General features: G+C 48.2%; 2 protein-coding genes and 1 long non-coding RNA gene across 9 annotated transcripts; 2 read left to right on the plus strand and 1 right to left on the minus strand.

The window, feature by feature from the left end:
* Nucleotides 1-7,847: 7,847 nt before the first annotated feature.
* On the plus strand, nucleotides 7,848-8,696 carry MTLN (mitoregulin). The gene is made up of 2 exons (XM_079110695.1): nucleotides 7,848-8,112; nucleotides 8,584-8,696. Exon 1 carries the CDS (start codon nucleotides 7,886-7,888, stop codon nucleotides 8,054-8,056), a length of 171 nt encoding a protein of 56 aa, XP_078966821.1. The 5' UTR covers nucleotides 7,848-7,885; the 3' UTR covers nucleotides 8,057-8,112; nucleotides 8,584-8,696.
* A 1,901-nt stretch (nucleotides 8,697-10,597) lies between these two features.
* NPHP1 (nephrocystin 1) lies at nucleotides 10,598-58,340 on the plus strand. 7 transcript variants are annotated; one of them, XM_079110659.1, is made up of 20 exons: nucleotides 10,598-12,189; nucleotides 15,387-15,460; nucleotides 19,291-19,351; nucleotides 20,364-20,488; nucleotides 23,855-24,071; nucleotides 25,514-25,615; nucleotides 28,430-28,521; nucleotides 28,834-28,876; nucleotides 29,729-29,813; nucleotides 31,035-31,129; nucleotides 32,811-32,939; nucleotides 39,093-39,167; nucleotides 40,600-40,710; nucleotides 41,805-41,887; nucleotides 44,291-44,367; nucleotides 45,572-45,671; nucleotides 51,047-51,159; nucleotides 53,402-53,475; nucleotides 56,619-56,663; nucleotides 58,032-58,340. In XM_079110659.1, exons 1-20 carry the CDS (start codon nucleotides 12,121-12,123, stop codon nucleotides 58,302-58,304), a joined length of 2,043 nt encoding a protein of 680 aa, XP_078966785.1. In that variant the 5' UTR covers nucleotides 10,598-12,120; the 3' UTR covers nucleotides 58,305-58,340. The 7 variants fall into 7 exon arrangements, with proteins under 7 accessions (XP_078966785.1, XP_078966784.1, XP_078966786.1 ...); XM_079110658.1 differs by having other exon boundaries at nucleotides 10,599-12,189; nucleotides 29,726-29,813; XM_079110660.1 differs by lacking the exon at nucleotides 10,598-12,189 and adding an exon at nucleotides 16,344-16,434 and having other exon boundaries at nucleotides 15,418-15,460; nucleotides 29,726-29,813.
* LOC306644120 lies at nucleotides 17,472-18,735 on the minus strand. The gene is made up of 2 exons (XR_013759174.1): nucleotides 18,042-18,735; nucleotides 17,472-17,993 (listed from the first exon to the last, which is right to left on the minus strand). It is a non-coding gene; the product is annotated as an uncharacterized lncRNA (long non-coding RNA).
* Nucleotides 58,341-62,002: the final 3,662 nt, after the last annotated feature.

Genomic DNA, 62,002 nt, shown 5'->3' on the forward strand with positions numbered 1-62,002 from the left:
CCAAAAGGCACAGTGGCCCGGGAGGGGTTGAAGTGTACGGCTTCTCCCTTTCCTCTTCCTCAGGGGCTCCCCCGCTCTCCCCTCTTCCTTTCTTTTGCTTTCTGTCCCTCCTCTCTCCTTGTCGCGTTGCTTTGCATTGACTATTTCATGCCACATCTCCTCCAGCGTGGGAACAGACCCATGCAGGCATCCGTGGCCCTCACTCTGGATCTTAGCAAACCCTTCCTGCCCACTGCTGGGTTCTGCTGCCACCAGTCACAGGACCGGATGGACATGTCCTGCCCCAACCAGAGGCGAGCAAGTGGAGCCAGGCATCCTACAGACCCAAGCCATCCCAGCCAACATGGAGGGAAAGCAACCCCCAGGCTTTAAGACCTTCACCCCAGGATCACTGGGCACTGCGTGAACTGGGAAAAGGCTCACCCCCTTCAAGAGTGCCCAGGAACTGGCCATGGTGCTGCTAGCTTGCGGGACGGTGGAGGATGGCCACAGCTATGCCCTGGTGTGGGCTCCCTGCCCTGACCCCGCAGGCACCCACACCCTACCTGGGGTACATGATGGCGGCAGTGGCTGCAGCAGGGCAGAGGGGAAGGCTAGGTGTGGCCAGGCCTCCGGGAAGCAGGCGGCTGAGACGGACCTCTCGTGAGGCAGGGCCCCAGGTCCTGGCACACGCTCTATCACTCCGTTGGACTTCCCTTTTAAAACGCGAATTCAAAGTGAATTATTAGGAATTTCAGGATGGCAACGGCAGAGTGTGGGTGGTTCTGAATGTGGGGCTCTGTGTGGCTGTGCTGGTCCTACACCCCTGAAGTCATCCCTGGGAGGAGAGGGACAAGAGCAGCTGGAGATGACACCACAGAAAGGCAGGCAGAGAGCAAGACCCAGCCTCACTTTCCTCCCCATTTCTGGTTGGGCCTCTTCACTGGGAGAACCCAAAGGCAAGCCAGAGGAAGACTGCCCCTGGCATGGCGTCCACTGGGATCAGCCTCCTGGGCAGGGGGACGGCTGAAGATGTGGAGGGTCTCATCCCACACAATCTGCACCTTTGCCCAGTATTCCCTCTCTAATTTGGGTAGGAAGAGCTACCATATCACTGTAAGCTAATGTCAGCTTGGTCATTGGTATGGTCTAAATGCTTGTGTCCCCCAAATTCATGTGTTGAAACAACCCCCACATGATGGTCTCAGGAGGTGAAGCCTTTGGGAGGCAATTGGGTCCTGAGGGTAGGACCCTCAGGAATGGGATTGGTGCCCTTGCAAAAGAGGCCCCGAAGACCCTCCCTCATCCCTTTCGCCATGTGAGGATATAGCACCATGTCTGCTGTGCTGCCCTCTTGGATTTCCCAGCCTTGAGAACTGCGAGAAATAAATCTCCATTGTTATAAGCTTCCCTGTCTCTGGTGGTTTGTTACAGTCACGCTCCCACCTGAAACAGAAAGGTAGCCACTGGCCGTCCTCTACATAAAGTAGCAGGGCAGCAGGCAGTAATGAGGTCACATTAGCATGACTGCAAAAACCCTGCTTCTGCAGCTGGTCCCAAGACCTGTGTGGGGATGACACTCCTCCACCTGATCCGCGATCCCCTTGCCTTTGCTAAACAGGGGTCTTTAGCTGGTAGGGTGATCCGCCTTTCTCTCCTGCAGGAACCCCACTGGTGGTCCTGTCTCACTTGGGTTGCTGTAGTTTCCCATCAACTTGTAGAGTGGGACACGGAAATAAGAGGCGTCCAGTGCACCTCCAGATTCCAGGCCTGGCCCTCCCTGCCCCACTCTGTAGCAGCTCCCCAACTTCCCCTGGCCATTGCGACTGTCAGCACAGGCTACATGCCCCCTGTGTGCACGTTGGTTAAGCAGCACAAGGAGCCCAGAGGAGCCAGGGACATCCCCTTGCAGTGCTTTGGACTTCTGAACCTGGTCTCCCTTCAGTACCAACACTGCTTTGGTTTGGAAAAGTGAATCCCAAAGGTCCATGAATTGAAAGCGTGGTCTGCAGGGCGGTGCTGTTGGCAGGTCTCTGGGCCTTTAGGAAGTGGGGCCTCGGTCACTGGGGGAGGACCCTAAAGGGCTTCCTGGGACCTCCAGCCATCCTCTCTTTCTCTTTGCTTCCTAGCTCATGACGTCAGCAGTGTGTTCCACGGGGCACCCTGACGTGTTGTGCTGCCTTTGCCAAGGCCCTGAAGCAATGGTGGGGGAGGGGGGTGTCACCTGGTCTGGGGCTGGATCCTCCAGAACCATGAGCCCAAATAAACCTTTTCTCTTTGCAAGTTCATTGCCTTGGTTATTTCATTACAGCAACATGAAGTTGACTCATACAGACACCTCCAAACCTCAAGTTTGCAGAGGCAGAAAGCAAAACTTATTTGAGTGGGTTATTGGGCACAATAGTCATAGGGGCTACTTTCTCCACCACCCAAGACCTAAAACACATCTGGGAATGGGGGCATTGGCACCACAAATCCAGTGCTTGCTGGCTGAAGGTGCACCTCATGCTGTGGGCCCACCGACCCTCCCAGCTGGCACTGCTCCTCAGCCACTGTTCTATGAAGTCATCACTTCTCTGATAAGAACCAGGGAATTCCATGAATTTAAGTCCACTGCCAAGCGTCCATGGCTAAAGTGTGTATCACCTCCTGCTTGCGCATCTCTGGAGAAGGCACGTTGTCAGGTGGTGCCAGCGCGTGTTCTGTGGCAGCAGAGTTAAATCCATGCCCAGAACACATGTCATCCCAGTGAGGACAAGTCATGGACCCCTTAAAGACAGGAATCACACAGCGTCCTCACTCTGCCACCAGAGTCAGCTAGCCACTCCTCCCCCCTAAATAGGATGGTCCACTCCCAGGGCTCGGTGCCTTTCAGCAGTGGTGGGGCTGAGCAAGGCTGGCGAAGGGCGACAGTGTTACCTGGCCTATGCACCTTCTACCCCTGGCTGCCGGACCACCTTGCACATGAACCTGTTTTGAGCAAGCACCAGGCGGGCAGGGAAGTGGGCATCTGGCACCCACAGGAGTCCCTTGCAATCGCTTAGTGGGGCTCAGCAGAAGCTCCACACCTTGTCCTTCTCATGCGCCCGATGCCAGAGCTGGCTCGCTAATAAAGACCAGAGGCAGAGCCACCCTGTCAGTCACGCACGGTCTGGCCAAGCAGCACACCCGACGCCCCAGGACGCGTTGCAAAGTGCAGCTACTTCCCGCCCACTTCAGAAGGGAACTCCTGACAAGCCCAGACCACTGGACACACACTCCCCATGCAGCTGGACCCCGGGCTTTCTCACTCCTTCCTGTCTACCAGCCCATTGCCGTGAATGGACCAGTATGTTTTTTAGGATTTCAAGATTGTCAAGGTTCTTCTGAACAAACTGACGAAACTCTGAGCAAGACAGTGAAGATCCAAGGCTGTCCCTGCATCGAAATGCTAATTGCTTTTGTTTTCTCTTCTGATGGGAACGAGAAAGAAAGCATTTACCAGACCAGTAAAACACTATGGTGAATGCCAAAAATCCAGGTGCAAACATCAGACTTCCAACTACAGTCTGACCACCTGAACATTAATGTGGTGTTGTCTAATTTGAAGACATATATTTTGTCATTTTGTCTATACTTAGTAACAAATTTGCATTTTTGATTTGATGTACCTTGTTAGATTTTACATTTTTCATTGTTTTTATACTTAACCTTAAAACTGATTCTTATATCGTTGTATTAATATCACAAATAATCACAAGAAATGTTTTGAGACAGAGTACTATATCTGTGAATATATTTATATGGTTTTTTTTTTTTCATTTAGTAGGAACCTTTCCATCAGTACGAAAACTAAGAAAATTAATTCCTGCAGTATAATCTGGAATTTGTTGTAGATTAAAGCTTATTTTTTATATGATTATATCAAAAGGGATTCTGCTGTCATATATAACTGAAAAGAACCAACAAATTTAAAGTATACTTAAAAATACAATTAAAAAGTTTAAAAAAAAAAACATGGAGTTTAGAAAGGAAGCATTTGAGAGGTGATTAGGATTAAATAAATCCACCCAAGTGAAGTCCCCATGATTGGATACCAGACACTTTATAAAAGGAGGGGAGGGGAGACCAGAGGACACGCATCTGTACACTCCCTGCCTCTTGCCATGTGATGCTCCACACTGGCTCAGACTCTGTCAGCGCCAGCAAGAAGGCCTTCCTCATACTCTACCCTTGCCCTTGATCCCGACCTGCTCCTCTACTCTGGTCTGTGTATTAGTGACAGCGAAAGGATTAATAGGTGAAAGCTGTGTTCTAATCATATCATAGCTTCATCCTTTATGAGCACATTCAAGCATGAAGTGACTGCTTTATTGCTCAGGGTCTGGGAGTTGCAGAGGAAGCCAATGCCATTTATTTACTTTAAATGAATTTACTTACAAGCAATAAAGGTTCAATAAGGTACATGATAACGGCTTTTCCCTTGGTAAGGCTTCGAACCCGCAAACTCAACAGCAGCAGTTAATGTATCTTTCAAAAGATACTCTGTAATCAATTAACTCATGACATTTGACTATGCAGCCTATTAATGTGAATTTAATCTAAATTCCTTTCACAATTCAGCTCTGGGCTGGGGTATACAGCTCAGGGGCAGAATGCTTGCCTAGTCAGTGGGCGGTCCTGGGTTCCATCCCCAGCATGGCAGGCAGGAAGAAGAGGAGGAAGAGGAAGAGGAAGGGGAGGAGAGGGGAGAGAAGAGGGCAGGGGAGGAGAGCAGAAAGCGATTCAATTTAGCCACTCACCCAGAAGATACACCGAGCAAAATCCCTACTGTCATCAGCATCGAATATTTACTGTGTCTGTTATTTGCCTGTCCCTCCCCGTTCTAAGCACTTAGGATTCAGGGTGCATAATGGAGACAAAAATCCTTGCCCTCAAGTGGCTTATATTCCGGGTGGGGGCGGGGGACAGGCCTTGCACAGAAAATGTAATAAATAAATAAATCATGCCATCCGTGGAAGGCAGCTAGTTCTAGAAGGAGACAGAAAAGGACCCTGGGGACCAGGAGAGCTGGGGGGTGGGGATGGCCGAGTTTGTGATTGATTGATTGATTGATTGATTAACTGATTTTTGAGTCTGTGATTTTTAAATAGTCTGATAGCCTCATGGCGAAGGTGAAAGTTGATAAAAACTTACAGGAGAGGGAAGCAGGCTGGGCAGGGATCTGGAGAAAGAAGATGCACAGCAGGGTCCCACTATAAACGTTCTCCAGGAGTTCAGGACACAGAGCAGACCCCAGGGAGAAGGTGGGGAGCCCGTCTGGCTCTTGCCAGCATGCTTACACGTGATGGTGAAATGCGCGCTGAGTCTTCTCCCAGTTCCCTGGCATACAGCTCTGCAAATCCTTGGACTCCGCCGTGGTGATAATGAGGTGCCTGATGTTCCCTGGATAACTTGTAGATGGGGACTGGCCACTGGAAAGACCAAGGCAAAGTTAAAAGGTTGGGACTTTAACTCCATGCCCCCAATCTCTGGGGACAGGAGTGGTGCCCATGGATTAACTCGATCATGAATGGCCAGTGGTTCAACCCATCATGCCAACTCAGTGAAGCATCCATAAAAACCCAAAAGGATGGGGTCCCTGAGCTTCTGAGGAGTGGACACAGGGAGGTTCCTGGAGGTAGTGAACCCAGAGAGGGCATGGAAGCTCCCTGTGCCTTCCCATGCCTTCTTCTCTTTGATCTGGTTGCTCATCTCTATACTTCGTTAACATCCTTTATAACGAATGGGGAAACATGAGTAAAGTGTCTCCTTGAGTTTGGTGAGCCTTCCTAGAAAAGGAATCAAACCCGAGGAGAGGGTCGAGGGAACTCCTGATTTACATGTGTCACAAGATAAGGGACAACCCACCACTCAAAACGCATCTGAAGGTGGGGGGCACAGTCTTGCGGCTCTGAGTCCTCAACTCGTGGTGTCTGACACTACCTCCAGGCAGAATGGAGCACGTTCAAGGGGTGCTCACTTCAGAACTGGGTGGTGTGTGGGGCTTCTTCCGCATCTGGCAGCTGCAGGGTTGGGTGTTAGCCTGGGCGGCAGCCTGTGGAAACCCAGAGTGGGAAAGTCCAGTGAGACACACTGCTGCACACTCGGCCACCTGGCACAACATGCCTTCATTCTCTCACACCTCCCGTGGGCCAGGAGTTCTTAGCTAGGGCCTCTGTTAGGTTTCACAAGGCTGCTACCAAAGTGCCAGGCGGCGTTCTCATCTGGAGGCCTGATGAGGAAGAATCTGCTTCCGAGCTCGTTCAGTTTGCAGAGTGTTGGTTTCGCTGTGGTTGCAGGATGAGGGGTCCAGCTTTCAGCTGGAAGCACCCACCATTCCCAGGGGTCACTCTGCGCTCTCTGATGTAGACTTCTTCCATACGTCCACCCACTTCACCAAACTGCAAGGAAAGCCTTCAACGTAAGAAGTCTGTGTAACCTAAAGCGGTCGCAGGCCTGACACCGTCTCACATTTGCTTCATCTACGGGTCAGAAGCAAGTCACAGGTCCTGGACATTGAAGGGCGGCACACCAGGAAGTGGGGCTCACTGAGGAGCACGGTGACCTCCATCACTGGAAACGCGGGTGCCCCCATCTCAACAAGTCTGCCTCATGTCAGTTACAGCACAGTGTGGTTAGTGTGACTGAAGAGCTTGCTTTTAACTTACGGAAATTTAAGGAAAATCAATTTAATTTAAAAACCAATAGTAAACTCAGTTTCAGGAAAAAAAATTTTGTGTAAGTAAATGATTTCTTTTTCAACTGTAAATTTTATGAAACTAGATATGGAGCAAATATCTCCACTGAAAATTCAGTGTTCAAACAGAGCACACTGTTAATTGTAAAGATACACACAAGCTTTCAAAGACAATACGAAAAATCAGAAATCTCTGAAGTGACTTTCAAACTGATATGCTGAAATGACACCCTGTATTATAAGACATATTGTTTAAAATAATTTTATTTTTCTATTTATTTTTGAAAGAAACGAGTACCAGATTTTAAACATTTTTTTCAATTTGTTTTGGTTATACATGACAGTAGACTGAACTTTGATACATCATATATAATGGAGTATAATTTCTTATTCTTCTGGTTATACATGATGTAGAATACCATTGGTTATGTAATCATATATGTACATTGGGTAATAATGTCCAGTTTATTCTACTGTACTTCCTACCCTCAAACCCCCTCCCCTGCCTTCACTCCCCTCTACCTAATCTGAAGTAACTCTATTCTTCCCTAGCTCCCCAATGGTGAATTAGCATCCGCATTTCAGCGAAAACATTCAGATTCTAGTTTTGGGGGATAGGCTTATTTCGCTTAGCATGATATTCTTCATTTCCATCCACTTACCCGCAAATGCCATAATTTCACTCTTTAAGGCTGAGTAATATTCCATCATATATATAATATATATGTATATGTGTGTATATATCATATTTTTTAATCCATTCATCTGTTGAAGGGCATCTAGGTTGGTTCCATAGTTTAACTATTGTGAATTGGGGTTTTGAGTTACACACGTGGTTCAAATTCCATTGCTGAGAGAAAATGAAGAGGTGCTGAGCCTACACTTGGCAAGGCACCAATGTCAGCTAATAGTACAAGGAAATATCTGATTAATGATAGATAACAAGATATGGTGGAGGGTTCTGAGAGGTAAAGACGGCCCTCCAAGCGCTGGGAAGGACTCGGGAGAAGGCGAGACGGGCCTCTGGCGAGCCTGGCGCGGACCCACGCGCCACCTGCAGCGGCTGGGCCTGCAGCGGCTGGGCCTGCAGCGGCTGGGCCTCCGCTTCACCGCGCGCCTGGCTGTGAACGCGCGGCGCCGCTTGGCCCTCGCGCCGCGCCGTAGGCCAGCTGCACTCCGGCGGCCGCGATGGCGGACGTGTCGGAGAGGACGCTGCAGGTGTCGGTGCTGGTGGCCTTCGCCTCCGGGGTGCTCGTGGGCTGGCAGGCGAACCGGCTGCGGAGGCGCTACCTGGACTGGAGGAAGCGGAGGCTGCAGGACAAGCTGGCGACGACGCAGAAGAAGCTGGACCTGGCCTGAGCGGCCGCCCGCCCGGCCGCGCGCTCCCCCGCGGAGCCGGCCCCTCCCGGGCGCCGGTGAGCAGGGCGGGCGGCGGCCTCTCCGGGGACTCGGGGGCGGGCCTCGGGCCCGGGGACAGCTCGCGGGCGGGCGGCCGGGAGCGGAGGCGCGCTCCCGCGCGTGCTCGCGGCGGGTCCGATGGACGCTGGCCGCGTGCAGTGCCGTCGCGCCCGCTCCGTCGCACTCGGAAACGAACGCGGTGGCAGGAACGGAGGGGCAGCGGGAAGGCCGAGCCACCCGCCGCGTGGCGGCCCGCCGAGCACCGTGCTGCGCTAACGCCCTGCGACTCCGGCGGAAACCTGGGTGCGGGCACGTGGGGGAAAGGGCCGCGGCCGGGAGGCGGGAGTCGAGCCCCAGCGTTCTCATCAGAGCTGTTTGTCACGGAATTTCGGGGCCTCCGCTTTCTTGTTGTTAATCATTCAGATTTAACGCTGCAGTGTGAAGTCAGAGTGTGGCACTAACCTTTTCTTTCTTTCTGTTTCCAACAGCTTGCTGAAGATGGATGTAGACTACTGGAAAGAAAGAATTTCTTCTTGCACTTTATGAAATCTATTTTTTAAATTAAAGAAATCTTTAAACATATTTGAACTTTTTTTTTTTTTTTTTTCTTTAAGGGAAAGGGATCTTTTGCCTGCCACTAAGTTTACTGCATCTAGAGATTCTGAATTCTAAAAGGTGATGTTTTAGTAGTTTCGAGCAGGTTGCTTCTTTCCTGTGGAATTTATGGTAGTTCCTTGGTGCTGCCACTAGACAGAGTTCACCCAGGGACCATTATGGGTTCTTTTGTTGAACCAGGAAAGCAAGGGTCTGTATACACATAACTCAGGTGGGGATGATGCTGTAGGACCTTTGCACTTCAGAGAGTGACAGTGTACCAAGGACAAAGGAGACATTTCTATTGGGAAACGTCTCCTATGTCTCATTATGGAATATACATGTGAACAAGAAATAGTCTTGAGAGCTTAGTGATAAATCCCAACCATGTCTATAAATCAAGAGTCAGTGACTGGGTCCCTGGTTATTTTTTATTTGCAGGAGATGTTTTCTAGCACACTGCCCTTGATCATTCCTGTAAAGATGACTTGTGTCTCAGCTCCACAGCAGCAGAAGGAAATGCAGAAAAGTGTTCCTACAGAAAGCCTTCCCATTTTACTGCGGCTTTTAAAGTCCCCAGACTTCCAACTTTGTTCTTTGTCCTTCTGTGAATGCAATACACAGGACCCAAAGGATGGTCTTAAGAGTTCTTTCCTGTTTGGGCTCCAGTTGGCTGAACTTCCCTTGTCACCATCTTTCATGGAGTCTCAGAGTTAAAGCTCTTCAAGACAGTAGGTTTCTTGAGGTGCACGTTGCCGCCCTACTGTTGGACTGTTTCTCGTTGAGTATCTGGGTTTTGCTAGTTCTGCCTCTGGGCCTGCTCCTGTACCGTGTTCTGGTGGGCCTGGTCTTTCCAGGATTCTTTGTCATTGCTTGTGTGCAGCACCCTGAGATACTCAGCCCCCTCTCCTCTCCCTTATCTGGGCATCCCTCATGGACTTATGCTGCTCACGCCCAAGCTCCTGTTTCCCATGGGTCTTCAGCCACTCCATGCCACCCCTCATCTCATTGTCTGTGCCTGTTATCTCTTTTTGCTATGCACATGTGTCCCCATCTCCATAGTCAGCAATCCCCCTTGATATTCTGTCACTTTTCTCCTACCTTTACCCTACTTAAATGTATTTTTTCTCCCCTGAAATGCTTTCTCACATAGAGATATCACTCTTCTCCTATATTAACCAAAACTGGAAATAGGAGGTTGGGAACCAGGAGTCACAATAGTAGATATCCTTGGATGTGACAAACTGTTGGCTTGAAATAAATGCCCATCCCCATGTGTCATGCCATTTAATCACAACATCTGCTTGTCTTGGTTGACCCACTCTTCTGTCTTGCCTCCTTTTCTGCCCCATATGGGCTTCTCAGACCACCTGCTGCATTCCACGTTGCTTTGGCCAAACCCTGGATCTTCTCTTTTTAACAGACTTGAACCTCATGTTGTACTTGACTTCCTTAGTCTCAGCAGGTAAACCCTCCTCTTTAGGACAGCTGATGTCAGTAGAACTGCCCACTTGAAACCACTGGTTGTCCTACCCTCACGGTTCACCTCATCAATCTTCCAGGGCTCCCTGATCACATTAGACTCCATCCCCACTTACATTTATCCCTCAACACTGCTGTTGCCACTGAACTTACCAGAGAAAGACATGAGACCTTTCTCATGTGGCCTACTGTAAGTGGGTTTTGTTGTGTATCCTGGTATCCCAGTAATCTTTCTCTATATTCCTTAACTTCCCAGTTTATATCTCATTCCTAGTAGATTGCTCTCCATCATATGAGAAGATAAAGGCACTAGGTGGGAATTCCCTTAGCTCTTAATAGCTCGAACTAGAGCAGTGGTTTCAACAGGACCTTCACAACACTAATCCCTGAAATCTTGCGGCATGTAGTTGGAGCATGATCTGGGTGTTAGGGTTTTTGTTTTTTTTTTTTTTAAGCTGTAATGCTCAGCAGAGGCTGAGACCCAGTGGTTCTGAGGCTCTATTGCGTTAGCTTTCCTTTATCAGGAAAGCAGACACGGGGCCCCTTCCTGGGCTATCTCCTCTCTGGTCTCAGTTGTATTCTGCATCTACCTCTGGGACCTTCAGTCTTTCCTTGTTTTTCCTTAGTTACGAGAACACAGATCTTGACTTAAAATTCCTTTTTGTTGACCCAAAAGAGCATGAACGACCTATAACTAAAACAATGCAGCATCTTACAAACACGATGTTGACACAAGAGGCCCGTACAGGGCATGATCCATTAGATGGTTCAAAAGGAGGCAAAGCAAGTTTGTAGTGTTTACTTTTGGTGGTGGTGGGGATAAGGGTGGGTAAGGACTAGGAGGAGGGAGAGACTATTAGGGTACAGGTTATGTTTCTTAATCTGGTACCATTACATGGGGCATGCAGTGTGAAAATTCAGGAAGCTGCATGCTTACAGTTTGCACTCTCTTTTGGGGGGGATACTGGGGACTGAACTCAGGGGTGCTTTACTGCCAAGTACATCTCTAGTCCTTTTCATTTTTTATTTGAGACAGCGTCTTGCTAGGTTGCTGAGGGTTTTAAGTTGCTGAAGCTGGCATTGAACCTATGATCCTCCTGGTTCTGCCTCCTGAGTCGCAAGCAATACAAGCAGTTCTTGACTCTGTGCACTTTTCTCTGTGTATATTATTCTTGAAGAAAAAGTCTATAAACAGGTGACGATTCAACCTGACCTGTGGAATCAACTTATGTACCATTCCAAAGAACACCCGCATATATTAACGTGTTCACCATTTGGGAGGTAGCTGGGCCTGTCATTCTTGCTCAGGTACAATGTTGCTACAGTGAAGTTTGGGGATTGGATTTATAGGACTCAGTCCCACTTGGAGAATTATTATCGCCTTCCTAAGAGTGCACGTAAACTAGGGATCATGGTGAGGATGCATTATTCGCTCACAAAGTTGGTGTGGAACAGAATCACCATCCTCCCAGAATTCAGATGGACAACGTGCAAAATCCGAATGAAGAGGAAGTACAGCCGTACTCCAAAAGACAAAGAATTAAAACGTGCCTTTGAAAGCGACGGTATGCAGCAAACCCTGCGCCCCGTGGAAGCGCTCCAGGAGAGTTCTTGTAGTTACTGAAGGCGCTAAAGTGCTCACTTGGCATCCTAAGATGTGTTCCGCAGGGCTGGCATCGGAACGCAGATCGAGTACCCAACGCCGCGGTAACACTGGCACACTGCGGGGCACGTAGTTCCGGGCACCGTGGGACGTGCGGGGGAAACTCCCGGGCCGGCGCTTCGCCAGCTCGGCGACAGCCGCGTGCAACGCTCTCGTCCAGTTCCCGCCGAGAGCCCGCGGGGGGCGGGGCCGCTGGGGGCGGGCGCGCGGCGCTGGCGTCATCTTCCGGCGCCGCCGCTTTGGTCTCCCTGGCAACCGGCGCGCGCCGGGCGCCGCAGCCGAGGAGATGCTGCCACGACGGCCGCGCGATCCGCTGCAAGCCGTGCGGCGCCGCAGTCAGGAGCTGAAGCTGCAGGTACGGTGGGGCTGGGCGGCCGGGGGCCTGCGCGCCGTCGTTGGCCGCGCCCCGGGCGGGCGCAGGCGCCGCGGCGCCTTCCTCCCGGCGACCCCGCGCCCTGGGAGCCGGCGTCCGAACCGCTCTCCTTCCCGAACTCCCCGCACCCCCGACGTCCCGGCGCCAAACCCCACCCCGCCCGCGCTGCACCCCGCCCGGCCCCCGCCACCGGCGAAGCCTCCCGGCGGTTCACCGGCCGAGCGCGTCCCCCGCCGCCTGGTGTCCAGCCCAGGCTCCGAGGCGGAGCCGCGGCCGCCCTCACCGCGTCCCGCCCCTGCGCTGCCCGGCCCGCTTTCCCTCCGGCCTCCTGCCCGCGCGGCTGTCTCCGCCCCTGGGGCGCGGGCGCGGCGGCCGGGAGGGTCCCGAGGTGTCCGGCCTGCGAGGCTGGCCGGTGGGCCGAGCTCCGTAACTGCAGAGCACGCCCAGGCCGTTTGTCGGCAGAGTTCCCGTCAAAGACGGAGCAGCTGCGGCGGAGAGACCGCCCGGTTCACGGGCGCAGCTGGGCGAGGGCGTGCGGTTCAGCTTCCTGGAGAACCAGCGCTTTGACCGGGCGCAGCCCGTCTGCGTGCCGGGGCGGGGGTGGCCTCTCCAGAGCCTCCAGTGTGTAGCGATGGAACCCGGGGACGGAGGTGGATGGTAAAGGACTCATCTCGCTGTGCTCACGACATAAAAACGATGCGCCTGAACGAGAATAGGGGAAGAGCACTGTTGGTGGGATATAGTAATACTGTGCCTGAAACTTCGTTAAGTCTTACTATGTTAGGGAAAGTATCAGTCATCGAATGACAAGTTAGAAAAAGAACATAAAGCCGAACATAACGTATTTTAATAAAATTTTCCTGTATGTGAAATATGAAAAAGATGTAGAAGGAAACCTACTGAAATGGTATCTGTAGTGAAATGCTAATAGTAGTTAGTGTTTTTTCTCCTTTTTCAGTACACTCAATGCCTGTTCCTCTCCCCATCCCCCCAGTAATGGGATTGAACCCAGGGGCGCTCTTATCACTGAGCTACAGCCCCAGCCCTTTCTGTTATTTATTTATTTTTATTTATTTTTGTGGGTACTGGGGATCAAACCTGGGGCATTGCTCACACTAGGCAAGTGCTCTACCATTGAGTCACATCCCTAGTCCTTTTTATTTTTTATTTTGAGAGTCTGGCTAAGTTGCTGAGTCTGGCCTGAAACTTGGGATCCTCCTGCCTCAGCCTCCAGAGTAACTGGGATTACAGGTGCACACCACTGCACCCAGGGACTGTTACTTTTTAAAGCAAAAAAAAAAAAAAAAAAAAAGTAAATAGCAATTAATGGGTTGTTCATTTTTTTAAAATTCTTTATCACTTTGCTCAATTGGGGGGTATCAAGGATTGAACTCAGGGGCACTTGACCACTGAGCCACATCCCCAGCCCTATTTTGTATTTTATTTAGAGACAGGGTCTCACTGAGTTGCTTAGCATCTCACTTTTGCTGAGGCTGACTTTGAACTCGAGATCCTCCTGCCTCAGCCTCCTAAGCCACTGAGATTATAGGTGTGCACCACTGTACCTGGCACTAATTTTGTTTTTAAAAAATGGATCTATTACCAAGTTTTTAAAATACTAAATAAAATTATATAATCTTTGACAGATAAGAGATTTACTGACGTTTATCTTTTATCCAGTTATGGACTCTTGTTTAAAAAGTACAAAATATAAATGTTCTACCATAAGGAAATAAATGTTTGAGGAGATAGATGTTCTACCTGATTTAAATATTATATAATGTATACTTGTATTTAACTGTCTCATGGCACCCCATAAATAGGTCCAAGTTTTATGTTTTTATCAGTTAAAAATAAATTTAAAATTTAAAATGTACCAAAGAATTTGGCACATGAATATTTAAGTGACTTTGTATTGGAATCACAGTGTTGCAGCAAAACCAAAATATTCTCCTGGTAGAAATAAAAATAAAACTTCATGGAGTACTGACTTATGCTTTGGTAACTTACTATGGTTCTGCATTGAATTTTAAATTTAGTGGGACATTAAGAGAACCAGAAAATTTTTCAAAAGTAAACTATAAAAGCAATTATTAAAACAAAAATAAAAGATGATTACAAAATTATTCAACTTGGAGACAAATTGACTCAGGAACCTTTTGATACCTTGAATATCTAGAAAAGACATTTTGATAGTATTAGCTAATTCTTTCTTGTATCCACAGAAGAGGCCTGACAAAAAGTGGAATAAATTTCCAGCGTAGTGTCCATGGGCCAAGAAATCAACTTCCTATTTGGGTCACACCTGTGATGACTTGGCCCTGTCACTGAGTATATGAATTTTGTAAATAACTCAGGTGGATGCCAGATAGCAAGGGTAGAGAAGAGGCTAGTGAAATTTATTTCTTTTTTTTAAAAATCTCTATCTTTTCATGTGTCTGTAGAAAAGAATCCAAAGAAATGTGTGCCTCTTTGGGGGTACATTGACAAAGAGACACGTAGTCTTTAGTAACAAACTAAGTCAGGACAGAGTCATGGTACATTTGATGCAATGAATACTACTCAGTATTAAGAAGGAATAAACTTAAACATGTATAACACGTGGTTCAGGGAAAGGCCTACCCAAGAGTTCACACTGTATGAGTCCATATAGGTAAAAGTTCAAGAGCAGGCAAAATTAATGTACGGTGGAAAAAAAAATCAAAACAGGTTTGTCTCTGGAGGAATGGATGGAATTTACTAGAAAGGGCATTGGAGACCCTTCTAGAAATTTTCTATGCAGTTTCAGTTATAAACACAGGCATATTTGTCAAAATGCAGCACGTTAGGTTTGTGCCTGCCATTGCATGTTTTACATCAAATATTCAACTCTCTGGTCAGTAGCACCCATAGCACATTATTTATATTAATGGCTGCAGTTTACTTGAAAATGCATGAAAATAAGGTAGGTTGATGGATAGATAGACCAAATAAGTAGAGTCAAATGTAACAGTAGAATCTGGGTAGTGGCATGTGGGTATGGACTTCAAAATTCTTTCAACTTTATTATATGCCTAAAAGTTCTCATTACATATTGTGGGTGGAAGGAGTAAAATTTTATTTCCTAAGATAATAGACATCATTGAAATGTAAGTATCATAACTTAATGTGATGTTTTAAACTGTCTCTCTTTACCCTAGGTCGACAGCTTGCTTTCTGAGAGCCAACTGAAAGGAGCTCTAGAACCCAATAAAAGTCGAGATATTTACCAAAGGTACAGTATGCTCAATTATATAGGTTTTTTTCTAGAAACTACATCCACATCTCAATGAGTGGAATTTAAGGCACAGAAGTTTTTTGAGGTTTTCTTGCCCTCTTTCCCTTCCTTTCTTGCTTTTTATTTATTTACTTATGTTCCCAAAGAAAATGATATTGGGAAATAATACTAAGGTAACAGTGAATAAAATTTTCAAAAATGTATTTTTAAATATTTCCTATTATAACCTATATTTACCAGGTCTCAATATTGGAATGGTAAGATCAAATAAGGAATCGTAAATATTAAAAAGAAAGCACCCTTCATTTATTTTACACTCTGTATGTGCCAGGCATGTGTTCTGTACTCCATAGGCTTTTTCTCAATTTTGTCAATAATGCTGCAAGATACTAACATAAATAAGAAAATCAAGGTTCACAGCAGTTAGTTAATAAGTCTAGCATTACTTTGCTTTAAGACACTAAAGTTGGGAGCCTATGTAAGTGTTTTAAGGTGGTTAAGAAATGCAGAATTCCTTGAGGCAAGGGAGGGCACTTGACTGGAATCTCAGGAGAGACGCTGGACTCGGTCCACTACAACCAAACGGGAGGATTGGGAGTGATGTCAGGAGATCTAGAAGAAACCAAGCTCCACCCAGTGGTTGTGGGCTTGTTGCTGTTGAGACAGCAACTATGACGTCTGCCCTGGGTGCACTGAGGTGGCTCAGGCAGAATGACCCTAGACCCTTGGCTCATGTAGCCCCAATTCTGTAAGTGACCAGAAATCTGGCTAGAAGCAATTTGTCCTTGCTTGGGATAGTGACCTTTAGTTTTCTTGAAAAGAAGCTGTTCTCTAGGTGGGTGAGTAGTTTTGTTTTGTTTTGTTTTGTTTTTCTTTTTAGTCCCTTGGGAAGTTTAGCACTAAGTAGACACAATGAACTAAACTGAACTAGACTGCTAATACTTTTGCATGAAGTTTAGAACATCATTAAGGTGATCTACATCTTTGGGGGTATTTGAAGAGTTTATAGCATTCAGAAGAACATGAGAAGGGGCATCAAGAGATAAACAGGAAATACGTAAATGATAAAGACCAGGGGGAAGAAAGAAAAGAGCATGAGATTCATTATATTCATTCAAATGATTTATAGAATTATTTGGAAAAGTTTTACTTAAGGCAGGAATTCAAAGTACCTAAAGCAAAACAAAATAAAAGCAGTTTTTAAAATGTCAAATGGAATTTAATTTATCATTATTGGCAGGATTGATTGTTTAAGGAATTAGTTCAGATTACATTAATGAATAATAGTGAAGGAAAAAATGAGGGTAATTGTGCTTACTTTACTAGATTTAAAAACAATAATATTTACAGGCTGTATTTGAAGTGTCAAAGAAAAACTAGGGTTTGAATTTTCTCTAAAAACTAGTAAGTGTCTTCTGGGGAAGAGATTGAACCCAGGGCCCTTTGCCACAGAGTTGCATCCCTGGTCCTTTTTGTTTTTTTTCTTTTGAAACGGGGTCTTGCTAAGTTGCCCAGGCTGGCCTCAGACTTTCACTCCTCCTGCCTCAGCCTCTGAAGTGACTGGGGTTATAGATGTGTGTCGCCCACCTGGCGGTAATGTGTGTTTAAGTCCATAGTTAACCTCTGAGTATAAAGTGATCCCTTCAGAGTCACTTAAAAATTCACACTGATGTTTCCAAGTCTGAAAATGTCATTTGGCCCTTGTGTTTGATTAATAGTTAGCTGGATATAGAATTAACAATAATTTCTACTGAAACTTTTGAAGGCATTATTCAGTTTTCTTTGCATGCAGTAATGCTGGTAGGTCTGATTATTGTTCCTTAATAATTGGCCTTTTGAGAACTTTTCAGCCTTAGTGTTTTGAAATTTTAGCACAATATTTTGGCATCATTTTTATCTTTTTAACACAGTGGATATTTTCGGTTTGAAAATTCATCTTTCTCTTGAGCTCTAGGAAATTTTATTTTACTAAAGATAATTTCTTCCATTTGCTATTTTTCTTGAAACACCTTTGAGTCAGGTGTTGAATATACATTCTCTAGATTTCTAAACCTCTCATCAATACTTTTTCTTGCTTATCTTTTTGTTTATGTGTGGAAGATTCTCTTGGCTTCTTTTTCTAAATGGAATTGTAATTGAGGATTGGGTAACAAATATTGACAGTATATTGTGTAGCAGCCACAGACATTCCAAGTAAGACGCTAATGAAATTCTTGTAACTTTTCTGTGGAATAAGTTTAGTGATCTTGTTGGTCATTTACTAGTGTTTTTTCTTGTTCTCAATTTGTTCTTTCTTTATAGAATCAGGTTCCTACTTTCAGATTTTCTCCTTCCGTGCTTAGGTTGTTTTTAAGTTCTCTTCTGTTCTTTGAATTGTCTTTGCTTCCTTGGTGCTCAGATCCTTTTTTTATTTATTTATGAGCCTTAAATGTTATCCTTATGTTGCTAGTTTTCTCTATCTTGGCCGGAGGCCCTTGGCTATTCATTTTTATTTAAGCGTGCGGGACTCGGTTGATTATTCTAGAGCTCTCTCGGGTTCCTCTGCTGATGTGTGCGTTGGTGTACTTCCTGTTGGTACTATATGCTGAATGTGAATGAAGTTCTTCGCAGGCAGAAGGGCTCATCATGGAGTCAGGAACCAGCCTTTAGTCTGAGGAACCCCCAGTGCCAGAATAGGTACTAGAAAGTTCTTTAGCCACTATGATTCTCCCCAAGTCAGTCATTATTTTTATTTTTATATTTTTGAGGAGAATCTTCTAGTACAGATGGAGAACAGAGAGGGTGAGGTAAGAGAAGAGGGAGCCAACTAGCTCAGGATTTCTGGAAATAAACTTTTGTAAAAGTCATTATACTTATTACAGAAGGGCCTTAACTAAATCTAAGCTTAACCAGACCCTCTGCTCTCTCCCTGAGTAACATAAAGACCCCTGATGGCTTTAAGACTGAGTCCCTAAGTGCACAGCCATGGGGCATCCTCCTGTGCAGACTCTGATGACCTGGAGGTCATGTCCCTCATGCCTGTCTGATCTGAAAAGGATCTGATTTTTGAAAACTCAGCCAGGTACAGTAGTGCATGCCCATTATCCCAGCAGTTCAGGAGGCTGAGGCAGGAGGATCATGAGTTCAAAGCCAGCCTCAGCAACTTAGCGAGGCCCTAATCAACTGGACGAGACCCTGTCTCTAAATAAAATATAAGAAAGGGCTGTGGATGTGACTCAGTGGTTAAGCACCTCTGGGCTTAACACCCGTGCCAACAGAAAGAAAGGAAACTCCCCCAGGATTAGTCGTGGGCGTGTACGACTTAAACTAGAATATATGAGCTGTCTACCGAGCGACCGAAACACCACAGCTATTTGGACAGCCTGGTTCAAAGGGCGTGGTGTGGCAGGAAGAGCCAGAGTGTCCACCTGCCCTCCCGGCCGCTCTCCAGGGACCCACTGTGGCTCTCCTTTGGAACCTTATTTCTCTGCCAAGTCAGGGCTGAGGCTCACGCAGCTGTGGTGGGAGTCGGTTGTGTCTCCATGTCTACTTCCCTGGCCTGGGGAACCGCAGAGCTGCAGAGGAGCTTAGAACCCAGCGTTCTTCCTCATTTGAGATGTAGGAGACTGAGGCCGCAGGTCACTGCCACTTCTGAGCCTGGTTGTCCCGCCCAGTGCTACTGGAAACACTCGTGGCAATGGTACAAAGGCCTTTGCATGTGAATTTTTAAACTTTCTTCATACACTGACCATTGGCCTTGCCAGCTCAGCAGTTGAATAATTTTATAAAATAGCTTTCTACTTGCGACAACAGAAAAATCATTGTTTTCTTTCTTTTTAAAAATTCAGATGTATCCAGTTAAAACAGGCAATAGATGAAAATAAAAATGTTCTTCAGAAGTTAAGCAAAGTAAGTATTATGGTGAATCATATTACAAAAACTTTACACAAATATTTTCACTAAGTGTGAATGAATTGGGGTCAGTAAGTTCCTGGGTTTGCATTTGGAATAAAGTCCAACCGCGGCAGCGCTGAGTTGGGGTACGGGCTCCCAGGGTGTGCTTCAGAGCAGCAGAGCCAGGTCCCGAGAACCTCCAGCTGCACCAAGCTGCCCAGGCCGAGGACCCAGAAATCCAGACGCTGCCTTCGGAACACTGTGTGCATCGTGTAACGTAGGTGTGTTGCAGTTCAGGAGTTTCTGTTTTAATCCCATGTGGGAAGAGCACCCGGAGGGTGAGTGGTAAGGAAGTCTCTGGTGTCCCATGGCATCTCTGCAGGCAGTGAGTCTGCCAGTTTGGAGGAACAGGAATTTACCCTGGCTGTCCCTTCAGGACTTTTTTTTATATGAGCCTGAGTTTCATCCAGGCGTCCAGGGCCAGAGGCTCATGGAGCATTTAAAGTGGAAGTCACCTGATGGTGTCCCCTGCCTATGTTACTGCATCTGAGCATCTCCTGGATTTCTGCAGTGACACAGCACGTGTCGGCTTAGGAGGTGAACTCACACTGAATTTGAAAACCTAGTAATTCCCATTTTGTAGATGAGAAAACAGAGGCTCTCAAAGGTGAAGAAACCATGTCTCCCTGTCAGTAAGTGGCAGAGTAGGGGACTGGCCCTGGCTTTCTGACTCTCCAGCCAGTCTCTGTCAGACCCTGGCCCCTTCTGACTGCAGAGTCTGCAGTACTCAGCCAGAAACAAAATGAAAACAAAATCAAGCACTATCGTTTTGTTTTTTAATTGGGCTTGCATCCCAACTCAGTAAACTAACTATATTTCTTTAAACTCTGTTTCCCTAAACTAAGTGTAATCTCACCCTAGTATTTATTTTGTATTGTAGCACTTACTGGAGTTTTTGGTGTTAGTCTTTTTAAATGAATATAATTAGGAAACTAAAATTTAGTCTTAATAATTTATTCTCTCACAGGCGGATGAGTCTGCACCTGTTGGCAACTATAATCAGAGAAAGGAGGAGGAGCGGAATTTTTTGGACAACCTCACTCAACAGCTGCAGGAACTTGCTTTGACCACAAGTAGAGAACACACAACTGAGTACGCTGTCTTCTTTCCTCCATTCCTTTCTTTCAGATGTTATGTTACTATTGTTTTACATTTGATTAAGAAATAATATATGCTATAATCAACGGTATGATTAATGGACATTTACTGTGCATGATAGAACATGTCAGATCCCAAGAGTAATGCAAAGACAGTACATCGCAGTCTCTGCCCTTAGATTACTCATATACAGTAAAAAAATGCAAGGTTGGGAAAGCAAAACTGAAGCTAAATAAACACATGTTAAATAATTAGGAAGATACCTTGAATGTGTCAATGTGTAAGGAAAGTGGTTTGGAGTGTCTCCTGACAGAGTTCCCTTTCTTATAAGTGTTTTTTAAAAACTTGAAGTAGAAACATGATTGTTTTTCTGCTGGAGAGAAAGTTAATAATAGCTTTTGCAAATTACAAAAGACTTATAGGCACAAATGACCTAATTTGTGGGGAACAAAAAAATTATCAAATTATGTAGACCCTTCAAATGCTGTTGCCCAACTTCTTACACTGTACTCTGGGAAAAATGCTAAGGATGCAGATGCGAGGATTCTAGAATTTTCACTGAATTCTGTATTGAGAATGACAGAATAGCTGATATTGTACCCAACTTTTCTACCACAAACAACTATAAAATCTGTGCAAATACATAATATGCATTCTTTTCAGCATTAACCAAAATGAACCATATAGGACCACAAAGCAATTTTCAATAAATTTCAAGGAACTGAAGTCATGTAGTATTTATTTTTTGATCTCTTAGAATTATATTAAAGTTCAATGACAGAAAAATAACTAGTATCACTTAAAGTTTGCAAATTAAATCACACACTTTATCTGTATAACCCATTAGTTCAATGAAATGTTGCCCTTGAAATCAAAAAATATTTCAAATGATAAAAATGTATGACTCATGGGTTGCAGCCAAAGTAGTGCTTAGAGAGGAATTCATAGCTTCAAATGCATAATTTGAAAAGAGGTCAAAAATCAATTATTTGAGCTTTTAACTTAAGAAGACAGAAAAAGAACAAGGTAAGCCTAAGGGAATGAAAAATAAGGAAAAAATAAAATGAGAGCAGAAAACAGTGAATAATAAACAGATATTTAATAGGTGAAATCGACAAAGCCAAAAATTGATTTTTTGGAAAAATTAAATTGATACTCTTGGCAAGACTGATCAAGATGAAAGAAATAAAATAGTGATGAAGATAAATCACTCCAGATCTTGTATACATTCAAAGTACACTTGGAGGATACTATGAACAACTTAGGCCAATAAATTTGAAAATTCAGATAAAATAAGTTCCTTGAAAAAGAAACTGTACTAAAATTGACAAAAGAGAGACAATAGTCCTTCTAAACTATCTACTAAAGAAGTTGAATGTATAGTTTAAACCTTCTCACCAGGTTAAACTCCCAGGTGGCTTCACTGGTGAATTAGTACAAACATGTAAGAAAGAAATAACACTAGTATTCAAAAATCTTCCTAGAGAATACAAAAAGCATTTTCTAAGTCATTTTATGAGCATTGGACAGTGTTCATGTCATAACTGACAAGAACTCTGTAAGAAAATTACAGTGTGCTCATGAGCAAATACACCAACCTAACATCAAATATGAGCAGATAGAATCCACAGGTACATCAAAAGGACAATACGTCGTGACCAAGTAGAATTTACTCCAGAATGCAAGGTTGGTTTAAAATTTAAAAAACAGTTGGTGATTGGAGTTGACTACATTAACATACCAAAGGAGAAAACCCATGTCTGATTCCCATCGTCCTTGGCAACATTTTGGAATAATCCACCCATATAAAATATGTGCAGAATATCTCCTAAAGAAAGGGACACATCAGTGATCGATAAGGCATTTTATAGGTTTGTATTCTAGGTTGGCGTGGCTCGAGAGCCCTACACCTGTTTTATGCAGAGTGGACCCAGTGCTTTATTCCTGAGAATGCCTGACTTGGCTGGTCTTGTAGTTAGCAGTGTCAGTTTGTCCGGTGGTCCCGTGAAGGGATGCTCCTCTGTGTAAGCTGGAGGAGGGGGGAGGCCTTTGTTTTGTCTCTTGCTGTATGCTTAGCACATGGCATCTGTGACAAGGAAGGTATCTGGAAGGTGCCTAGGTATGATGTCAAGGTGTGACAATGTTGCTGAATATGGAAGGAATGGAGATCAGGGATGTCTGGTGACTTATCCAAGCCAGTTGTGTCCCTCTGGTTTCTCTCTCCCTCACCTGCCTAACACCCTTTCCTTCTGTCCACCCTGTCTTCATTTCTCACTTTTGACAGCACCGTGCCTTTAGCCCTGGTCCCAACCTTTCCTGACATTGTGCCTGGCCACCTTCCTAAAGTGGGAGTCATCCCTTCCCCTCCTTCATTCTTGGGGACAGCCTTGAAGACAGTGCCCTGTGGCCTGCCTGCAGCCGACCTCTTTTCACCGATCACTTATTCATTGTTTCCAAGCCCTGCCCTGCCATTCCTAAGCTACCTGAAGTTGCCTGATTTTAACCTTCTTCCACTCCCTTTTTACCCGGCTAATCCCCACTCATCCCTTGAGCCCTAACCCTGTGCCTTTTGCACCCTACACAGCCTGGCTGGCCATCTCTTGTGATTCCTTAGCATCTAGCGTTCCTTAGAGCAGCACCTACTGAACTGTGTTGGGACTGTCCGTTTCCTGGACTTTTCCAGTGAATTGTGTCTGGTTTACCCTTGTACCCATGGCCACTGACATGAAAGCTGACTATGCCATCATCTTCATAACTGACTTGTTTTGTTTTGTTTTGTTTTGTTTTCGTAATACGTGGGGGATCAAACTCGGGGCCTAGCACACTGGAAACAAGTGCTCTACCCCTGAGCTTCACACCAGCCCTCACCATTACTGACTGATGGAAAGCTCACTGTGTGTGGATTTGCATTGTTCTGAACACTGCAAATTGTAGCTCACCTAATCCTCATGACAACCTTAGGAGGCAGGTCCTGTTATCTCTTATAAGGAGGTCACCCAGGGTCACCCAAGGAAGAGGGATAGAGCCAGAATGAAAACCCAGGCCCGTGTCCCACGCACTGTGAGAGCGCTCAAGCAGCGTTTGCTGAATGGGGGACCGGCCTTGGGTGACAGGCGCTTCAGCTCAGGTGCTAGCTCAGGTGCTCGCTCAGGTGCACTGGCTCCTTCTCCACCTTGGGCCTTCAAGTCACCTGTGCTTAGCGCAGTGTGGAAACCTTTAGTTTTACTTCCCTTTTTATGCTTTTTTTCCTGGCCAGCTCCAAAAATGGAGCAGTTCTCCCAGGTACAGAAGTTGTGCTCACACTTGGTCTGTACTCGTGTTATTTCAAGAGCTCCTTCTCATAGAAATGCTTCTCCGTAGAGCTGATGTGCCTGCTGAGAAAGAGGAAGGTGAGGATTCTTCCGCGGAAGATGAAGAAGATGAAGAAGAAGAACTCGAAGAAAGTGGCGGAGAGGAGGAAGAATCAGAATCAGAAGAGGAAGAAAAGCAGGGAAGTGAATCTCCCAAAGAGACAAGTAAAAACTACATTGCTCTTGGAGATTTTACTGCTCAGCAGGTTGGGGACCTTACATTTAAGGTAAGCCGAGAGAAGACTGACCGAGTGTAAGGGTAAAGTTTCTAAAGACTCAATCTGTTTAAATAAGTAATTATGATTTACAAGCAATAGTAATATGAGTCTATTATTAAAGTTACTTGTTCTAAAGATTTTTTTAAAGTGTTGATATTTCTTAATGAGGGGTAAAATTTTATAGTTGATTTTCAACTGTCATATGTATTAAGTTATTCAGGTGGGTTAGGCGGTGCCGTGGCTGAGACAGGGAGCACTTTTGCCCGTCTTCCTATCGGTTTAGACACGAAGGGGCTCACATCCATTCTGTCTGAGCCTGTGCATAAGTGACAGGTGGGATAGAAAAATAAAGTCATGGGGCTTTTTGTTTGTTCATTTATGTGGTGCTGGGGATCAAACCTAGGGCCCTGCCAAGCAAGTGTTCTACCATTGAGCTACATCCCCAGCCCTGCAGTTGTGGTTTTTAAAGGGTTTGAAACTGTTTTCTGCTATTGAAATGAGCCAGAGAAATTTTATTAAAAATATAAATCTTGATCCGTTATTTAACTTCAAAGTGTAATGCCTCATTAATATTAAAATTTGCAAGAATATTGTACAACTAATATATTTATTGGTTTTTCTTTGATTTGGTACCAGGGATTGAACCCAGGAGTGCTTTACCACTGAACTATGTCCCTACCCCTTTTTATTTTTTATTTTGAGACAGGGACCCTTGCTAAGTTGCTTAGAACCTCACTAAGTTGCTGAGGTTGGTCTCAAACTTGCAGTCCTCCTGCCTCAGCCTCCCAAGTCACTGAAATTACAAGCATGTGCTATGTACCCAGCTAATACATTTTAATTCATAGGGTTTTTAAAAAAAACTTTTCCTGGAAAAATGCCATCAAACTAAATAATAATGTGTATTCTAAGAAAGTTTTTGCTTTTACATGCCTCTAGTAGTGGAAATTACTTGCTTCTCAAGGATGGATTATATTTTATATGTGGACGAGTATTGAAAACATGAATTAGGCGGGTAGGAATATTGGGTAAATACTATTTTTGTTTCAAAATAAGGCTTAACTTTAATAAAGTCATTTTTCTTCAGGGGTTTGTATGATACTCCTGGAAGAGATTTTCCAAAGAGAGATTTACAAATTCAAAAACATTTTCTACAGTAATCAAATTGCCAGAATAATTATGGGTCCTCAAAAATGCTTGTGAAAGTGGTTCCCATTTGCATGTGGAATTTGAATGTGTGTTAAGCAACCAAAAGGAATAATTCATTATAGTCACATTATAGTCACAAAAGTATTGGGGTAGGGTGGTGGGGAAGCTTTTGATATTAGTTAGGATAAACAATGAATCAAGAAAACGCTTCCTTTTTCTAGTGTATATTTTAAAGCATTAGTAATGAAATGCTACTCATGACTATTGAGTCATATTTTTAAATTTGTACTTTGTTTTGCTTTAAGAAAGGGGAAATTCTCCTTGTAATTGAAAAAAAACCCGACGGTTGGTGGACGGCTAAGAACACCAAAGGAAATGAAGGCCTGGTTCCCAGAACCTACCTGGAGGTTTGTCCTTGCTGCCTCTGCTTTCTCCTTTCCTTCTTCAAGCCGTTTTCATTTTTAATAAACCATTAAGCTATATTCTTTGATCAGCTTTCTAGAGAACGACTTGCCGTTTAAAATTTGCTTTACTTTTAGAGAGACAGGGTGTGGGAAAGACACCATGTGTCAAGGTCCTGGGGCCTGGGAGGAGCTCTGAGAAAAGCAAGCCCAGGAGCACTCTCAGGATGAAGTGCTTTGTGAGCACCTGGTGTTTGTAACACTAATAGGCGCTTACTGTTATTGCAAAGCGTGACCACTGTTTTTTATTTCCACAAACATATGATCCCCTTACTAAAACCTAAGCATACCGTCCCTGCATGTTGGTACCCTGTTTTTATAATTTTACAATATAGCACATGCCAAGCCATGTGGACCTCTGGATCAGCACTGATAGAAACAAAATACACACCACATCTAGAATTTTAAGTTTTCCGGTAACCACAGTGAGCTCCTATTTTTTTCCTTCTGACGGCAAGGGTGGGAGTTTTCTCTACCACCACGTGTCATTTTCCACATCACTTCTCCAGCTCCAACCAGCGTCCAGCAATTCAGTTTGATTCGGACCCTAACTCCTGGATTTACCTGGCGCCACAGTGTAAGGGCACAGTCCCACCAAGACTGTCCCCGGTTCAGATGCCAACCACATGTCCCAGCAACCACTAGTACTTCTGACTGGCTAAAATTCAGGAGTCTCCTCTCCTGCAGGGGTCTGATAATTTACTAGGGTAACTCATAAAACCCAGGAGGACTTTCTAGTCTGTCCTCTGTATCCAAGGGTGCAGAGCAAAAATATCTGAAAACAATTGCATCTATATTGAACATGTACAAGCCTTTTTCTTGTCTTTATGTCCTAAACTATACAACATAATAATCATTTATATGGCATTTACATTGTGTTTGAGATTTTAAATATTTTGCATATGTTTTAAGGTGTGTAGGAAGATGTGTACAGGTCATATGCAAATACTGCATCATTTTATATAAGCATCCTTAGGTTTGATATCCATGGGGATTCCTGGACCAATCCCCTGAGGATACAGTGGGCCCCCTCCTGAAGCTGCCTGGGGGCCCTCTGAGGTCACCTCACTAGCCTACACGTGGGAATGGTGGAACCTCTTAGGAATAAGAAAGCTTCTTAAGAATAAGAGTTCAGAAAATTCCAAGAGTTTTAGGAGTTCTGTGCCAGCAACGGAGACAAAGAGCAAATATGTATTTTCATTGCACATAAAAAAGTAAACAGAAGTAAAGGGAATTGTTTTTAATGTTGTATATTATCTAATATATCAAAATATTATTTCAACATATGATCCTATTTTAACATTGGGTTAATTTACTTGTTTTACATTAGATTTAAAATCCAGTGTGTGTTTTACATGGACAACACATCTCAGTCAGTCCTAATTTAAAGAGCTCAGTAGCTGCAGGGGCCAAGGGGCTGTGCACTGCACGGGACAGGTCTAGGTCATCTTCTGGAAGGCAGCAAGAGTCCAACTCATGGTGACATATGGTTTAGGCTGTTTCCAACCTATAATCATCATCAATTATGCTGGAAAGAAGCTAAAATTAGTTTCTATGAATTATAAAAAATCTCCCCACTGTGGCTTACCTGAGGTGGAAGCACCTCCTACACGGGGAAGGAGTGTGGAGAGGGCCCTCCGGCGCTGATCCAGCCCCACCCTGGAGCTCCATGGTTCCTTGTGAGGCGGTTCTTCCTGAGTTCCCTGTTTAGTTAAGTCAGTGGCTGAATCCTTTAATGATTCTAAGCAGCAAAAGGGGAAAGGGTGGGGGGAAGAATCAAGAGGCTTGAGCTGCTACCTCCATAGAAAGGTTTTCTGGCAGTTACACAAAAAACTTCAGTCACGTCTCCATGACAGCTCATTTAGTGCCCAGTCTACACCTAGCTGCAAGGGAGGCTGGAAAGATGGAGTCTTCCAGCTGGCCCCTTGATGAGTCAGGGGTTCTGCTGGAGAGGAGGAGGTGGAGCCTGTAGCCAGGTAGCCAACCACAGCCTGTTTTGATCAGTGTGCACGCAGCTCTTTGCAGGCTCTCTTGATTATCCTCTTAGGTGAATTCCTAGATGTTTGTCACTGCTTCAAAGAGTTTACACCTTTATATTTTGATTTATTTTGCCTATTTTGTATTCCCACCTCCCACATTGAGTGCTTATTTCCCCATGCATCTGCCATGGCTGGGCATTATCCATCTTTTTAACTTGGGCCAACATGATCAGTAAAACAGCCTCATTATTGTTTTATTTGCACTTACTGTGCCCCAGATGAGGCTGAGCATCCTTTCATTAGCTTTATGACTATTTGCATTTCTTCTTTGTGAATAACATTTCAGTTTCTTAGGCCATTTTTCTAATGGATTTTTTTAAAAACTTTTTCTTGATTTAGAAGAGCTTTTTATAAAAGGAACCCTTAGAAATTTGTGTTGATATTTTCTTTGTTGCCCTTCAGCTATATGTATTTTGTATTAGCTAAATCTGTTAGCATTTCCATTTGATTTTTTTAAATTTTGGTATCATAACCGCAAAGGGCTTCACCCCGTTTATTTTTTTCTAACATTTTTTGTACTTTTATTTTAATTTTTCATTTGAATAAATTCCATTTGGAATTCATTTTGGTTAAATTTGCTGTTTAGTTTCCGTCATTTTTTTTCAAATAGTGAAGTTATCAATCATGGGTTGGAATTTTTTTCCTTATCTATACTAAATTCCTGTCTGTGCCGGAGTCTTTCTGAAAGTGCTAGCATTTTTATTGGTTGATTCTTTTCCAGCGCTATGATGAAGAAGAAGAGCAGGCATCAAGTGAAGAGGACAGTGAGGAGGACAGCGGGGACACAGCGGACAAAGCCAGAGCTAAGCAGAGGTACAGTGTGGGGGCAGCGAGCCCCTGCTGCAGACTTTCGTTTATTTTTACTGTTACGATAATGCAAGATTTTCTTGAAACGGAGACAGCTTACACCTAGAGAGCTCTTGATGTTATTGTTGACTTAAAGGTCGTTACTACTTTAATAGTGTAATTATTTTTAGTGCATCTCTCCCTAGCTTGGCTTCACCTAAAGATCATTCAGTTTTCACAGTCTAGCGAGTGTCGTGCCCTTGCCCTTTGGTTCATACCGACCCTCCCGAGTGGTAGGCAGACTGTGCCTGCGCTCATCCTGCTCTTCTGTCTCCCCAGAACTGAGTCCCACTGCAGCGCTGTTCGAAAAGCTCTCTCAGAGGTTGGTGTCTCCTAGCTTATCAATAATTCCTTGTATTTGATGTCTTACAATATTTTTGGCATATAAGACCTGTTTGGTGACCTCTTAGTGTTTTATTACCTAATAATCCTGGTTAAGTTGGGATTGACAACACGATGGCGACTCTGCAGGACAGCATAGGTCTTGCAGGCCAGGCATGGGAGGAGCAGCAGAAGCTTCTCCTGGCTTAGTGAGCCTGAGCTCCCACAGCCTTTCTCGTGAGGGCTTCGGTACAAGGAGAGTAAATAATCTCATTCGTGGTATGATTTGAGAACTTGCAATTCTTCTCATTGATTCTATCTAAATTTTTATCATTTTGGAAGAGGCTGGCATTAGATTTCAGTTATTTAAAAAATCTGAAAATCTCAGAAAGATAAGAACCTATCTTAATCCTGTCATTTAAGACAATTACATAATAAAATGAAAACCCTCCACTCCTAAGTAGTAAGCCACCAACAGCTCAGGACGCGGCCATTCTGACCTCCTAAGGAGGCGCTCGAGGTGGGGAGGCGGGCGTGCACCCCACAAAGCACTGTCGGCTCCTTGGTGCCGTCAGTAGCTGGACCTTCTGTGGAGGGGCAGCGCACTGTGCAGCAGGACTGGGGCAGGTGTCTTGGGTAAAGCGTGTTCTTGAAGCCGCTGATCCAGCATCGCCTGCGCCCGGCACTGTGCACCAGGGCAGGATGCGGGACGGCACCTCGGGTCAGGGACGCCTCCGCACGTCCCTGTTTCCCGTTGGGGCCATCCTTGCTGTAGTGATGAAGGCAGGTGGTAGAGAGGTGAGGAAGCCGAATGGAAAGGAGCAACTGGCTCGTGCTTGTGCCCCCTCAGCAGGAGAACACCGTGGACGTGCTGACCACCATGGGCGCCATCCCTGCGGGCTTCCGGCCGTCCACGCTCTGCCAGCTACTGGAGGAAGGTACGGGGGTGGCCTCTGCAGCCACACTAAGCCCAGCTTTCCTCCTGCTGTAGCTTAGAACAAGTGGAAGAAGCTGCTGGATGTCACTTCTCTTCACAGCATGTCTTATCCCTGTCCCATGTGGCCGGGAGCAAGGACCCGATCCTGCCAGTGGCCCGCATTTGTCTGTGCTTTGGCTCCAGCGCTTGCCCTCCTCCCTTCCGCACTGGCCCATTCCCACACCAGGGTCCCCAGCAAGCAAGGCCTCCCTTTATCTGCTCTTCGCAGCAGAGACTTTGCTGGCGCTTCTGACTCCTTACCCACTCCTGTGTTCCCAGCCCTTGGCAGCTCATCTTGGAGAGGAGCCGGGAAGGGCTGGCCAGCTCCTGGGAGCCTGGGCTGATAACCGTGGCCTCTGCAGGGCAGGTTCTTCCTGGTCCTCCCGAGAATGCCCCGCTTCCGGTCAAAGAGTGCCTGCCTGGCGGCACAGGGTCCCTGGCGTCCACTGAGTGCCGCCAGCTCCCACGGTGCACTCACCCTTTCTGTGCTCCCCTCACCGGGCTGTGAGCTCCTGACCACGGCACGTCTCTGATTAGCTCCTAGCACAGCACAGGAAAGGGACTCAGAAGTGATTTCTTAACCAAATAAGTGATTTTATAGAATGTGTTCTTCCTGACTAATTATGGAAGAGGAATATAAAATGCTTCTGTGTTCAGAAGCAAAATGAGGGGCTGGGCTGGGGCTCAATGGTAGCGCGCTTGCCTAGCATGGGTAAGGCACTGGGTTCAACCCTCAGCACCACACGAAAGTAAGTAAATAAAATACAGGTATTGTGTCCATCTACAACTAAAATATATATATTAAAAGAAGAAGCAAAACTAATGGTTATGTTTTTTTAAATCTCTAAAAAAGTGCTTACATATTTCTGCATTTTACAGGAATATTCGAATAAATCATCTTTATCATGAGGCATGTTATTGGTCTAAACTCCTTAAGATCTTTCTTAAAACCATCTTAAGGCGATCTTTTATCAGTTTGTATCTTTAAATTATGTATTTTGTTTTAATACACGATTCTATTGATTCTATTTCGGTACATCTGTCTTGGAAAGCAAGTTGCCAGTAGGCCCCTTGGCATTTGGGAGGTATCTGTTTCCTAAATTTGTAGCATAATGTCATAGACATTTGGTTTTGAATTTCATTCTTCTTTTTGTAAGAAAATAAAGGAAAGTTGTTTTTGCAGGGAATCAGTTTCAAGCAAGTTATTTCTTGCGGCCTGAGCTCACGACATCACAGCTGGCCTTTAGAGATCTGATGTGGGATACCAAAGCAGGCACTGTGAGTATGGAATGGGTGAGAAACTGCAGTGTGCCAACTGTTGGCCCAGTGCCAGCATATGAGCACCGTGTGCGGTGACATAGAGTGGTTTTCATACACCAAGGCTTCGGCCGTGCCTGGCACAGATGAGGGCCTGGCAAGGCTTGTTGCCAGCTCTGGTGCTGTTAGGAGCCTGTTGAGAGGAAGTTACATCGCTGGGGCATGCCCTTGAAAGGGTCTTGGTTCCTCAGCCCCTCCTCTCTCCCATCTGTTTCCTGGCTGCCGCGAGGTGACACAGCATTCCACTGTGTGCTCCCTGCCCTGATGCCCTGCCTCACCACTGGCCCAAAAACAGTGGAGCCAAGCCACCATGGGCTGAAACCTCTGAAACCAGGACTGGATAAGCTTTCCACTTCAAGTTGATCATCTCAGCTCTGTTAGGGCAGTGGGAAGCCAGCTGACGTGGCCGCTTCCATCACCCTCAGTAGGAGCAGTCGTGATATTATTCTAGGGAGTGAAGAATTAGCAGAACTTCATGATACACTTTCTGGGTACCACTAAGAATAAAAGGTTCTTGCCATCCAGTGTTGGGAGTAGAATATGCTCTCGAAATTTTAATTCTGCTTATATCTGCCTATAACAGATATAGACTGCATGAGAGCACATCACTCCCTTCCTGTTTGCCTTTGACTTTTTCTCCCTTCCTTCCCCACAGCCTCAGGGGAAGAGTAAAGGGACTCTGTGGTCAGGGGTGGTGGGGAGAGGGGTGCAGAACTTTTTCCCTTTGAACCCGAGCATTGATTGGAACCTTCTTAGTATTAAGTACTGTACTGCAAGTCAGCAAAGATGGTCTGCTTAATGTACTAGTTCTTGAACAAATCACACTTACTTTTATGAACTTGTGTCCAGAGAACTAATAATTCAGCTCCCATTACTTAAATAAAAATGTGAGGACTGGAATTGTGGCTCAGTGGTAGAGCACCTGCCTAGTACATGTGAGGCACTGGGTTCGATTCTCACACCACATATAAATAAATAAAATAAAGATCCATTGACAATTAAAAAAATTTTTTTAAAGGGACAGATTATTAGATGTTGTCTTATCTTTTGCAACAATATGATTTATTTAAATTAAAAGACTCATGATCATAAAGCAGAATGCAAAGTTTAGCAAATTGAAGCTATTCTTAAAAAATAAAAAAAAAGAAGGCGAATTTATTCACAAACTGACCTTTACTGGTGAAATAGGTTTGAACAATCACAACAAACATTTCATTCTATGTCAAAGCATCTAAGAAGCCAAGGAGGAGGTAGCTGGGTAATATTAATGCCGGGCGTCCTGGTTGTCATGCTGGGGTGACCGTCTGCACTTCCAACATCGTATAGGAATGAACCTGTAGACTGGAATACAGTGATTCCAGGGTCAGGTCATATATTTTTCCTGCTGCTACTAACTGGTCTTCTCATTGTAGCTTTTGGGTAGTTACGAAAACTCTAAATATTTCAATTATAACCTTATGCAAAATTTTTCTGGGTTTGATTTTAAATGAATAGAGAACTCTGTGTGTGTGTGTGTGTGTGTGTGTCTTGTAAAAATTACCCTTTTTGTATTCTATGTATATTTTCCTAAGTTGTATTTTATAAATGATGCTTTGGAAATGCATTTGTATTACTATTAATAGTTTTTGTATTTCTCTTTCAGATTAGGTCAAGACCAAGTCGTGTTTCCTTGATCCTCACCCTATGGAGCTGTAAGATGATTCCTCTCCCAGGAACGAGCATTCAGGTTCTCAGCAGACATGTTCGCCTCTGTCTGTTTGATGGTAATAAGGTGAGCTTACTGAGAATTAAATCATCTCGGGAAGACAGAGAAGCACTTGGTGATACCACATATTAAATGTAGTGCACTGTGTGTGCAAGAACATGGTAACGCAGCCACACTGTTCTGACGATGTGGTTGCTAGCTCCTGGCTCTTTTGGTCACTAAGTGTGTGATGTTGGTACATCACAGTTAACCCCTATGGGCCTTAGATTTTTTTCACCTCCAGAAGGTGCTGGTGCCTGTCTTCTAGTGTTGCATACAGTTCAGGTCCAAGTGTGGAACATTGCATTTTTGAAAATGCAGGGAATATCCAGCTCCCCAGTCAAGATACAGAGCATCTCCCACCACCTCCCACAAGGTCTCCTAGTATTCTTTTCTGGTAAAAGCTCTTCCCTGATTCCTAAGAGACCTTTATTTTACCTGATATCAAATGAAAGTATGAATGACTTCTAAAAAATTAGTATATCTTTCATGAGATGCAGATTAAATGATGCTTAGGTAGAAATTTATAGCTTTAATTGCATATACTAGAAAGTGGAAAGGTTTAAAATCAGTGATCTAAAATGTGAACTTGAGACTAGAAACAGAAGAAAGTAGAAAGGAGGAAATAACAGAGTAGAAATTAATGAAATAGAAAACAGGTGAACAAAAGAGAAAATCAATAGAGACAAAAGTTGAATCTTCGAAGAGATTAATAAAATTGAAAGATGCCCAGCAAGACTGACCAAGATATTTTATAAAGAGGGAAAGAAAAAAAAATATCAATACCTCACATAGAAATAGAGACATTATCACTGATCCTGTGGACACTGAGGACAATAAGGGAAATTATAAGGAACTTTATACCAGTAAATCTGACAACATTGATGAAATAGATAACTTTAGAAAAAAACCATCATTTACCAAAACTGACATATAAAGAAATAGAAAATTTGAGTTTCTTTTTTAAAGAATTACAACTCTAATTAAAAAAATCTTCCTGCAAAGAAAACTCCCAAGTCCATTTGGCTTCACTCTAGTGACTTCCTGCAAACATTTAAAGAAGAAATAATACCCATCGTATGCAAACTCTTCCAAAGAATAGAAAAGGAGAAAACACTCCCCAACATATTTCATAAATCCAGGAAAAACATGATATCAAGCAATGACATTACAAAACCAGTATCCCTCATGGACATAGGACTAAAATCCTAAACAACATTCTCAAGTTGGATCTAGCAGTCTAGAAGGGACAGCAGGTCATGACCAGCTGGAGTTTCTCCCCATATTCAAATGTACACACCTGTGTAGTCAGCAATTAACATGTGAATCAGTCACTGTATTGCATCCTATTAATAGACAAGGAAGAAAAAATCATGTGAACATCTCAATAAGCATAGAAAAAGCATTCGACAAATTCCAGTGCCCATTCATGAGTTTTTTAAAAAATTCCGTACGATCTAGGAATTGATGGGAACTTCCTCAAGTTTGTAAAGAGCAACAAGAAAAACCTAAATTAGTATCATTATACTTAACAGTGAGATATTGAATATTTTTTCTCTAAGATCAGAAATAAGTCAAGGATGCTAAGAAATAAAAAGGTAATTTTTTAAATGAGCAAAAATTTGTACAGGACCTTCAAAAAAGAAAACACGAAAAACCAATAGGCATATGAAAAGATACCTAACATGTAAAAATTAGTATGGGAATGTTAATTAAAATCACAGTAAGAGAGACCCACTTATATGCTCTATAAAAGAAACCCACCTTAAATATAAAAGGTAGGTTAAAGGGAGGAGGACGGAAAAAGTTTACCATTCAAAAGATATTAATGTTAGGCTGGGAATGTGGCTGTGTTGTAGAGTGTGCCTAGCATATGCAAGGCCCTGGGTTCAACCCTCAATGCAAAAAATAATAATAATAATAATAATAATGTCGAACAAAGTAGATAGACACCCAGTCACCCAATGTTAGAGCTTCAAAACACATGATCTAAAAATTGATGGAACTAAAAAAAAAAAATGGGCGAAGCCACAGTCATAATGGAAACCTCAACACTGTTCTCAGGAATATACAACAAGCAGACTGAAGATTAGGAAGGACACTAAAGAATTGATTAACATGTTGACAAACTAGGTAGAATCAGTATTTGAACAGCACTTCACCTCCAAATAGTAAGTTGCACATGATTTTAGGTGTATGGAATATTCACCAAACTACATAGATGGTCCCAGCTCAGAAAATAAACCTAAACAGATTTAAAAGAATTGAAACCCATGTTTGAGCACATGAAATTAAGCTGGACATCAGTAACAGAAAGATACCTGGGGAAAAATCCTTAAACACTTGGAAATTAACAGATTTTTAAATAATCAATGAGTTAAAAGGGAAATTAGAAAATATTTTGTACTGGACAAAAAGTGGAAATGAAACAGTTAGGTCACTGTTAGCTAAAGAATAGGGGGGAATTCACAGTACTGGGTGAGCAGTTAGAACAAGCTCCTCACATCCAGCGACAGCCGCCTCCTTGAGCTGAGGAGCAGGTGCCAGACCTCAGCGGAAGTCCTCTGGGGAAAGGACCCCAGGGTGGGGAGCAGTGTGGCGGCTGTAGAGTCAGATGGGACGGGAAGTGTCTGGAAGGCAGGCAGCGTGAGCAGTGCTGCGTCTGTCCTCAGAACCGTAAGGAGGGGACAGGATGAGATTTACATTCTGGAAAGATCTCAGGCTCCTCTCTGAAGAATGGATTAGAGGGCAGCCAGAGGGGCAAGAGTGGGCCATTGGGGGCAGGGCTGGTCCAGCATGGCAGGCAAAGGACAGAGGTGTCATCTTCAGGAAGCAAATCTGGATCCAGCTGGCTTAGGATGGACCATGGCCCCGGCTTTTGCTGGACATGGACCTTGACCTTGCTCTCAGTTTCCTCATCCTGTACCCACCTCCTAGAATCAGCATGAGGATTAATCCAGTTAAGTAAGTAAAGCACTTAGGAGGATACGTGGAACTAAGTGTGACCCAGTGAGCGGTGACAATTGCCACTTAGATGGAGATGAGAGATGCAGGAGGTGAGGATGGACAAAAGTGGTGGTGAGCCGGAAGTGGAGGGTGGAGGGAGAGCAGTGTGTAGCATGGCCGTGGGTCTCAGACGTCCGCGCTCGGATGCACGCGGTGCAGCTGGGGAGCCCTGGAGGAGGACCGGGTTTGGGTTGCCGTGGTGGTTTTCCTGGCACAGTGAACACGCCTTTCTTTCCTCTGAACTTGGAGTGAGTGACGGTGACCCATCCCCAGGGCTACCCTCTGCACGCGGGCACTGCCACAAACGCGCCAGTAGGTGTCAGCAGTGACCAAGGAGAGGAAGAGCCTTTGGATGCTTCTCCCTGTTCTTTTCCTGGTATCATGTGAGAACATAAAACAAAAACTAGGATTTTATTTTAAAAACCTCAAAATAATGGAATTCATTTTATATCCAGATCCTATAAGTGAATTTATGAAATTAACTAAGTTGAGAAGTTTTAGAACATATTTAATAGTTACAGAAATACTCGTGCTGTTGGCTTTTTGAAGGCTTCTTTATTAAATCTAGCCTAGTTACAGATGAAAGCTGTGTTGTCAAGCCAGGGCAGCACCGCTTCCAGGACCAACCCTCCCAGAGCCGCCCTGTCACGCGGGCACCCACCGCATGGGGAGCAGCCTCTGGCTCTGCTGCTTTCTTTTCTTTTTTATTTCAATTTTTGGTGTTGGGGTTGGAGCCTCAGCTTTATTTTGGTTTTCTCTTCGTTCCCTCTCTTTTTTGTCCTCTGTTCTTTTTCCTGCCTTCTTACATGTTGCATGGACATTTCCGAGGACTCCGTTTCGAATGACCCGTGGTGTTGGGGGCTCTCTGGATGGCTCCATGGGTGCTTGCTCGAGGTGTCATTTCACACACACACTTGACCAGTGACCGGAGGCAGCATTCCGGTTGGAGATGTGCAGACTGTTCCTCCCTCTCTTCTCTCTGTCTCACTCCTTCCTAACTGTCTTACATCTTTCCTCCACATACAGTAAGAACCACTTCACACAGTCGTACAATTGCTCAAGTCATCAGTTGAGAACCTGTAGTATGTATGACTACACCAACACCAATTTCTGTGTTGAGATTGCCTTATTTCCTGTAGTTCTCTATTTTAGACTTGTTTCAAGCATGTCCAAAGTTGCTGATTGAAGCATTTTTTATTTGGCTACTCTAGAATCCTCATCAGTTAACCCTGCATCTGGGTTGCCTCAGCGTTGGTGTCTGTTGAACATCTTTTCTTATTCAATTTGGATTTTCCTGCTTCTTGGTGAGATGAATGCTGTTTCATTGAGTCCTGGACATTCGGGGTCTTAGGAGGCTCTGGATCTTAGAGTCCTGCTTTAAGCAGACCTCTGACATCACACTGGCAGTGCAGCTGAGTGCTGCCTCATTACGACCAGGTGACAGTGGCAGTCCAGGGTCCCCACCTGGCCTCAGCTCACACCTGGGAGGAAGGCGTGCCTCCTTGCCTCCGGGCCCTGCTGGTGTCAGGCTCCCCGCAGGCCTCCGCAGGCGACTCCCACTGTGTCGATCCTCAGAGCCTGTGATCCCTGGCAAGTCCACCTTCCTACTCAACCCTCAACACTGCATGCAAGGTAAACACAGGTTTGTGAATGTCATATATTGAATTTTACCTCAAAAAGAAGGTAAGTTAAAAAAAAAGAACTTTAGCTAAAAATCTGCATGCTGAAGTACTTGAGAGAAGTTTAGTGACATCTGTAAGTTTGCAGTGCATCAAAATTCAAGGTGAACTGATGGCCAGGTGATTGTGAGATGAAACGTCATGGTAAAAAGTTAATGGCAGAATCAGGGGAGGCTGTGTCAGTGTGGGCTCTGAGAGTCACTGAATTTGTCTCGTTTGACATAGTTTATGACTAACTACCATCACATGCTTTATCTTACAAACATGATTTAAATTCTTACATACTCATTAAGAAATAATACCTCAACTCATTTTCATCTGTTTTGCCAATAATAAGAGAAATAAAATGTCAACCTAAACCTCACACTGAGAATCTTTCTTATCTTGGAATTCTAATAGGGATGGGGGGACATTTACATGAATTTCACCTCTATGACATGTTTGGGATTATTTTTTAAGACTTAGTTTTTCAGTATTGTACTGAAATATTTTATCTAAAAGTTAAATATTTGGTGTTCCTTTGCAAGAGGTCCATTCGGCCACAACTTTCCAGAATTTTAACTCCTCTTTGTGTAAAGTCTTGATTCTTTTTGTGTTTCTTTGTTTTATGTAAATCGTGTAGTGAACTTCTTGCATATAGTATTTTATTAGACATTAAATTGCACGAAGGACGAGTTAGGGACATAGCTCAGTTGGTAGAGTGCTTGCATTGCAAGCACAAGGCCCTGGGTTCCAATTCCCAGCACCACACACACACACACAAAAATTGCACGAAGGATATCATTTATGGACCTGGAGGTTTTTTTTGTTTGTTTGTTTGGTTTTGGTTTTTTTTGTTTTTTTTTTTTTGTTTTTTTTTTTCCTTTTTGGTACTGGGAATTGATCCCAGGGGCACATCCCAGCCCCTTTTGGCATTTTATTAGAGACAGGGTCTCGCTGAGTTGCTTAGGCCCTCACTGAGTTTCTGAGGTTGGCTTTGAACTCACAATCCTCCTGCCTCAGCCTCCTGAGCCACTGCGATTACAGGCGTGGCCGCTGTGCCCAGCTCTGGAAGGAAACTGGCACTGTGTGTGAGCCTTGGCTTTGTCCATGTTAGAGACAAGGCTGTGGACCACGTATAAAATGCTTGCTGGGTCGCAGCTCTTCCTGAAATGTCACTTACTCTCCTAGTAAGCCTGTCTCAGACATTAAGTAGTTTACTGAATATGGTTATTACTGGCACAAGGGCATAAGTCTGAACCCATTTTACCAGTCCTTCATTGTTTTATTAATACTAAGTATTGGAGCACTTGTTTTCACCAATTATTTTAAAAGCTATATGCATGCTACATTTGACGTAAAAAGAAACACAAACGTGACAGAACTGCATGAAGTCAAACACAGAGCTCCCTCCTCTCCCTGGGCTCCACCGATGGCCGCTCCTAACTCTCTGGGACCGGAGGGCTGCTGTTTCAAAGCACTTGTACAGTGTGATTTCAACAGGAGCATCTTTCAGGTCCTGAGCAACATTCACACTGTGAGGGCCACGTGGCAACCCAAGAAGCCCCAGACCTGGACCTTTTCTCCCCAGGTAAGAGCTGCAGAGCGAGTGGAGTGGAGCGCCCTTCTGTACCTCTGGGCATGCGCCAGTTAGACCCAAGGCGAGGCTGTCACTGCCTAGCGCGTTTAGCACAGAACTCACGGGCCAGGTTTGAACCTTCATGTTCCTCAGTGTTCTAGGAGGACTGCCATAACAATTACTCATGTTTCTGACTCACCGAAGTTACGATTCCAATGAATCATCCTATTCACTGGATTTCAATTTTAGGAAATGCCCATTTGATGAAAAATGAAGACAAGAAGATGAAATTTAGGAAGTGAGGTGTTTTTCAAAATTGAAGTCTTCTGACTGTGCTAATGACAGTTTTCCTCTGATTAAAATCAGAGGTGACGCCTGGAGGACCAGTACTCAGGGACGTCGGAACTGGGATGAGGTTAGGGTGGCCCCCAGTCAGGGTTGCACCGATGCTCATGGATCAGGTCTCTGCTCTTCTTATAATCCGAGCTGTCTGCAGTTCCCCGTCTCCACCTCCCAGGTCCTGTTACCTGAGTGCTTACTTCCTCCCACTGCCAACTCCCTTTGTTACCGCACCCTCCAAACCCTTCATTACCCTTCCTCCTGTCGCATCAGAAGATCCTAACACAAATGGAGGTTCAGGGAGTGGGCACAGGGCATGTGTGCAGCTTTGCTTAACTACAGCACAACTAATGTTCAGTGGCATGTTTAGTGTAGCATTTTCTGGTGCTTTCCTGGAATATAAAGATGAGCTTCGGGAGTGATAGCAAAGTGCTCGTTACCTCATTGAATGAACTCAAGCATCTTCCCATGACCGCATACTTCCTAGGCACGTGAGGTTTTATTTGTATGTTAGCACCAGGCCCTTGGGTGCCTGCCTGTTTAATCCTCAGAGTAGCCCTGCGGGGCAGGCGCAGTGGAGAGCTGTGGTTCAGGCAGGCTGTGAGGACCGTGGGGCTCCAGGTGCTTTGGGAAACACAGAGGAGGGGGTGTTACTTCTAGTCCTTGGACCTCGGGAAGGTTTTGTAACGGGAAACCAGAAAGGCGGATGTGCTGTCCAGGGTGAGCAACATGTTCCAGGCTGGCTTCAGGAAAGCCGAGCATATGTATGTGTTCAGCCCTTCTGTTTACAAAGGTGAGCAATTGGCACAAATGCCTTATAACGTATGCCACGCTGGCCTCGGCACCTGGGGGCCCGCTTGCAGTGTGTATGAATTATCAGCCCCTGCTCGAAGCAAAAAGTAAGTGAAGGTGAAGATTCTTCCCTTCAACGGAGGAGTTGCGTGTCTTGATCAGATCAGTGGCATGGATAAATCCAGTCCTTCTGCTTTTTAATTTCCTTCTAGGTCCCTTTCTCAGAAGGCAGAAGCCACGCACCCTTGGGCAGGGTGGGACGCCCCTTCCACTTTGCACTTTGCCCAGTAACCTGAGTTTTTTATCGTTCCAGGTCACTGGCATCTTGCCATGCTTGCTCCATGGAGACTGTTTTATCAGATCCAATTCTTCATCTCCAGACCTTGGAATATTATTCGAACTTGGAATTTCTTACATTCGCAACGTATGTTGGTTGAAAGATCAATATCACTTTCTACCAGTTAAAAGGGAAGTGCTGGGCCAGGTCCGTGGCTCACACCTGTCATCCCAGTGACTCGGGAGGCTGAGGCAAGAGGCTCTCAAGTTCAAAGGCAACCTCAGCAACTTAGCTAGACCCTAAGCAACTCAGTGAGACCCTTCTCTAAAGAATAAAAAGGGCTGGGGAGGTTGCCCAGTGGTTAAGCACCCCTGGGTTCAATTCCCAGTGCCTCCCTCAAAAAAAAAACAAAAAGACACCCCTGGGTTCAATTCCCAGTCCCTCCCTAAAAAAAAAAAAAAAAGACATGTCCGAGGCGTGCCTGTGTAAGTGAGCCCGAGAGGATGGCCGCACAACGGAAGCCTCATCTCGAGGAGCAACAGTGGCCGCGAGTATGATGTCTAGGCACTGCTGCTTCTCAGTGGCACTGATCTAAGGGATCTGCTTACATTTATAGCATCAGCGAATGCCGGAGCTTTTAAAGAGTAAGAATTCAAAACAAGGGACTTTTCAGAAAGTGACAGAAACTGCCGGTGGCATTCCAACACAGGGGCCCATCACCTCCGCCCTGCAGGGCTGAGCGCGCTTCGCGGCATAGTCGCGGGCCCTCGTTAAGAGGCCCTGTGGAGGGTGGTTCTGTACGGGGAGCCCCAGATGGTGGAGTGAGGGAGACAACTGCTGTGCGAGCAGTTCACGTCCCCACGGTCCCTCAGCACGTGGCAGGCGTGGTCTGCAAACCTGGGCCACGTTACCCAGAGCCACCGTGGGGCACCCTGTGTACCTTCGTCCCGCGCCTCTCAGACAAGTACACCCGGCGTGTCGCAGGTGGGTCAGGCGGGAGAGGAGCAGGCCCCAAGCCAGCCCCAGTGGCCTCTGGCAGTTTCAGGGGTTCGAGGGAGAAATTTTGACAAAATGTGAGTGTCCCTTGAAGTGCCACCTTTACCATGGGACTCTGCCACACTTCCTCTTCTGGTGAAGGACTGTTCAGCCCTGAGGGCAAAAGCCGATCTTGCCTTTCAAAGGACTTGGCAGTGCTTACCATTTGACTCTCCGATTTTGCCTCACTCTTGTGTTCTTCCTAGTCCACCGGGGAGCGGGGAGAGTTGAGCTGCGGCTGGGTGTTTCTGAGACTCTTCGATGCCAGTGGAGTTCCCGTGCCAGCCAAGTAAGGGGCGTGTATTCTGTGCAGTTTTGTAAGTTTGTAGAAGTTTATTTTTTAGGGTCATGGCACCTTAGGTTTGTTCGTTGGCATGTCAACAGCTTTTGGGGAGAGGGCTTAATGTTGATTTTAGTGTCGTATAAAGTAGCACGTGGGAGGAAGAAAGGACACACAGGATGCGTTCTTAAATATGCCTGCACTGGCTGGCTGCAGGGGCTGTGCCCTACGGTACTGGAACACACCAGCATGCTGAAAACACAGTGCAAAGCTAAGTCCAGGTCCCCAGTCCTCTGCGATCCTCTGCAGGACATTGAAATTACAGTGGCAATCATGTAAGCAAACTTAAACTTTAATAGCAAAAGGCAGCCAGGCAGAGTGGCTCCTGCCTATAATTCCAGGGGCTCAGGAGGTTGAGTCAGGAGGAACTTGAGTTCAAAGCAGCCTCAGCAAAAGTGAGGCGCTAAGCAACTCAGTGACACCCTGTCTCTAAATAAAATACAAAATAGGGCTGGGGATGTGGCTCAGTGTTCGAGTGCCCCTGAGTTCACTCCCTTGTACCCCCCACCCCACAAGAAAAAAAAAAAAAATAGCAAAAGGCAGGCTAGAAGCAAATATTGTCATGCATACCATAAAATCCAAATGTTATTAGCCCTAACATTAAAAGAACCCTTGAAAATTAATAAGTAAAAGATAATGAATATTTATTTATTCATTTGTTCCAGGGACTGAATCCCAGGATGCTTAACCACTGAGCCACATCTGCAGCCCTTATTATTTTTTATTTTGAGACAGGGTCTCACTGAGTTGTTGAGGGCTTTGCTGAGTTGCTGAGGCTGGTGTCAAACTTGGGACCCTCCTGCCTCAGTCTCCTGAGCCACTGGGAATACAGGTGTGTGCCACCACGCCCAACTTAGGTGAAGTTTTAAAGGTGTAAGTCTGGGACATACACAGGACATTCACAGAGGGGTACAAATGGGCAGACAGTAGGGGGATGGTGATCGAGGTCCCAGGGTGCTGGGCCCCACTCTGTGTCGTAGCATCTGAATTTCCCCATCTTTGATCTGGGGGACTAACTCCTGTCTTGCAAGCTCCCGGTGAGGACTGATTAGATAACACCCCATGCAGCCTCCGTACCATTGGGCTCTGACCCTCGTTGTTCAGTGTCCCCCAGCAGAGGGGGAGGGGTACCCTATGACCAGGGTGGGGTACAGAAACCCACATTTCTTGTGATTTTTAGAAAATACATTCAGGGTTTTTAGTTACACTTACAAGAAGAAATAAGGAAAAGTCCATCCACTCCGTCTTGGCAAATGTGAGGCCCCGGCTATTTCCTGCCGAGTGGAGCGATGCAGAGGTGTCCCCAGTGTGTGTTGTGAGGTGCAGCAAGTCATGGGGTCGGGGAGCGGCAACTCCACCACCTGTCGGGGGTCTCAGTAGAGTGCTCGGGTTGCCTCTGAGGAGCAGAATGGAGAGGGGGCCACACTCGAGGGCCTTGAGCGTCTGACTTCTGTGCTTCAGTAATAGTTAACTCCAGAACAGAAGCGTGTTAGTTTTAAAATCCGCTGCATTTACATCTTTATTTGCATTGGCATAGAAAAAGGGCAAACTTTGACTTGATTGATTGCAGTGCTGACACTGGTGACCTTAGACTAAACAAAAGACATGCAGGGGCACATGCCTGTCATCCCAGCGGCTCCGGAGGCTGAGGCAGGAGGATTGGGAGTTCAAAGCCAGCCTCAGCAATTTAGCAAGGTGCCAAGCAACTCAGCAAGACACTGTCTTTAAATAAAATATTTAAAAAGGGGCCTGGAGATGTGGCCCAGTGGTCGAGTGCCCCTGAGTTCAATCCCTGGTACCCAAGGAAAAAGAAGAAAAGAAAAAAATAAATAAATAACGTCATGACATTTAAAAAAAAAAGAAAGAAAGAAAGAAAAGGGCAGGAGACTTACTGAACTAGTGCGGAAAGACAGGGAGGAAATTTTTCACTTTCACGTGTCATTTCTATGCCATTCCAACATTTTACAACAATCTACATGTTACTACATGTTACTCTTTTATTTTAAAAACAGTAGACATTCAAAATGTCTTTATTTTAAATATTGATTCAACACGTTTAAAAACACATGAAAACAGTCATTACTTGCTATTTACACAAGTCATTCAAGTCAAAACATCTTGATAACAAAGTAGCCTTTCTCATTTTCATATAGAGAAGTACATTTTTGTGTTGATGCTTAGGAAGGCGTTTGCTGAGAGGGCACCTCGCGCAAGGTCCACGCTGTCGCTCTCATTCATCAGCGAGACACACGTGGCCTGAATGTGTCTGTGCTGACAAGTTCTTCACTCCCGACTTGTGCGTTTTTGGAAAGCCCCCGATGTGTGTGGTCACGGTATGTCATTCTTCCACAGAACTTATGAGCTCTTCTTGAATGGCGGCACTCCTTATGAAAAAGGTGTTGAAGTGGACCCTTCCGTGTCCAGAAGAGGTACTGCTCCCGTGTGCTGCCTCCTGCGTTAGTCGGCTTTCAGTCACTGTGACAGCGCACCTGACACCATCATTTTCAGAAGAAGGAAAGGTTTACGTTGGCTCACAGGTTTCCGTCCATAATGGCTTAAGCCGTTTCTTTAAGCCTGTGACATCATGGTGGGGACACATGGCAGAGGAGGGCTGTTCGTGTCATGGTTGCCAGGACTCCAGAGAGAGGAAGGGCTGGGGTCCCAGTGTCCTCTTCAGCTGACCAGTGTCCTGACCTCCTGCGAGGCCCCATCCCTAAAGGTCCCACCACCTCCTCCCTTAGCGCCTCAGACTGGTGACCCAGCTTTAACGCGTGGGCCTGTGGGGAACTCCAGATCCAAACTGTGGCACCTCCTTTTCCTTAAAGACCAGGCAGACAGCACGTGCCTCAGAGAAAGTGGCTGTATTCTAGTAAGCACAGCATCTTCTGCTTGGATTCTCGGTTTTAAGGATGTGCCATTCGCTGTTTTGAGCTGAATCGTTTTTATCTAAGTGCTTATAATTTGGTAGCACGCATAAGACCTAACGTTGAAAGTCATGAGAAATGGAGGCCCTGCATTCTTCTGTCCCTGAACGCCCAGCTGATAGTGTGGCAGGTACAGAATGAGGAGCGCCAGCCGCTTCAGAGATTGCCCATCTCAAGGTCAAGGGGTGTAGATGCTCGAAATGGTGATATGCCTGCCACGTCCCCTCCAGTCACCTCCAGAAAGATGGCGTGCCTCTCCGTATGTTCAGTGGCCAGGGGCTGCGCTAGAGAACTGGAGGGCGGAGCCGCAGGCCTCAGCCCTCCCTGTCCTTGTGTGCTGGCCCAGGACACTAACCACAGCTGCTGCCCCCTCGGGCCAGTCTCTCACCTTGGAACAGGAAGGAGGTAGAGATCGGGGTGCGGTTGCCTCTCCCTGAGGCCAGATGTGGCCCTTAAACCGGGGGCCGGAGCTTTCACATCTGCCCAGTGCTGCATGGGGTGCCACCAGATGGATCCTGCTGCGAGTATCTGCGCTGGTGGCCAGGGGGTGCCCAGGGAGGCCCGTCGCCACGGTCGCCACGTCTGGGGCCAGCCCTCGTGTGGGTGCCTCCCGCCCGCCCATGAGTCAGCCCCGTCGAGTGGCCCCGTGAAGAGCTGCGTGTTGAGCCCGGCCCAGGCGTGCCGTTGTAGTCCGTTTTCTGTCTCGTAGCACAAGGCAGCGTTTTCCAGCAGATGATGACGGTGCGGAGGCAGCCTCAGCTCCTGGTGAAGCTCAGATCTCTGAACAGAAGGTGGCGAGGCCTGCTCAGGTGGGTCCCTGCCTCAGGCGCGTGTGCCTGCGGGCGCTCAGCCCCAAGGCCGCCTCTGCTCTCAGCTCCTCCTGCGCTGCGTCTTTTGTCGGTTACTTCTTTCCTCATTAATTTTCTGCCAAAGAGCAGTAGGAAAATCGGAAAATAACACGGCTGAGGATCCCTTACTCTTCTCTCTACCACTTAGCTCAAGTGCCGGATTTGGTAAGTCATTGAGCTACTCACACTGCCTGGGCCTGTGCTTGGGAACTTCAACTTTTTTAAAAAATTTGGTTTTTTAGCGATACGTGACAGTGGAGTGTGTTCTGACATCACGCACACATGGAGTATACCTTCCCATGCCCGTGCTTGTACCTGACGTGGAGTTTCACTGGTCGTGTAATCATGTATGCACTCCGGAAAGTTCTGTCCGGTTCATTCTTGTGTCTTTCCTGTTTCCAGCTCCCCTCCCTTTCCTTCATTCCCCTTTGTCTAATCCAATGAACTTCTCTTCTTCCCCCCACCCCCTTATTGTGGGTTAGCACCTGAATATCTGAGAGAGCATTTTGCCTTTGGCTTTTTGGGTTTGGCTTATTTCACTTAGCATGATAGTCTCCAGTTTCATCCATTTGCTGGCAAATGCCATAATTTATTTCTCTTTATGACTGAGTAATATTCCATTGTGCATAGATGCCACATTTTCTTTATCCCTTCATCTTGAAGGGCACCCAGGTTGATTCCATAGCTTATCTGTTGTGAATTGGGCTGTATGAACCTGGATGTGGTTGTTTTTAATGTCAGGTTTATTGAGGTCTAATTTGCATGCAGTGAAGTTTTTGATTTTGGGGTGCAGTTTTCACGAACGTACACAATAGTGTGACAGCCATCACAACCAAGAGCACACGCCCTTTGCTCTAAAAGGTCTCTAGTGTCCCTCTGCAGTCAGCTCCCTGGCCCCGCCCTCCGGAGCTGCACGTCAGTGTTCTTCCCCGACGCTTTGCTCGTCCAGACGGCCGCAGGTGGATTCATGCAGCGCACGGCCACCGTACACCCCAGGGTCATCCACGCTGTTGCCTGTGCTAGTGATTCGTTCCTGTTCATTCTAAATAGCACTATGTTGCATGTTGCGGGCGTGCCGCAGCGTGTTTCTCCTTCTCTAGTTGATGGCCATTTGGGTTTTTCTGGGTTTGGGTGATTATAGATAAAGCTGCTCTAAATGTTTGTGTGCAGGTCTTGTGCACGTGTGGAGGTGAGTCTACGTCTCAGGTAGCAATGCACAGCTGTGGGTTTCCTGGGCATCTGTGTTGGTTCAACTATGGAAACTGCTAGGCTGCTTCCCCGAATGCCCGGGCCCTTGCCCTCACCTGTAGCTGCAAGGGTGTCCGTGACTCCGTGTTCTTGGCAGCACTTGGTGTGATGAGCTCTTTCTGTTTGGGCTGATTTAAAAAGCAAACAGCAGTTTGCCATCGTGGTTCTGGTTCGCCTTTTCCTGAGGAGCTTTTCCAGTGGTGAGCCCGCAGGTCCTCCTGTTCTCACAGGTGCCCTGTTGTCGGGGAGCTTTGTCTCAGGATCTTGATGTTCACCTCCTTAAGGTGGGCACAGTAGCACGGTCAATTCCGTAAAGCTGCAAGGAGGTTCAATGGAAAGCAGCTAAGTAGACACAGTCCGCGTTCGTAGTTCCTGGCACCTGGGAAACAAAAGTGTTGGCTGTAATTATTTACATTGTGATTACTTTATATACAAATAAGTGTCGTACACACCAGGAAGATGGTACTGTATCATGGAATTTGTTCAAATGAAGAGGTGTGATATCACTGGTAAGATCGAGGCATTTGAAACAGGCTTTGACGGATTGGAGGAGGGATAGGCCTGTGGGAAGATGTAGAGGGGGCCTTCCCCCAGGTCACACAGGGGACACGGGACAGCAGGACAGCAGAGCACAGCGTGGGGCAGAGCCTGATGCAGTGGGGCAGCCGCAGGAAGCAGGGAAGGAAGACTTGGCGTGGCCTCTGGTGGTGGCTTTCACCTTCTGGATTGGGGCCCTGCTTCAAATCTCCCTTGTTCTCGCTCCAGAGCTGACAGGTATTTGTCCTTAACACGATGGTTGAATCTTTCAGCAGCTGTTCATAACGTACCTGGAGATCAATCCCTCTCCTGCCTTTTTTTTCCTTTCCTGGATATTCGTAGCCCTTTCTTGGCCCATCTACCCTGGGTTTTGTTCCCAGTGAGAGAAACAGCAGCACAGTAGCATCTCTGTGAGGGAGAGCGGCCGGGCCTCACCCTTCCTCGGCTGCTGGGCCAGGCCTCGGGAGCCCGGCGCCCTCCCACGCAGCTCGCTCCAGCGCGGCTCTTCCTGCTGCTGCTGTGGCTCCAAATACCACTCTTCAGACCCTTCCCCGTCTCCAGGTCAAGCCTGGCTGTGTGCGGAGGTCGCGGGGCACCCTTTCTTGTGGACCAGGAACAGTCTCTGTGTGCTGGGTCCTTGTCCCCAGACCTCGGGCCGAGGCTCTTGCTTGAGTATAGCACACAGCAGGCTCCAGGACCTTGGTGCCCGGTGTGCTTGCCGGGAGTTCCACCCTGCTGCCCTGCCGCCCTGCCTGCCTTGCTCTCAGGACCCAGGCTCGGCTGTCTTGAGATTGCCCCGCACATGGCTGGTCCTTCAGTGTGCCCTCCTGGTGATGCTGAGGGCGGGCTGGGGCACCCTGCTGTGTGACCCAGGAACAGGCTGGCTCACAGATAGCAGGCCATGGCCAGCGAGGCCAGAGGCGCTAGGCCTTGCCACAGCCGTGGTGCGAGGCTGGTGCTGTGGGTCACAGCGAGGGGCTAGGCGGGGGCCTCAGGACGAGGCTGCTCTGCCTGACCCCTGGAGTCAGAGGCAGCTGATTCACCTGCAGCCTTGCCACCCGTCCTGCCTTCAGTGGGAGAAGCCAGGGTGGCGCCGACAGCCCATGCCTCTCCTTCTGCGGCCCACCGCCCTGCTGACCAGCTTCTCCTTGGTCCAGCCGCGCTTCTTGGCTCAAAGGAGAAAGGCAGGCGCTTTGCTGTGGAGGCAGCGCTACAGCAGGAAACCCCGGTCTGTCCAGAACCTCGTGCCCCAGGGCCTCATGGGTCGCAGCCTATGGAGCGAGCCAGCGTACCCTGAGGATGGCAGGAGGCTTGAGAGCAGGAATGGAGCAGGGCAGGCCCCACTCCGGGGAGGGAGCTCCAGGGTCCCGCACCTGGGGCCTGTGGCTGTTCTGGGCATTGGCTGTGGCGGGGGTGCGTCGGCGCAACAGGAGCACCAAGCCAGCTTCCCTGGGACCTGGCTTCCTAGCCCTGGAGCTGTTCCAGTCTCTCTGTGCCATGCAGTTGTCACCTCCTCTCAGGGCGTAGTCAGTTCCCTGTCTCGGCCGGGCTCGGTGGTGGAGCGCTTGTCCAGTGTGTGGGGCCCGGGTTCCATCCTCAGCGTGGCATACAAATAAATAAATGCAAGACCCAGTGACTACTAAGATACATGCATAAAAGGAATTAGCTTTCTCATCCTGGAGCTGCTTTACAGAGGGCTCAGCCTGAAGTGGTGCACTTCTCAGCCCCTGGGGGAAGCTCAGAATGTGGACTGAGTTCTGAGGGCCAGTGCCGGGGGTAGCCGTCGCTGCATGTGCAGACATACGAATTTGCTATGAACGGACGCTCCTGTGCCTTCTTGGTGCATTTTTTTCTCTCTTTTAATCCAGTTATGTTATTGCTAAAAATAACTAAGATAATAGTGTGACCTGCCTGAGGCAGCTCCCCCCACGCATGGCACTCTGCCCCCAGGGCCCGCCGGACTCCACGTGAGGGCAGAGGTGTATTCCAGCTTCTTCACCGCTGCCAACCTTTGGTAGCACGGAACTTTCTGGCCATCTTGGGTTTGGAAAAACTAGGTTTCTCCAAAGGAATTTTTTTAAAAAGGTAGGAGCACTGCCTCCCGTAGTGGGAAGGAGCCAGAGGGGAGGCGTGCCGCGCCAGGGAGGGGGGCCGTGCCTGCCAGACAGAGGGGCAGGAGGGGCAGCGCCCAGGGGGCCGCTGAGGAAGGAAGGAAGGCCCCACCCTGCCCGGGCGAAGCCGGTGACTGTTGTTCAGCATGAGCCCTGAGTTGGGGCGCAGCTGGAGCAGGCGACCAAAGGCACGGTGTGGAAGGGTCTTGGAGCCTGGGGCAGCGTGGCCCCTGCAGCCAACTGCCACTCCGAGCTTCAGCTTTGGAAGGAGGGCCCCGGTTGCTCCCGTGGGGATGGAGGAGTGGCGCTGGAAGAGAGCCTGCCCGCGCGTCCACTCTGTGCCCCACGGGTCGCACTCAGGACTCTCTTCAACCGCTGGAGGCCCAGACGTTGCCTCTGTGATCATTGTTCTTCTAGAATTCTCTGGAGTTAAGATAAAGGATTGATTCATAAAATTAGGATCTCTTATAACTTCTGAGTCAGGAGTGTAAACTCGAGTCTCGTGGGAAGCACAGAGTGGGACCTTGTTTTTCGACAGTCTGTCTTTGAGTTGGGGGGTTAATCTGTTGCTCTTACAGCACCTGCTGGTGGTGCCTCAGTGGCGGGGCACCTGTCCAGCATGCGGGAGGCCCTGGCTCCACCCGGCAGCACCAGCTAACCACAGCAGCAGCTGGGGGCGAGGGCTTGCTCCTGCCGCTCGTTCTCAGTGCCTGGAGCTCTTTGCCCTTCGCTTCCTCCCTCACTGCTTCCCTTTGTGTTCGACTGATTCTCATAGTGACAACTTTGATTCCCTTCCGTTTCCTTTTGTGTACACTCTGGAGGTGTTTTCTCTGTGGTTACCATGGGGGTTGCGCATCATATCCTGGAGTTGTAACAATCTGTTTTAAACCGATACCAACTGAACTTCAATCCTGAATCTTTTGTTTGCTTTTAAGTCCTTACTCCATCTCAGGCCCTCCTTTTAACCCATCTGGTTCCTTGAAGTGCAGGTAGTACTTGTCACAAAGGAGGGAGGAGAGGGAGGAACCGAAAGCACAATCAGGAAGCAGCCAGGTCAGAATCCAGCAGGCCTGTCACACCCTCCTGGCCCACCCAGCCCTGCACCCCAGCCAGGCGTGGCAGCCACAGGCCCTTGTTACAGTTTGTAGCTCCCTCGTACCCTGCTCTCAAAACATGTAACTGATGACTTTTCCTTTGACATTTGATGTGGGCGTGCGTGCTAAGATGAAATCAAGGATGGCGACTCAGAGCCGACTCCTAAAGTACAGGTCATCTGGAGTTCAAGTGGCCAGCCTGGAGTGGAAATCTCTCCTTTAGGTCATTAAAATGTTTCCAGTAAGGAAGCAAAACTGCAGCTGTTCCTTAAAGTAAGGATGGTAGAAGCAGATGGTTGGGCCCAGGGGACTACCTGACGACTGCGTTCCTCTCCCTCTGTCATAGCCTCCTGCCAGAAACGCTGATCGGAGGCACATGCTACATTCACCTGCTGGTGTTCTACCGACAAATCCTTGGAGAGGCACTCCTCAAGGACAGGACGAGCCTGCAGAGCACTGGTAAGGAGCCGCTGCGCGTCGCACCCTGTGCTCTGGGGCCAGGGGACCCGTGAAGCCTTGTCATCGCCTGTGGTGTGACATGGGAAGTGCCCGGGGAGGAGGGCCCAGGGCTGTGACCTGGCGCGACTCCTCAGACGCTGAGCTCCGAGCCCGAGTGCATTGCATATTCTAACTCTGGAGGTTTGAGATCCTAAAACGCAGATGCGATCGAATTTTCTCTTTCTGTCTCTGAATAAGCCGTTTTCGCTCCCTGTGTTCTTCCCCCCATTTTTGGGAAGACACCAAAATCACCCCAAATAGCTGGTTCTTAATGCATGAAGTTTAAATGCCAGTGGATTAAAAATGAGCGCATCCAGAGAAGGAGGGCTCTGCATTCTGCGTACTATTTTTACTCTTACAGCTTCTATACGTTTGAATGCTTATCGAGTCTAATGTTAAAAAATAATTTTAGGAAATCAACAAGTTTCTTCTATGAATGAGCTTGCAAAGAGAGAGAAATGTGTGTTGTAAGAATTGCTTCCAAAAGAAAAACAGTTTGATTTTATTGGATGGCCTCGAACTCATGAAATGAGTGAGCAGATCTGTCCTGTCTGCGGTGTGCAGAGCCTGGGGCTGGCCCTCCCCTTCTGCAGCCACCGAGCTCCAGCACAGAAGTACAGGGGCGGCCCTCCCGCCGTTCACAGGAGGGCTGGGAAACACCGGAAGGTAACCGGGAATGCAAGCCACATGGAAGAGGAGGCCCAAGAGGACCCGACTCAGGGAGGACCCCTGCTGGGTAGAGGGGTGGCTCATCTGAAGACCCAAGGCAGGAAGTGCAGGAGCTAGAGGGACGAGAAAGGAAGGCAGGCCAGAGGGGACAGAGGGGTGAGTGAAAGGGACAGCGCGAAGGCTGGCTCCTGGGACAAGCGGCGTTCCTGGTTAGACAGAGGTCCTCACCTGAGGACTCACCACCCGGCAACTTGAGGGCAGCAGCCATTTTTAAGGAATGGCCATGCTCTAAGGGAGAACCGTTAAGCCTTTAGCTGCCCCTTGTCATTGAGTTTATTTTAATGACTCTCAAAACATTTCATGAGTGACACGATTTCTTTTTTTTTTTTTTTTTTTTTTTTTTTCTGATATTTGAGATTGAACCCAGGGGCACTTCACCACTGAGCCAGCTCCTCAGCCCTTTTTGTTTTTCATCTAGAGTCAGGGTCTTGCTGAGTTGCTCAGGGTCTTGTTTGGTTACCTAGACTGGCTTTAAACTCCCAGTGCTCCTCCTCAGCCTCCCTGCCGCCAGGCTCACGGCATGGGCCACTACACCTGGCATGATGACGTCTCCAAGGGAACCAGGCTTCTTACTGCCTGTAGTCGAGGTGACCACTCAGGTCACTGGCTCCAGTGACCCCAGAACACGCATAAGAAGATCTGGAGGAAGGATTTGTCCTTACTGAGGACATGAACTCATAGGATAGACTGCCCTGCCCTTCAGAAGCCGCTCCTCTGGCTGCGTCTCCCCCGACTCAGCACTGCCGCTTGACAGTGTTGGGGGGGCGTGGAGAAGCGCCTCCCACGTGGAGGGGCAGGCCCTTTAAAAGAAGGGTCAGGCCTTCCCTGCCCTCCTGCCTGCCACGGGCCACAGCGAAAGGCCTGGCACCAAACGCAGGGGCCTGGGTAGGGGTCTCCACTCCAGAGCCCTCAGGGTAGCCTCCTGGTGTTGGGCGCCCTGGCTCACGAGCTTCTCTGTGCCACACTCGTGGACTCTCGAGACTCTCCTGCTTGCTCGAGGTCGTGCCGCCAGACTCCTGGTCCCTGGGTCCCTCCCATTTCATCCACTGCCATCCACCAGCTCTGGCATGAGTCTGGGGTCCTTCCCAAGGGGCGGTGGGCTGGAGTCAGCCCTCTCCCCTGGCATCTCCTGGCTCCTGTCCGACCCTCCAAAAGCAGGGCTACCTCCTATCGGAAGCTCTTTCACACGGCACCGTCATGACAGGAAGGGTGAAACGTGAAAGAAACCCCAGGAAGAGGCAGCAGGCTCCCCAGCCCTCCGGAGGGCTCTGGAGTCCTCGCCTAGCAAGACTCACGTCAGAGCTCCCCAAGTAGGACGGGCAGTGGAGAGTGGGGGACAGCGTCAGGCCTCCTGGGGGCCAAAGTGTGGCAGGTGTCGGGATCATTGGGCGCAGAACTGTGATCTGGTGATCCTTATATTTCGGCCGTGCAGTACTGCGTGGAGTGCACAGCAGATCTTTCTGTTCTGTTCCAGATCTGATTAGCCACCCCGTGCTGGCCACCTTCCCCAGGCTCCTGGAGCAGCCGGACGTGATGGATGCCCTCCGGGTGGGTGGACGTGTCCCGATGCACCTGCTGGTTTCCGAGGGCAGCTAATGTGCACTGTCACCTGCTGCTGGCTCTTGCTTTCCCCCAGTAGATGACACACGAACGCTCCTGGCCAGCTGCCTTCCCTGCCCGGCAGTGGGAGGGCACCTGCTGCGTACCCCACTGCACTCGAGTGCCTGCTTCCTCCTCAGCTTAAGACGGCCACCAGTGACGGCCTGAGAGCAGAACTCCATCAGCTGAGGCTTCAGAGGAGCCAGGCCTGCACTGCTGTGTGGTCTAATCCAGCGCAGCTGGTTGTCTGGCTCGGCAGCGGGACGTTAGGTCAGACCTTATGAAAACTGCAGTTTCCGGTAAGCTTTGACCTTAAAAGACGGCCGTTTCCTGTGGCTGAAGCTAATACACCAGGATCAACAAGTGTTAGAAGACACCTTCGTGCCAGGTGCTGCCCGGAAGAGGACAGGTGCCCTGGCAGGCTGGCCCGGGGCCTGGCCACTTGAGGAAGGCAGCAAGTGTGTCATGGTAGAGCTCTTGGGCAAGGCGGACCTAAGCAAGGGCGGCCCGCGGGGATTTTGACGTGGGAGAGCCGGCGAAGACCTCGGGCAAGCATTCCCGGGCAGGAAGGAATTCATGGAGAGTTTCTGGGAAGAGCAACCATTGCTTTTGGCGTGATGGTCAAGCCAGGGAGTGAGGGTTGCGTGGCAAGGTCCATTGCTCCGTGGAGGGCGAGGACTGGAGGTGCCGGAAGGAGGTGGCCGTGCCGGGGTGACTCCACTGCCAAGAGGGCGTCAGAGGGCCCGACAGGCGATTAGGGGCCTTGTTTTCCACCAGACTCCGTCAGACCTTGCAGGCGACCGGGTGCTGGCTTGACTGGGGCAGGGGTGGGATCTCTCAAACCGTGTCAGCTGAGCTTCACAGCCGCGGCCACTCGCTGGCTCACTGGGGCCTGCCGGAGACGCGGCGTTGATCTCCCTCCCTCTGAAGCCCTTCCTGTCCATGCGTTCAACAGAGGTGTCGCCGAGCCCCCCTGGCTGGCCCTGCTCTCCGCAGGAATGTCTCCGTAGGTCACAGAACCTAGGTGCTGGGCTGGGGGAACCTCAAGGTCAGGCTAGCCTACAACTCCATGTCCTTGATAAGCAGATGGCTCAGAAACACAGTGAGCTGACTGGCCAGGTTCAGGAGGGGCCGGGGCAGGGCTGTCCCTGTGGATGAGCTCAGTTATGCCCCAGGCTGGTCCTTAAAACACACATGGAGGAAGTTGTCCGTCTGTTATGACGTGAAGGAAAACACCTCATCTGAGACACACTAGGTATGTGTGGTGAGGTACCCAAGTAGAAGGAGGGCTGGCTGCGCGTGCGTGTGTAGGCACGTGAGTATGTGTGTTACATGGTACAGACAGGTAAAGAGAGCTCTGCGAACATTGGAGGACTCTGCAGAACACTCAGTAACGACCTCTGGATGGTGGGTCACTTTAATTTGTATTTTCTCAATGTGCCCATGGTGAGTTGTTTGTCTGATTAAATAGCAGAAGTGGGAGTGTTTGCACCCCCACGCTTGAGCCTGTTGTACGACAGGACACGCAGGCTCCGCCCGCTGGGCCTCCCCCGTGGCTCTGGGCTTGCTCCTCACTCCTGGGACCCGCTCTGCAGGGGTCAGCAAAGACCCTGCTCCCTGGTCCCCCAGAGTGCAGGCAGGCAGAGGCCCCTACCTTAGGGCATCATCTGGAACTAGACAAGTGGCCCCCGTGCTGCCCTTTGTCCCTGCAGGAACAGAAAGAGAATGGAGGTTGGTCCTCAGGTTCTCCATGGCCTTTGCCCTGAAGGCGCCGGGGCCACTTCTGCTCCCTTCCCCTTGGCCAGGTCCAGTCATGTGATCCACTCAGCATCCAGGAAGAAGGAGGCCTGGTGCAGAGCAGCGACCCTGACAGGTGACCGTGGGCAACAGCTACCGCTCGCTGCTGGCTCAGCGAAAGATGAAGTGACGTCACTGACAATAGGCAGAGTTTACTGGAGGTTAAGTTGCCCAGTGATACTCACATTAAGCCATACTGTTCTTTAAAATTTACATGATGAAGTGCATGAGCCTTAGTGTACTTAGCTGAGTTCAGTTTTGTTAGCTTTTTTGAGACAGGGTCTCACTAAGTTGCTTAGGGCCTCACTAGATTGCTGAGGCTGGCCTCAAACTTGCAATCCTCCTGCCTCAGCCTCCTGAGTCGCTGAGATTACAGGCGTGCACCACTGTGCCCTGCATGTGGTTAGCTTTTTAATAATAGTGGCCTGTTAAGTAAAGCACTCTGGCTCTCTCAGGGGCCTCTTCAGGGCCTGGAGGACCTCCAGGCAATGGTGAATAGTCAGTAGGGTGGGGAGCCATGGTCCCAGGAGGCAGTGGTGACACTGAACACTTCAGGATCTTCCCACAGTGTCCCATCTGTGATCTCCTGAGGAGAAGCGTCCCTGCAGCCTCTATGTCATGGGGACTCTCTTTCCTGGCACTGTGTGCTCATGAGCACCTCAGAGTCTCCCTACCAAGAAAGGCCTACGTCCTGCAGGTGAGCCATGGGCCCGGCCCGGCAGGAGGATGCCTCGAACTCAGGGCCTGGGCAGCCCGAGACTGCACGCTGCGTCCAGGCTCACCTCTGCCAGGACTGGTGCTTGAAGTTCTTCAGCGCGTCCTCCTGTGGGATCAGTGAAGCTCGCGGTTTCTTATTTCTTTAGAGAAGCTTTTGTGAAGCCTGTGGACAAGCTGGAAATACTTACTTGCAAATCTGCTTCAGTCTATCTTACATCCATTGGCATCGAGCGTCACTTGGCAGGCGGGACTGTCGGGGACCATGGCATTTGGGTTGTTTTCTCCTTGCTGTCTTCCCTGTCCTGGTGCTGGGGCAGTGCCCTGAGCAGGGTGCCCTGCTGTCACTGATTCTCTTAAATTGGCTCTGACTGCTCGGGACCCGGGCTCCTGGGTGTCTTGCGCACATCCAGCCCGTTGGCCTGGTACCAGTGATTGGCAGCAGATGCAGGATAGTGTCGCACCTTGCATGTGTAGATTCTCTGCGCCATTTCTAGCCCTGCCCACAAGTTTACTACAGAGTCAAGAGGCAGAAGTGTTGCAGGGACACGTGACTAACCTCTTTCTGCTTGCTTTTTTAGAGTTCGTGGGCTGAGAAGGAAAGCACGTTGAAAAGATCGGAGAAGGTAATGTGATTTTTCACACCAAACTTAACACATGCTGTTGTTTGCACTCGAATAACGCCTCTTCTTCAGCAAAGTGACCACAGTGGTGATCCCTTGCCATCAGGGAAACTGGGTCACGATGGCTGCAAGCCACATTCCAAGAAGGGCGAGCGAGCAAAGTCATCTCAGATCACTGAGTTTCATGACGTGAAGGGGAAGGCGCTAAGCCAGCCCTCCCAGCAGGCTCACAAATGTTCCTTACTTGTGAAAATCCCGGTAGCTTTCAGTACCCATATCAGAGAAAGAGAAGGAGAAAGAAAACCAGCCTGAACTGTATCATACTATTTGAAAAAATGTCTGCTCTAGCTTCTGTTGCTTGGTAATCAGCAAAGGGAACTCGCGTCCCACTGTGAGTGGTGTTTGATTTCTGTAGTCCAGGGTCCAGCCAACATTTTCTTGTTTGGAAGGGAGAGAACCCAGGGACCCTGAAACACTGAGCCGCATCCCCAGCCCTTTTTATTTTTTATTGAGAGACAGGGTCTCACTAAGTCCTTAGGGCCTCGCCAAGTGGCTGAGGCCAGCCTCACACTTGCGATGCTCCTGCCTCAGCCTCTAAGGCCACTGGGATTACAGGCGTGCTCCACTCTGCTTGGCCAGATCATAAATATTTTTGACTTCGTAGGCGCTGTGGTCTCTGTACTAGTGCTCAGCCCTGGGTGGAGGCTCAGCCCCTTGTGGAACACTCACTTAGCATGTGTGAGGCCCCTGGCTGCAAAAGCAGCCCCAGACATGTAAGTGACTGACTGAGCGTGGCTGTGCTTCTAGGAAACATGATTTTAAAAAGAGGGAGAAGGCCGAATTTGGCCCACAGTCCTCACTCGCCAGTTGCTGAACTGTGTTGCTCATCTGTGAGGAACATGGAGAACAGGGAGCTAAGACCCCGCAGACCTAGGGCCTGTCTAGTGTGCACCCTGAGTCCCTGGGACTGCCCTGCACATGGTGGTGTGGCTGGGAGACACCCCGGGTGCACCCCTGCCTGCTGATACGGCACCACCCTTGTCAGGGGCCTCCGGCACCCTCAGGACGGCCTCCAGGCGAGGCTGCAGGTCCATGGCACTTCTCCTGGGTCTGTTTTCTCGGGACCCCAGACGAACGCTGGCCGTGGCAGAAGCCGAGGGCAGCGGCCTGGTCCCCTGGACGCAGGTCCTGACGCTGGGGGCACTTAGGATGAGCCTGGTCTCCAGGAGCCTCAGGGCCTGGAGAGCCAAGCCCGCTCCTCGCACCGGCCCAGCCCCGGGCACCCTCCTGCCGCCTGGTGGCCTTCAGTGAGGGTCGGTCCCCACTGCAGCGACGCAGGTCGACTCACGGCTCGCCGTCTGCCTTTCACAGAGGGACCCGGAGCTCCTGAAGGCGGCATTCCTCCTGGTCTACCACGACTGCGCGCTGCCGCTCCTGCAGGGCACCGCGCTGCCGCCCTTGCGCTGGGCCGAGGAGGAGAGCGAGGCCACGCGCTGGAGGGCCATCGCTGCCTTCCTCAGGCAGAGCCGGGAGGACGGGGGTGCGCTGCGCGCTCTGCTGTCGCCTGATGGTGCCCACCGGCCTTTCGACCTCTCGGAGCAGGCCTATGACTTCCTGGGCGAGGCCCGGCAGCAGTGGCCTTGACCTGCCGCAGCCAGCCAGAGGCACAACCGAAGGCAGCCGCCCGCCGCGCCGCCATCTTGCTCCTTCTTTGGTACAGATTGTATTTTTTAAATAGTTATGTAATTTGAGTATGTTTTAAAACAATAAAATAAATTTTATAAGAAATGCTGTAAGATCGAAATTTGAAGACTTTTTTAAAAACAACTACATAAGTTGGCAATATCAATTGCTATAAAAACAAGATTTTATCAAACGCTAGATTTATGATCGTTTAAAAAAATGAAGAGACAGTTCACAGGACGGGAGGAGATACTTCCAAGTCATATATATGATAAGAGTTTAGGATCCAGAACACATAAAATTTATAAATGTTGCTAATAAGCCAGGCTCTGTGACACACGTCTGTGATCCCAGTGGCTCTGGAGGCTGAGGCAGGAGGATGAAGAATTCAAAGCCAGCCTCTGCAAAAGCGAGGCGCTAAGCAACTCAGTGACACCATGTCTCTAAATAAGATACATAATAGGGCTGGGGATGGGGCTCAGGGGTCGAGTGCCCTGGGTTCAATCCCAGTACCCACCCCCCCAAAAGATGTTGCTAATAAAATTTATTTTGTCATTTGAGAAATTAAGTGTATCGTTAATCACTTAATGTAGTCTGATATGTGAATGGTTTTATTTCTAATTAGGTACAGTGCAGAATTGTTTTTGCCTTTTCAAATCAGCATAAGTGCTCTGTCAAAAAAAAAGCAACAACTTTCAGGTGTTGGAAAGAGGAGTTGTCTGGTCACTGTCCCCTTCAGAGAACAGAGCGAGCTCTTACCGTCTCGTGGCGTTTTGAGTAGTCATGGGACTTGTGCTAAACGTCCTGAGCCTTTGCTGCTGATGGCAGGTCGTAGCGGCTCGTGCTGATGTAGTGCCTGATGTGTGTCCAGCACTCTAGTCACTTGGCAGCCCTTGCCAGTGCTGTAGGGGCTGGTGCTGGGTTCTTCTGAACTGGCACTGAGGAAACAAGCCAGGCAGGTTTAACGGTTTGCCCAAGGTCAGAGTGGAAGTGGCACGGCTGACACACCAAGTGAAAACCCGTGGGCGCCTTCCCACTGCCTGAGACGTCCTGCCTCATCGGTGCAAACCTTGAAGCAGCACACGTGCAAATACAATTTGAGGGAGATATTTGAAGAAAAGTATGAATGAATGTAACCTAAACTTTTAAGAGTCCCATAAGGTACTTATTTTTTGACAGCATGCTGTCTTAAAAGAAACATTTTTTTAAAAGGAGATTTATCATATTATGAAACTTCTGGACTACATCTTAATTAACTTACTTGAAGCCCTTAACCTAACCTTGGTCTTTGTATGAGTTCATTTCTGTTACTATAACAAAATACCTGAGGCTGGGACTTATAAAGAAAAGAGGTTTACTTAGCTCACAGCTCTGGAGGTTCAAGAGCACAGCACCAGCACCAGCTGGGCTCTGGTGAGCACCTCACAGCAGATGGCATCACAATGGAGAGAGCCGGGCGAGAAGAAAGCTGCAGGGTGGGCAGGGCCCTTTCCTAACCACCCACGCTCTCGAGAACTAAGGGGCCCCACAGGAACAACCAACTGCCAGCAGGCCCCGCCAGCTCTTCGCATGGCCCTGGGGACCAAGCTTCCAGCCCCTGAAATTTTGGGGGGACCCATTACTTTCACATCAGCGCAGACCTTAACCTCAAATCAACCTGGAACGAAAGGACCCCAGCCACAGCCTGACGGGCGAGAACGTGGCTTTCACTCTTCCGAGAACTGATTTCAGGAGATGCTTTCCTGTGCGCTCCCATCTGCCCTCGGGGACGTGCGGGTGACACGTGAGGGGCCGGAGGACCCCTCCTCGTCCATCACGAGGCAGCCTCGGGACCCTTCCCAGTGGCGCCTACCGTCAGGACCGCGCAGCCTCTGCCTGCTGGGAGGGCTTCTGCCTCTGCAGAGGAGGCGGTGAGCGTGCGCGGGGCCTGGTTCCTGCCCTGCCGAGGCGTCGCCTTAGTCCCCTGAAGTCCTGTTTTTAGAGGAACCCAAGGCTTGTACTCCCCACGGGGAAAGTTGCTTTTCTGTGGGACCTTTACTTCCCAAGTTCCACCTTCTTATTAGTCTAAGCGTTTGGCTTGTTCTCGGCAGGATGCAGCTCGGTCGCCCTGAGTGCCCGCGGGAGGCTGGGCTCAGCACGCTTCAGGCTGCCTCCATGTTCCTCGGGAAAGTGTCGCCAGCCGACGGCCGGCCGGCCTCGGGGCTCAGGGTCAGGGCAACTGCGGACAGACCCGGGGCCAGGGCAGCACTGCGGCAGGAGGCCTCTCCTTCAGTCGCCTCGTCTTTCTTGTGTTTGAGCAAGACCTCTGACTCTTTAAATGCCACTTCTGAGCTTCCAGAGCAGGAAGGGATTGTCAGAGAGCCAGAAACATCCTGGAAACAGCGCTGGGCTGCCTGTCAAGGAGCGTTACTTAGCAACACACTGGCCTAATCCTGGGAGCCTGGGGGCAGCGGCAGCAGGGTGACCAGCGGGCGGCTGGTCCTGCCCGTCCACCCATCAGAGCCACCCGTCCCCGCATCCCAACCTTGCAGCATTGGTTGGGTGTCCTGCCCGTCGAGTCTGCTGGAGGTGAGAGTCACTGCTGGCCCCTCATCTGGGTGCTTGGGGCGCATGCAGGGCAGAGGCCCATCTAGAACCTCTGGGGTGGAACCGCCTGCCTGCTCGGGCGCTGCCTGAGGCTGTCACTGTGGTTCGCTCGTGGACTCCGCAGTGGCCGGCAGAGGTCGCCCACTGCAGCCACAAGGAAGGGTACAGAGGGGTCCTGCTGCTGTGTCTTGTTGGTGTCATTTCAGTTCCACTGACGCCATGGCTGGGGGAGCTCTCGGCCTCCTCCTGGCAGTCAGTGGGGGACACAGGCCTGCTTCAATCCACGCCCCTCTCCCAGCTGCACTCTGGCTTGGGGACCAGTTCAATCCAGACACATCAGGTGCCTCTCTCACCAGCCAGCTGCCTCGTCCTCCCTCGGAAGCCCTGGAACACGTGCCTCTGATAACTCCGTAGCTCTCAAGAGCCAGACTCATGGGCTCTGGGTAACTGGCCACAGGAACCAGATGGGCTTGGGGGAGGGGGTGGGCGTGGGCACAAGGAAAGCAGGGGGGCTGAACCCCAGGTGAGAGGGAGGCCTGGGTGGCTGAGTCAGCACCGACGGCCGAACCCCCGCCCGCAGGTCCCGAGCAGCAATGTAACACGGAAATCATTAACCGACCTGCTCACTCTCGGGACTGGGGCAGCCTGTCTCTGGCCTGGTGGATCTCTCTGTTTGTAAGACAGGGCAGCCCTTAACTGGCCCCTTCGACTTTGCCAGCAAGATTAGTTTCGCAGACCTTTGTCCTCACACGGGCCACTCTGAGCTCCTCCCAGGTGGCCGTCCCCCTCCTGCAAGTCCTTTCTCCTTGAAGCTGCCGTGGCCCCTGGAGAGCACATGCTTGTCATGGACTCCAGCAACCGGGTTCACCGCGGCCCCACGGCCACGGACAGCACTACCCACGAGCTGCCCAGCCTGTCCTCGCTGCCCTCTGCCACCCATTTGAGGGTTGAGGTGACTTTGAAGTAAAGACAGTAGCGGTCCTGTTGTGCCTGGATGGCAGGCTGGAACCAGTGGGCCCGTGTCCCGCAGCATAAAGGGTCAGGCTGGGCTGTACGCCTCGACCATGGGACCT

This window comes from Sciurus vulgaris (genome assembly GCF_902686455.1).
Source record: "Sciurus vulgaris genome assembly, chromosome: 14".
In the NCBI taxonomy this organism is placed as follows: Eukaryota; Metazoa; Chordata; class Mammalia; order Rodentia; family Sciuridae; genus Sciurus; species Sciurus vulgaris.

Coding starts and splice junctions, on each gene's coding strand:
- NPHP1 (XM_079110658.1), top strand. CDS start 12,121: ATGCTGCCACGACGGCCGCGCGATCCGCTGCAAGCCGTGCGGCGCCGC. Junction 28,522..28,833: donor AAAGCCAGAGCTAAGCAGAG/GTACAGTGTGGG, acceptor CTGTCTCCCCAG/AACTGAGTCCCACTGCAGCG. Junction 51,160..53,401: donor GACGAGCCTGCAGAGCACTG/GTAAGGAGCCGC, acceptor GTTCTGTTCCAG/ATCTGATTAGCCACCCCGTG.
- MTLN (XM_079110695.1), top strand. CDS start 7,886: ATGGCGGACGTGTCGGAGAGGACGCTGCAGGTGTCGGTGCTGGTGGCC.